The following is a 72,089-nucleotide window of genomic DNA, read 5'->3' as shown; positions in this document are numbered from 1 at the left end:
AGAGGGTTCATTTGTTTTGCATTTCTTGTCCAATGTATTATAACGTTATTGAAGATGACTTCATAGGTCAAGTGTCACTTAGGAAACCTCATATTTTTATTTAGCATGAAGAGATCCAAAGTTGCCAGAAAGTCAATATTTATCAGGGTCACTTCATCTAATATTTTTATTTTCTCCATAACCTAATCCCCATTTCAGGAGTTGACAACTTTAGTCAGTGGTTTAGTTATCCTCATTTTGTCAGAAATGGTGTGTGCTACCAACCTAACTTCTTGTTGCTAAGAGTGAGAGTAGGCCAAGGTGCATTTTCCACTGAATCACATGTCTCTGTGGTTTAAAAGCACAGATATTAGTTGACCTCTTGCCATTGCTGTTAGGTTTCAGTGGTGTTTGGGATTCTATTTTAGGAGTTTGGGACCAAAAAGTGAACATTTACATCTTTTATAGAGCACTTGTCCTTAAGAAAAATCCATGTGCAGACACTGAAATTGCATATTAACAAAAAATGCATTACAAGGATTTTGACATGCAAATGAAATTCTCTGTGCTATTTGATTTTAAAGCCATTAAAAAGGAATACTGTTTTGAGATGAAAACTATGTGGAATCCTTGTAAATCTGAAGTCAACCCTGCAGGAAGTTGGAAAAACCGACTCATCACCCCAAATGACCTTTCTATTTCTTGTGTATACCTACCAAAAAAAGCCTTGCTCTTCTACAATCACAGAAGTGTTAGAGCATGCATGAACTCCATGTTCACCACACTTCCAGCCTGCATAAAATTCCATCTGGTGACTTCTAGGAACCAATATGGTTTCCACAATGCTGAGAAATAATTCTATAATGAAGTTTGTCTTTTGATAGAGATTTAGTGATATTGCTCAACTTAATCCTTCAATGGACACATACACATGGATATACTAACATATTACGTGTAAGATGAATATATTTGCTCTATTTTTATTCAAATATTTAGATATTGTAATAGATATTATATTACTGATGCTACCTTACAGCTTATTTATTATTAATACTGCCTTAGTAGTTTAACATCCAAAACACTTTCAATACATCATTAGTTTTCATTTCTTTGGAGACTTTCCTGTACCATAGCTCAGTATTTAAAAGAGACCTGCTCTTTTAAAAGGAGATTTTCGTTGATGTGTCTTTATTTTCCAGATCACTAACCAAGTATAATACCAGGACTGTTTTATTCTCAGCCCCTTTATGAATAATTTTATTTTCATAATCATGGTTTTAAAATATTTTATTTATAGAAGCGTAGTTTTAAATTCTAAGAAATCTTTTGGTTTTCTGATTGCTCTTTTTTCATAGCAGCATGTTTTTGTTTTATTGATAAAATATTCTCTGGATCATGTTGAGGATGATGATTGTTTCAAATTCACCTTTCGTAAAAATAATCCTTTTCTCCCCTATGGTATTAGTTTCCTTTTTTTTTTTTTTTTTTTTTTTTTGAGACAAAGTCTCACTGTTGCCCAGGCTGGAGTGCAGTGGTGTCATCTTGGCTCACTGCAACCTCTGCCTCCCAGGTTCAAGTGATTCTCCTGCTTCACCTTCTCAAGTAGCTGAGACTAAAGGCATGTGCCACCATGCCTGGCTAATTTTTGTATATATTTTTAGTAGAGACCAGGTTTTACCATGTTAACCAGGCTGGTCTCAAACTTCTGACCTCAAGTGATCTGCCCACCTTGGCCTCTCAAAGTGTTGCGATTACAGGTGTGAGCCACCATGCCCGGCCAGTTTCCTTCTTTATTTTTGTTGATTTTCTCCCAATATTTGATGATATATGTATACATAAATTTGTGTATATGAAAGAGGAACATAAAAGATGGAGGAAAAAACACGAGGAAACAGAATGTTGATTTCTCCATTGAATAGGTTCATTATTCCTCCCAAAATCTGCATTGTGGTGTTGAAAACCACAGTATGTGGGAGACAGGAAGTTGTGACTCATGGATGCAGTCTAAAGTGAGGCTCAATTTGACCTCCTAAATCTGTATACTTTGATTCAGCAATTCCATTTCTAGAAGTCTATATTAAGGGAATAGTCAGGGTTATATGTACCAAGGATTAGGTTTGAGAATGTTCATCACAGTCACAACAATGCAAGAATAATAGAATGTAACATCAAAACTGATATGCTGGATAAATTTAAGTTATGGTGATTCAGATAGCCCTTAGACACTATGTCTTAAGGTACTATTTTAAAAAGGAAAGAAATGCTCACATGATAGTATTGGCAAAAAGAGAAAATGCCTAATAGTCTAAACAACGTGATTCTATTTAGAAAAATAGACAAGGGAAATGTGTGTGTGTGTCCTAAAATGAAATATGCCAAAGTATTAACCGTGGTTATCACTGATAGTGAGAGCATTATAGTTTCTGTGTTTTGTTTTAGTGTAATATAATTCCTCTTATTTGTAATACATAACTTCTAAAGTTTCCTTTTTCTTTTTTTTTGAAATGGAGTCTTGTTCTGTCTCCCAGGCTGGAGTGCAGTGGCGTGATCTCTGCTCACTGCAACCTCCACCTCCTAGGTTGAAATGATTCTCCTGCCTCAGCCTCCTGAGTAGCTGGGATTACAGGCACCCACCACCCCAACCAGCTAATTTTTTTTTTTTTGTATTTTTAGTAGAGATGGGGTTTCACCATGTTGTCCAGGCTGGTCTCAAACTCCTAACTTCAGGTAATCCAAATGCCTCGGCCTCCCAAAGTGCTGGCATTACAGGCATGAGCCACTGTGCCTGGTCCTAAAGTTTTCTTTGTATATAGTTAACACATATAAACTATATGTAACATATATATATATATATAAATTATGAAGCATGATAGTGAAATAAATAAGAAAAAACGATTTCCCAATTCATGAACTGGAATACTGCCAACCATTTTGGAACTACTTGTATATACTTCTTTATTTCTTTGTATTTCATTTTCCTGTCCCAAGAGGTAAGCACTCTCCAGAATACTGAGTTTATACTTCCTTTGTTTTGTTTGTCTTTCAAAATATATTCCTTAACAGTATAGTTTAATTGTTTTTGTTTTGGAACCTCATAACATTGAATGATATCATGTGTAACCTTTTGTCACTTTTTTCCCCGCATGTTTTTCAAAGTTTCATCACTTTCACTCCTGTATAATAATACATTATGTGACCATATTTGAACGCAAATAATCATGAACAGAAAATATAACTATTAAATATATAATTAATATTAACTAATAATTAGTTATATTTTCTATTCATGGTCATTTGTGTTCAAGTATTTTTTATTACATGAACACCATTACCTAAATTACTGTGCCTGTGTCAAGACACAGGACACATGTGAAAAGATTTCTCTAGCTGATAACCTGCAATGGAACAGCGGGGGCATGTATTGTGTGCTTATTACTTTTATATTGCAAGGTTAAAGTGTTTTCCAATTACTCTCCTAACACCAGTGGATAAGAATTTCTATAGTTAACACCCTTGTTAATGACAGTCATTGTCATGCTTAAGTTTTGCCCATCTAGTGGATATAAAACTGTCCCGTTATACTGCTATATTGCATTACTGCATTGTTAATGATTAAAACATCTTCTATATACTTTTGGTCATCTAGTCTTTCTCCTCTGAAAAAAAAAAATGCCTTTTGATGCTTTTCTGTTAGGCTGTTGGTCTATTCTTATAGCCACTAAGAGTTTTATTAGAAGATATTAGGAGATATTTGGTTTTTTAATCTTTTGTTAATGTATGGCTGATATATTTTTCTAATTTGTGGCTTGTATTTCACTTGTTGTGGTTTCCTATAATTAATGGTAATTCTTCATTTTAACGAGTCAAAGTTATTAAATTTGTATTTTTTAGTTGGTACTTTTTGTGTCTTGTTGAAGAAATCTTTTCCTAGCCCCATGACTATAAAGAAACTCTCCTTATTTTCTTCTAAAATTGGGTAATCTACCTTTTCAAATTTAAGAATTTAATCAATCTGAAATTGATCTGTGGAAATTGTGTATGATAAGGTTCTAGTTTCATATTCTTTAAAATGAATAATCCACTTAACCAGCATCATATATTGAGTAGTCCCAACTTTCCTATTGATCTGTCTTCTCAATCACAGCATTTCCATATGTGTATGGGTCTATTTCTATTTTCTCATTTCTACTATCAGTATCCTTTTTGTTTGCAAACCAATACCACACTGGCGTTGCCATGGCTTTTTAAAAAGTCTTGCTGTCTCCCGGGAAAATCGCACACTGTTTTTTCCTCAGGGATCTCTTAACTAATCTTGGGCTTTTCTTTTCTTTTGTCAATATCAGAATCGGATTCTCAAGTTTCTTTAAAAAATTCTATGAAATTCAAATTAAAATTGCATGTACGCTATTTGGCGATATTGACTTCCTTATAATAGCAAGTCTTCCTTGAAAGTGGCAAAGTTTTAAACTTATTTATGTCTCTTTTAATGTCTCAATAATATTGAAAAGTTTCCTCCATGAATTCTTTATATTTTTGTTACATATGTTTTTACACATCTTATATTTTGTGTTAATATAATAAATGGTGTTTATTTTAAAATTTCCAACTCTTTATTCCAAGTATACAGCTTTCTGTATATTAATTTTTTTTCAGCACTTGGCTATATTGTCTTACTAATTCTATGGATTCCTTTGAGTTTTTCTATCTGTGAATTAAAAAGATTTTAGTTTTTTTCCCAAACCTCAGAATTTTTATTTCTTTTTGTCTTATTTGACTGTCTTAGAATTCCATGCTGAATGGGAGTGCTGTTCTTGTTTCTGATTTTTTTCCCAGTTCTATTTTTTGTGTATTTCAATAGGTTTTTGAGGAATAGGTGGTGTTTGGTTACATGAATAAGTTCTTTAGCGGTGATTACTGAGATTTTGGTGCACCCATCACCGAGGCAGTGTACACTGTATCCAATGTGTATTTATCCCTCACTCACTCCCACCCTCTCCCTGAATATATATATATATATATATATATATACACATATATATATACACATATATATACACACACATATATATATACACATATATATATACACACATATATATACACATATATACATATATATACACACATATATATACACATATATACACACATATATACACATATATACACATATATATACATATATACATATATACACATATATACATATATACACATATATACACATATACACATATATACATATATACATATATACATATATACATATATACACATATATACATATACATATAGATATATACACATATATACATATATACACATATATACATATACATATATACATATATACACATATATACATATATACACATATATACATATATATGTGTGTGTGTGTGTGTGTGTGTACATATATATCACAATTTGTTTATCTACTCGTTGATTGATGGGGCATTTGGGCTGGTTTCATATTTTTGCAATTGCAAATTGTGCTGCTGTAAACATGTGTGTGCAAGTATCTTTTCGGTATAATGACTTCTTTTCCTCTAGGTAGATATCCAGTCATGGCATTGCTGGATCAAATGAGTTCTACTTTTAGTTCTTTAAAGAATCTCCACACTGTTTTTCATAGTAGTTGTACTAGTTTACATTTCTACCAGCAGTGTAAAAATGTTCCCTTTTCACCACATCGAACATCTATTATTTTATAATTTTTTTTTATTATGGCCAGTCTTGCAGGAGTAAGGTGGTATTGCATTGTGGATTTGATTGCATTTCCCTGATCATTAGGGATGTTGATGATTTTTGCATACTATTTTTTTGCCATTTGTATATCTTCTTTTGAGAATTATCTATTTATGTCCTTAGCCCACTTTTTGATGGGATTGTTTGTTTTTTTCTTGCTGATTTGTTTGAGTTCCTTGTAGGTTCTGGGTATTAATCCTTTGTCAGATGTATAGATTGTGAAGATTTTCTCCCATTCTGCAGGTTGTCTGTTTACTGATTGTTTCCATTGCTGTGCAGAAGCTTTTTAGTTTAATTAAGTCCCATCTATTTATCTTTGTTTTTGTTACATTTGCTTTTGGTTTCTTGGTCACGAAATCTTTGCCTAAGCCAATGTCTAGAAGGGTTTTTCTGATCTTATCTTCTAGAATTTTTGTGGTTTCAGATCTTAGATTTAAGACTTTGATCCATCTTGAGTTGATTTTTATATACAGTTATACAACTAGATAAGCTAGATAAAAATCCGGTTTCATTCTCCCACATGTAGCTAGCCAATTATCCCAGCACCATTTGTTGAACAGGGTATTTTTTCCCCACTTTATGTTTTTGTTTGCTTTATCAAGATCAGTTGACTGTAAGTATATGGCTTTATTTCTGGGTTCTCTATTCTGTTCCATTGTTCTATGTGCCTATTTTTATACCAGTACCATGCTGTTTTGGTGACTGTGGCCTTATAGTATAGTTTGAAGTTGGATAATGTAATGCCTCCAGATTTGTTCTTTTTGCTTAGTCTTGCTTTGGCTATGCAGGCTCTTTTTTGGTTCCATATGAATTTTAGGATTTTTTTTTCTAGTTCTGTGAAGAATGATGGTGATATTTTGATGGAAATTGCATGCAATTTGTAGATTGCTTTTGGCAGTATGATAATTTTCACAATATTGATTCTTCCCTTCTGTTAGCATGGGACGTGTTTCCATTTGTTTGTGTCATCTATGATTTCTTTCAGCAGTGTTTTGTAGTTTTACTTGTAGCAGTCTTTCACTCCTTGGTTAGGTATATTCCTAAGTTTTTTTTGTTTTGTTTTGTTTACTGTTTTTTTGCAGCTATTGTAAAAAAGTTGACTTCTGGATTTTATTCTCAGCTTGGTCACTGTTGGTGTATAGCAGAGCTACTGATTTATGTATATTAATTTTGTGTCCTGAAATTTTGCTGAGTTCATTGATCAGTTCTAGGAGCTTTTTGGAGGAGTCTTTAGGGTTTTCTAGCTATATGATCATATCACCAGCAAACAGCAACCGTTTGACTTCCTCTTTACTGATTTGGATGTGTTTCTTTCTTTCTTTTGTCCGATTGCTCTGGCCAGGACTTCCAGTACTATGTTGAATAGAAGTGGTGAAAGTGGGCATCCTTGTCTTGTTCCAGTTCTCAGGGGGAATTCTTTCAACTTTTTCCCATTCAGTATAATGTTGGCTGTGGGTTTGTCATAGATGGCTTTTCTTAGGTTAAGGTATGTCCCTTCTATGCCAATTTTGCTGAAGATTTTAATCACAGTTGGATGCCGGATTTTGTCAAATGCTTTTTCTGAGTCTATTTTATCTGAGACAATCATGTGATTTTTGTTTTTAATTCTGTTTATGTGGTGTATCACATTTATTGACTTGCATATGTTAAACCATCCCCGAATCCCTGGTATGAAACCCTCTTGATCGTGGTGGATTATCTGATTATCCTTTTGATATGTTGTTGGATTCGGTTAGCTAGTATTTTGTTAAGGGGTTTTGCATGTATGTTCACCAGGGATATTGATCTGTAGTTTTCTTTTTTGTTATGACCTTTCCTAGCTTTGGTATTAGGATGATACTGGCTTCATAGCATGATTTGGAGGGGGGCGGATTCCCTCTTTCTCTGTCTTGTGGAATAGTGTCAATAGGATTGGTACCAATTCTTCTTAGAATATCTGGTAGAATTTATCTGTGAATCCATCTGGTCCTGAACTTTTCTTTGTTGACAGTTTTTTTAATATCATCTCAATCTCACTGCTTGTTTTTCTGTTCAGAGTTTCTATTTCTTCCTGGTTGAATCTAAGACAGTTGCATATTTCCAGGAATTTATCCATCTCCTCTAGGTTTTCTAGTTTATGTGCATAAAGGTGTTCACAGCAGCCTTGAATGATCTTTTGCATTTCTGTGGTATTGATTGTAATGTCTCCTCTTTTGCTTCTAATTGAGCTTATTTGGATCTTCTCTCTTCTTTTCTTGGTTAATCTCTCTAATTGTCTATCAATTTTGTTTATCCTTTTAAAGAATCAGCTTTTTGTTTCATTTATCTTTGTTTGTTTTTGTTTTGTTTCAATTTCATTTAGTTCTGCTCTGATCTTGGTTATTTCTTTTCATCTGCTGGGTTGGGGTTTGATTTGTTCTTGTTTCTCCAGTTCCTTGAGGTATAAGCTTAGGTTGTCTATTTGTATTCTCAGATTTTTTCATGTAGGCAATTAAGGCTATCAACTTTCCTCTTAGCACCACCTTTGCTGTAGCCCAGAGGTTTTGATAAGTTGTGTCAACATTATTGCTCAGTTCAAAGAATTTTTTAATTTCCATCTTGATTTCATGGTTGACCCGATGAACATTTTGTGGCCTATCATATGGTCTATCTCAGAGAATGTTACGTATGCTGATGAATAGAATGTATATTCTGCAATTGTTGGGTAGAACGTTCTGTAAATATCTGTTAAGTCCATTTGTTCTAAGGTATAGTTTAAATCCATTCTTTGTTGATTTTCTGTCTTGATGACCTGTCTAGTGCTGTTAGTGGAGTATTAAAGTGCCCCAGTATTATTGTGTTGCTGTCTATCTAATTTCTTAGGTGTACTAGTAATTGTCTTCTAAATTTGGGAGCTCCAATGTTAGGTGCATATATATTTAGGAATGTGATAAACATCACATATTGGACTAGTCCTTTTATCATTATATAATGTCCCTCTTTATCTTTTTTAACCACTGTTGCTTTAAAGTTTGTTTTGTCTGATATAAGAGTAGCTACTTCTGCTCACTTTTGGAGTCCATCTGCATGGAATATCTTTTTCCACTCCTTTACCTTAAGTTTATGTGAGTCCTTATGTGTTAGGTGAGTCTCCTGAAGATAGCAGATACTTGGTTGGTGCACTCTTATTCCTTCTGCCATTCTGTTTATTTTAAGTGGAGCATTTAGGTCATTTGTATTCAATGTTAGTATTGAGATGGGTGGTACTATTCTATTCATTACACTATTTGTTGCCTGTATACCTTTTTTCCCACATTATGTTTTTGTTTTATAGGTCCTGTGAAATTCATGCTTTAAGGAGGTTCTATTTTTGTGTATTTCAAGAATTTGTTTCAAGATTTAGAGCTCCTTTTAGCAGTTCTTGTACTGCTGGCTTGGTAGTGGCCAACTGTCTCAGCATTTGTTTGTTTGAAAAAGACGGTATCTTTCCTTCACTTATGAAGCTTAGTTTTGCTGGATACAAAATTCTTGACTGACCATTATTTTGTTTAAGAAGGCTAAAGATGTGGCCCCAATCCCTTCTAGCTTATAGAGTTTCTACTGAGAAATCTGCTGTTAAACTGAGAGGTTTTCCTTTATAGATTACCTGATGCTTTTCCCTCACAGCTCCTAAGATTCTTTCCTTCATCTTGACTTTAGATAACCTGATGAGTATGTGCCTAGGTAATGATCTTTTTGCAATAGATTTATCAATGTTCTTTGAGCTTCTTGTATTTGGATGACTAGATCGCTAGCAAGGCTGGGGAAGTTTTCTTCAGGATGACTATATCTCTAGCAAGGCTGGGGAAGTGTTTCTTCAATTATTCCTCAAATATGTTTTCCAAACTTTTATATTTCTCTTCTTCCTCAGAAACACCAATTATTCTTAGGTTTGGTCATTTAACATAATCCCAAACTCCTTGGAGGCTTTGTTCATTTTTTAAATCCTTTTTTATTTGTCTTTGTTAGATTGAGTTAATTTGAAAGCCTTGTCTTCAAACTCTGAAGTTCTTTCTTCTACTTATTCAATTCTATTGCTGAGATTTTCCAGTGTATTTTGCATTTCTCTAAATGTGTCCTTCATTTGCAGAAATTGTGATTGTTTTCTTCTGGGTTTTTTTTTTTTTGAGATAGAGTTTTGCTCTTGTTGCCCAGGCTGGAGTGCAACGGCATGATCTTGACTAACTGCAACCTCTGCCTCAAGGATTCAAACAATTCTCCTGCCTCAGCCTCCCGAGTAGCTGGGACTACAGGCATGTGCCACCACGCCCAACTAATTTTGTATTTTTAGTAGATATGAGGTTTGACCATGTTGGCCAGGCTGGTCTCGAACTCCTGATCTCAGGTGATCCAACTGCCTCATTCTCCCAAAGTGCTGGGATTACAGGTGTGAGCCACTGTGCCTGGCCTGTTTTTTATTTATGCTATCTATTTTGCTGAAAATATTTTCCTTCATATCTTGTATCTTTTTTTTATTTCATTAAGTTGGACTTCACCTTTCTCTGGTGCCTGCTTGATTAGCTTAATAACTGACCTTCTGAATTCTTTTTCTGGTAATTCAGAGATTTCTTGTTGGTTTTGATCCATTGCTGTGAGCTAGTGTGTTTTTTGGAGATGTTAAGGAACCTTGTTTTGTCATATTGCCAGAATTGTTTTTCTGGCTCCTTCTCTTTTGTGTAGACAAATCTGGGGCTCAAGGGCTGCTGTTCATATTCTTTTGTCCCACGGGGTGCTCCCTTGATGGGGTGCTCTCCCCCTTTCCCTAGGGATGAGGCTTTCTGAGAGCCAAACTGCAGTGATTGCTATTTCTCTTCTGGACTTAGCCACCCAGAGAAGCTGCTGGGCTCCAGGCTAGAACTGGTGAGTGTCTGCTCAGAGTCCTGTGATGTGAACCATCTTCAGGTCTCTCGGCCATAGGTACAAGAACTTGCTCCAGCAGAGGTGGCAGGGGAGTAAAGTGGACTCTCTGAGGGTCCTTGGTTGCAGTTCTGTTTATTTTACTAGTTTTGTGTTCACTGGTCTCCAGCCAGGAGGTGGTACTTTCAGGAGAGCATCATCTGCAGTAGTATAGAGAGGATCAGGCAGTGGGTGAGGCTATAGAGCTCCAAAGAGATTATGTCCTTTGTCTTTGGCTCCCAGGGTGGGTAGAGAAAAACCATCAGGTGAGGGCAAGGTTAGGTGTGTCTGAGCTCAGGCTTTCCTTGGGCGTGGCTTCCTCTGGCTGTTGTGGGGGATCGAAGTGTGGTTCCCAGGCCAATGGAGTTGTTTCCACAGGGATTATGGCTGCCTCTGCTGCTCCATGCAGGTTGCCAGGGAAGTGGGGAAAAGTAGGCAGTCACAGACCTCACCCAGCTCCCACACAGCCCAAAAGATTGGTCTCCTTCCCACCATGTCCCGTCAACAGCACCAAGTTTATTTCCAGGCAGCAGGTGAGCAAGGCTGAGAACTTGCTCCAGGCTACCCACCTCCCAGCTGAGAAAGCAAGCAGGGCTTCAGGTCTTGCCTCTCTGCCTGCCATGATTTCTGTGCTGTGTCTGTACTTCCGATTCACCCCTCCCCCAGGTTTTGTCCAGGAAACTTTGCCTTCAGTCAAAATGTTTACAAAGTTCACCTGGAAGTTTTATTCTCCCCGTGGTCTTTTCCCAGGTCCTCTGGCAGCCCTCCCCAAGGACCCCTGACCAGGAGAGCTCACAGGGCTTTTCTTGCTGCGGTTTCTAACCCTGTATTTTGCTCAGCTCTATAAATTTGTCTCAGCTCCAGGTAAGGTCAAATCCTTCTCCTATGATATGGGCCTTCAGGCTCCCTACTGAGGGTGTGTATTCTGGGGGCCATGATCCCACTTTCACACTTTGGGCACTTAGTTTTTCAGCTGTCTCCAGGGGCCTGCAGCAGCACTGTGCTTCCTTCAAAGGATCTATGAATTCTCTCAGCTTTCCTGGTATGTTCTTGTGGTAGTTCTTGGAGCAAAAGTTCATGATGTGAGTCTCCACACACTGCTCTGTCAATCCAAGTGGGAGCTGCAAGTTAGTCCTGCCTCCTATCTGCCATTTTTTTCCTCTCCTTGTTTCCGATTTTAAAAGGGGCACTTTTACTATTTTGCCTCAAAGGTTGATGTTTGATGTAGATTTTCTGTTGAAGATTTTTATCAGATTATGGAAATCCTCTTTTATTTCTAGTTTGCTTAAAGTGATTTTAAGATTATAAATAATTCTTGAATTTTAGCTATTAATTTCTCTATTTACTGAGATGATTATATGTCTCACTTTTTCTCTAAATAGAGTAATTAGATGTATAGATTTTTCTGAGATATTTAGCAATATCAAATTTCTTGATCATAATATCATCATAGATTAAGATTCCCAAAATATTCTTTTGTCAGAATATTGTTTAGAATATTTGTATATATGTTCATGTCCTTTGTTTTCCTTTCTCATATTTGCTTGTTAAGTGTAGTTGGCAGAATAATGGCCCCACAAAAGTTGGCCACATTCTAATCTTTGGAAACTGGGAACATGCTATGGTACTGGCAAGAGGGGTCTTTATGGATGTGATTAATGAGCTATGTATTTTGAGATTGGAAGTTTGAAAGCAGAGAACATTTCTGATATATCATAATAATGTGTGATCCTAATTGCCGACACCAGCTCAGTCGGGGAGACCCTAACCCAGCAGTGCTAGAGGAATTAAAGACACACACACAGAAATACAGAGGTGTGAAGTGAGAAATCAGGGGTCTCACAGCCTTCAGAGCTGAAAGCCCCAAACAGAGATTTACCCACATATTTATTAACAGCAAGCCAGTCATTAGCATTGTTTCTATAGATATTCAATTAACTAAAAGTATCCCTTATGGGAAACGAAGGGATGGGCCAAATTAAAGAAATAGGTTGGGCTAGTTAACTGCAGCAGGAGCATGTCCTTAAGGCACAGATCGCTCATGCTATTGTTTGTGGCTTAAGAATGCCTTTAAGTGGTTTTCTGCCCTGGGCAGGCCAAGTGTTCTTTGCCCTCATTCCTGTAAACCCACAACCTTCCAGCTTGGGCGTTAGGGCCATTATGAACATGTTACAGTGCTGCAGAGATTTTGTTTATGGCCAGTTTTGGGGCCAGTTTATGGCCAGATTTTGGGGGCTTGCTCCCAACACCTAATGTCTCAAAATGTAGTCACTCATATCAAGTAGCATTGAGCCCACAGTAAAGTAGTCTCCCTCTTCTCAAGTGATAAATATATATGTAATGGACTGAGGTGATAATTCCTGCTGTTGCCTGATATCACTCGAGACCTGAAATGAACCAGTAGAAAGAGAAAAGTAGTAAGATGTTGAAAATAGACCCATCTCTGAAGGATGATAAAAGCAACCAGGACAAAGCCTTGTTCGAGATGCCTTTGGAGGCCTGTGAGAACTCTGAGGACTTCTCTCGACTTTAGATGGCTGCCACTTGAGGCTTTGCCCTAGAGAGGCAGTGACGCCCCACTGGCCAGATTCTGAAAGACTCCAGACCCACTAGAATAGGCTCCCAGGCCATCACTGTGGTTCATTACCTCCCATCTTTTATTACTACCTTTAGGTTGAATATAAATTACATGATTGATGACGTGTAAGTCCTCACAATAAACTGTGCACTCAAGCATACATATATATATATATTTATTTTTTAAAAGATGTAAAATACATAGAATTATATGTCAATATATAATTATGTATTATAATTAAAATTATGAAATTATATTATTACAATAAGTATACATAATTATTACAATAAGTATATATAATTATAACATACAATTATATACAACTATAAAATGTATATCTATAACTCTTCTGGCTCCGGTGGGAGTTTCCACACCTAATTGACATAGCAGTCTCCCAGTTGTGGAGAATCAGAGACTATGAAGACTCAGCCCACTGTTGCTGACTTTGAAGATGAAAGAAGAAGGCTATGAGCTGAGGAATGTGAGCAGTTTCTAAAAAACAATTCTACCCTAAGCTATAGGAAAGAAGATGGCTCTACTGACACCATACTCTTAGTCTGGTGAGATCAGGAGACTTCTGGCTCTAGAGATATATATAAGATGATAAATGTGTATTGTTTTAAACAATTAAGTTTGTGGTAAATTGTTACAGCAGCAATAATATACTTGTTTTTGTTATTAAGATCATACTTGGCTTTTAAAACGAAATGGGATTCTTTACCTTCTACTTCCATTTTCTGGAAGAATCTGTACAAGACTGGAATGATATAATACATTAGCAAAAATTAGTAAATCTTTTTCTTTGAATTATTTGGCCTGCTGTTTGCTTTGTAAAATATTTTTTAACAAAAACTCTGGTAAAATTTTAAATTGGTATAAGATTATTCTTAATATTCTAAAGTTAATCTTACTGTTGTAAGATGCTTCTTTTCTTATGTTGCTTTTGTTCAGGAACTTCTAATTTTCCTACATCCAAATGTAAAGTTTCATCGTATTCTGATACTCTTTAATTTCTGCCTTATGTTTAGTTATGTTCTCTTTCCTGTTCCTAATACTATTTATTTGACTCTATCTCCCTTTTATTTGTTTTTACCAGTTAACCAGTAGTTTTCCTATTTTGAGCACATTTTTTTCCAATTTTTTTGCTTTTGTGTATCTGTGTTTTTTTTAGAGCCACTTTATTTTGTGCTGAAGAACATACCTTAGAAGGTACTTTACTGAAGTTGTGCTAGTGATGAAAGCTCCAAGTTCTTGTTTATGTTCACATCTTTATTGTGCCCTTATTATTGAAAGAGAATTTGACTGGTTACACAACTAGGTCAACAATTTTATCATTTCACTGTGTCCTGGCTTTGGTTGCTGCTGTTGAGACACCTACTGTTAAATTCAATTGCTTCTTTTTGGGTGATTTGTTTGTTTTCTTAGTGTACTTTTAAGAGTTTTGCTTTGGAGTTCTAGAGCGTTAGTGGAAGGTACAGGGTTATAGATTCATTTTTATTTATTCAATTTGGTATGCGTTGTGCTTCTTCTATACATAGATTATCTTTCATCATTTCTGGAAAATTCTTTGTCATTACCTTTCAAAAGCTGGCTCTGCTCCATAACTTTTATTCTCCTCTCAAACTCTGTGATATGGTTTGACTCTGTGTCCCTACCCAAAGCTCATGTTGAATTATAATTCTCAATGTTGGGAGAAAGATCTGATGGGAGGTGATTGGATCATGGGGGATGGATTTCTGCCTTGCTGTTCTTGTGATAGTGAGTGAATTCTCATGATATTTGGTTGTTTAAAAGTGTGTAGCATAGCTGGGCACAGTGGCTCATGCCTGTAATCCCAGCATTTTGGGAAGCCAAGGCTGGTGGATCACGAGGTCGGGAGATCAAGACCATCTTGGCCAACATGATGAAACCCCGTCTCTGCTAAAAATACAAAAATTAGCTGGGTGTGGTGGCATGTGCCTGTAATCCCAGCTACTTGGGAGGCTGAGGCAGGAGAATTGCTTGAACCAGGGAATCGGAGGTTGCAGTGAGCCAAGATCATGCCACTGCACTCTAGCCTGGCAACAGAGAGAGACTCTGTCTCAAAAAATAAAAATAAAAAAGTGTGTAGCACTTCCCCCTTTGCTCTGTCTCTCTCTGCTTTCCATGTGACAATTATGCCTGCTTCCCCTTTGCTTTCCATTATGATTGTGAGTTTCCTGATGCCTCCCCAGCCATGCCTCTTGTACATTCTGCAGAACTGTGCATCAATTAAACCTCTTTTCTCCATAAATTACCCAGTCTCAGGTATGTCTTTATAGTGGTGTGAGAACAAACTAACATAGAAAATTGGTACCAGAGAAGTGGGGCATTGCTATAAAGATACCTGGAAATGTGGAAATGACTTTGGAACTGGGTAATGGGCAGAGGTTCAAACAGTTGGGAGGGATCAGAAGAAGACAGGAAGATGAGGGAAAGCTTGGAACTTCCTACAGACTTGTTGAATGGTTTTGACCAAAATACTGATAGTGATGTGAATAGTGAAGTCCTGGCTGAAGTGGTCTCAGATGAAGATGAGGAACTTATTGAAAACTGGAGAAAAGGTTACTCTTGCTATGCTCTAGCAAAGAGATGGTGGCGTTTTGCCCCTGCCCTAGAGATCTGTGGAACTTTGAACTTCAGAGAGATGATTTAGGGTATCTGGTGGAAGAAATTTCTAAGCAGTAAAGTATTCAAGATACAACCTGTGGTTTCTAAAAGAGTACAGTCATATGTGTTCACATAGAGATGGCCTGAAAGTGGAACTTATGTTTAAAAGGGAAGCAGAGCATGAAAGTTTGGAAAATTTGCAGCCTCTGACCATGTGGTATTAAAGAAAAACCCATTTTGTGGAGAGGAATTCAAGACTGCAGAAATTTGCATAATTAAAGAGCTGAATGTTCACAGCCCAGACAGTGGGAAAAAATGCCTCCAGGGCATTTCAGAGACCTTCACGTAGTCCCTCTCCTTACAGGCCTGGAGGCTTAGGAGGAAAAAATGGTTTCCTGGGCCAGGCCCAGGGCCCTGCTTCTCTGTGAAGCCTTGGGTCCTGGCACCCTGCATCCCAGCCACTCCAGCTCTAGCTGTGGCTAAACAGGACCAAGGTACAGCTTAGGCCATTACTTCAGAGGATGCAAGCCCCAAACCTTGGTGGCTTCCACATGGTGTTGGACCTGTGGGTAGGCAGAGGGCAAGACTTGAGGTTTGGGAGCCTCAGCCTAGATTTCAGAGGGTGTATGGAAATGTCTGAATGTCCAGACAGAAGTCTGCTGCTGGTCCAGAGCTCTCATGGAGAACCTCTGCTAAGGCAATGCAAAGGGGAAATGTGGGATTGGAGCCCCCAAACAAAGTCCCCACTGGGGCACTGCCTAGTACAGCTGTGAGAAGAGGGCTACCATCCTCCAGACCTCAGAATGGTAGATCTAGCAACAGCTTGCACTGTGCAGCTGGAAAAGTTACAGACACTTAATGCCAGCCTGTGAAGACAGCTGCAGGGCCTCTACCCTGCAGAGCCAAAGGGCAGAGTTGCCCAAGGCCTTAGGAGCCCACCCCTTGCATCAGTGTGGCCTGGATATGAGACATAGAGTTAAAGATTCTTTTGGAGCTTTAAGTTTTAATTACTGCACCACTGGGTTTCACACTTGCATGGGGCCTGTAGCCATTTTATTTTGGCAAATTTCTCCCTCTTGGAATGGGGGCATTTATTCAATGCCTGTAACTCCATTGCATCTTGGAAGTAACTAACTTGTTTTTGATTTTACAGGCTCATAGGTGGAAGGGACTTGCCTTGTCTCAGATGAGACTTTGGACTTGTAGTTTTGAGTTAATTCTGCGATGAGTTAAGACTTTGGGAGACTGTTGAGAAGGCATCATTGTGTTTTGAAATGTGAGAAGAACATGAGATTTGGAAGTGGCCAGGGGTGGACTGATATGGTTTGGCTCTGTGTCCTCACCTAAATCTCAAGTAGAATTGTAATTCCCAATTTTGAGGGGAGGGACCTGGTGGGAGCTGATTAGATTATGGGGGCAGGTTTCCTCCTTGCTGTTCTCATGATAGTGAGTGAGTTCTCATCATGAGATCTGGTTGTTTAAAAGTGTGTAGCACTTCCTCCTTCCATCTCTCTCTCCTGCTCCACCATGTGAAGATGTGCTTGCGTCCCCTTTGCATTCTGCCATGATTATAACTTTCCTGAGGCCTCCTCAGCCATGCCTCCTGTACAGCCTGCAGAACTGTGCGTCAATTAAACCATTTTTCTCTGTAAATTACCCAGTCTCGTGTATGTCTTTACAGCAGTGTGAGAATCGACAAATACACTCTGATAAGACAATGTTTAGATTCTCATTTTCCATCTTTCTTATCTATTAACCACTCTTTGATAATTTTATTTTTTTGTCTTTGTGCTGCATTTCTAATTTTCTTTCTGATGAAAATTTCAGTTTACTTACTGACTTCATGTTAATCTAATCACCCACCAAATTTTTAATTTTAAAGAGTACATTTTCATTTTTTAAAGTTGTATTTTTTTAAAATCTGTCTGGTAGTTTAAAATATTTTTACCTTCTGTTTTAAAATATTTGATACATATATCGTATATCTAATAATTTCAATACCTATAGTCCTTGAGATTCATATCTATTGCTTGTTGATTTTATTGAATCTCACCAATGATGGCCAATTTCCTTTTGCTGTAATCTTTGATCAGAGCTTATATTCAACTGACATAAATAAATAAAAACACCAAGCACCTGAATTTCCTCCAGAGAGGATTAATACCATAATACTCTTTCTCATTCAGTAGAAATGACTAGAAATTTACAAGCAGTAATGTCCAGTGCTGACACGGTTTGCTAAAGGAGAAAAACTTGAATATTTATTGATTGTTAAAACTGAATATGTTAAATCATGGGGTTTATTGTGATTACGTTGTATAAAACAGTATATAATATAAACCAGATTACATAGTAATAGAATGTTTAATAAAGGTTCTTGGTGTGTTTTTCATGCTTCTAAGTAAATTCAAGCTACTACCACGGAAGTTGCAGAGCAAATCAGTGAAGTACTAGAGTAAGTTAATTATTACATGACTGGTGAGTCACCTCAATCTCATACCAGAAACATAATTAAAAACAAGAGTATATAGTGTTTTACAAAAAACATTAACAAGTGTGCTTTCTTATTTTTAAAAGTCATAAATTTTGGATTTACAAGCAAAAAGTCCTTGGAGTCTTTTAATAACACAAAAAACTCTGTCCTTTTTGAATAAAATTAGACAAAAACTCAAATTTCATGATGTGAAGATACAGGCTAAATGCAGATTTTTCTTAAATTTTTATGGAAACAGGCATTAAACTATTTCCCAACCTTTTTCTTATCCATCTGATAAGATGTAATGGCTACATGAGAGCTTTGTCTTTTCAAAGCAGCTGCATCAACTGTCATACTATTATATTTAATGTGTTTTATTAAACTTCTAATTAAGTTTTATAGTGTCTGCCGTCAGTTACTTTCCTAGGAATGATTAGGTTAAAGAATATAGGCTTATCAGTTATTTTTTTCCACAATAGGAAGTAAGTCACTCTTGGACATACTTCTTTGAAATGTTCTTAATAGGTTCTTGGTAAAGAAAACTTGCAAAATATGTTAAAATTAAACATGTCTACTTCTACCTAATAATCCAACCTGATAAATTATCCAATAGAAATAAACACCACATTTGGATTATTCCATCAGCTAGTACTGGCTTTTAGTAAAAGAATACCCACCAATGGTGGGGGATGTAGTATTTGAATACATGTAAGTACATTCAAACTGCAGAATGTGTTCAGAAACACTTCTTCACAAGACTCTCATATTTTGACACATCTTGAGAAAAGATGCACTGAATGTCTTTTCTTCTGGATTGTCTTTTAAAGGATGTTTGGGTAATGAATAACCTTGGGTGATAGAGATAGTGTCTCTCCCTAGAACAAAGAGCAGGAATGTTTGCTGTCTGGTATAAAAAATACCATGTCTCCCTCTGGATCAAAGGACAGAGGCACTTACTGCTCATTATAAAATGTTCATATTCCCTATGTAGAGAGTTCCTCTCCTGGCGTGTAAACCACTACATATGTGGGCTCTATCTGGGTCCATCTTGGTCACCTTCACAGGGTTTGGGAGCAAAGAGAACCCACAAAAATAAGCGATGTTCATGCTGCCTACCAGGCCATAATAAAGTCATTTGTCTTTGACTTAGGAGCTTCATGCCATTTTTTAAATCCATAAAGCTGTGGCAGACTAACTCGTTATCTTGCAGTTAGAGAACACGTTAGATCCTTCGCAGTTCTTAACAATTTTGGTGACAATAATGGGGAGCTGACTTAGGTGTGGCTTTCAGGAAGAGAAAAGACAAGAGTCCTGCAGGCCAGGTTTGGGAATATGACAAGGCTCTCTGGGACCTGATACCAAATGCTGGGCAAGAGAAAGGGAGCAGAGTAAGGGTCCCCTACAGTCCTTCCTGATAATGAATCTTTAAAGGATAAGCTGTAATAGATAGGACTGAAACAAACTGCCCAAATGGCAACTTGGTTGTTGCTCACTCTCCTCTGGGAGGGTGGATGAGCAAATGTTACTATGACAATAGGGCAGCAAGCCCTCCAACCCCAGCCAAAAGGCAATGAGGCCGTGGCTGATGAACCAAAGAGTCCCCAAAGCAGAAATAAATGATGTCAGCAGTGGAGACCTTGCCATTCAATACAGAGCTTTGGGTAGATTAAAATCATTAAATGTTCTTTTGGTTGAGCCATAAGCCAGCACCTGCTCAAAACCTGCTCAAACTGAGTGAAATGCCCTACTTACTGGCATAGAGCCCCTTTCTCTTTTGATAGGCTCTGATTACTCTCTTTCCTTCTACCCTGACTTCAGCTGCTTTAAAGAGAAGTCTCCCTGCCTTCCAGAAAGACCAAAGGCCATATTCATCAATCTCATTATGCTGGAACTCTGTTTGATAAAACTTCCCAAGTCATCATCTTACCCAATATTGTGTGGGGAGCAGGCACTAGATTCAAGGAATGGAGTTTGGGCCAGGTTCACAGTGAAGAGGGGAAATTAATGTGACTTTGTACATTGAGGAATTTTGGACCAGTTCAGTGTACTGTTGTAGCTTCTACATCTGAATGTACTTCCTCATCCCAAAAGTGCCAAGGGGATTCTCCTGATCACAGAAGAGCTGCATGCAAAGTGCTAATGCACAACTTCAATACACCTCTGAGCTCAAGTCTTTGTGACAAGTCTTAATCAGTTGGGGTCCTGGGCAAATAAAGCCAACCTCTACCTTGAGGGGCCCTTGGGATATGGAGTTAACCTGTTCTCTGACATGGCTACTTAAAATAAAAAGTAGCTAGTACTTTGCTGGGCTCTTGGCAAAGCTAAATAGCTGACCCATAGAAACCTTGTGATTCTCTGGCCTGGTGTTCCCATTTTTTTGGGTGGGCCATTTATTGGGTGGGACTCAATGACTAACAAAGTAAGAAAGGCCCAGTAAGCCTCACTTGTCAAATAAAAATGATATATTCAAAAACAAGGTCATCCTGGTCCCAGCAGCATCTTAGCATTACATGAGACATGACAGCTTGCCTTCTCAGGAAAACTCTACCTCCATTCTGCTTCTGAAAGCAATGTCACTGGCTTAATGGGGACCTCAATGCCTGGTCTGGTTCCCTGATGGTGAACATCTATGTATATAATGTTTTCATCCAAGTAATTCAATTACTAGTAATTTGTAAAACAGCATATTCATATGTGTGCCTAAAGTAATGTTTACAAGAATGTTTACTGCAACATTGTTTTTGACAGCAAATGACAAGGAACTGCTTAAAAATCTCTCATTTAGGAACTCTCTAAAGAAATCACTTGTAGTTCCATACAAACTATGGCTAATCGTTCCAATAAAAATAGTGTTAACAATTTCTATCTTTATGAACACTGACTATTTTCTCTGTTTGTAAAGTGTGAATAAAAGCATGTTTTCATTACCTTTGCCATTTATTTACCAGCTAAGTACAACATAACAAATGACAGTTGCTTGCTTAGCAAACGCAACTTGAAGGCAAACCCCTTAGTCTCCTCCCTCAATGTCCCAACTCTCCAGTCCCACAAGACTGTCCCTATACAAATTCTGGGACTTATACTGATTTCAAGATTTATTGTTATATGAAAAAGCAAGGACCTGAAAAATGTAAAATTTATCATTTTCCTGTAAAAATGGCATATATACAGATGTTTGCATGTACTCCTCTGAAAGTAAACACAAGAAACTGATAATAGGGCTGCCTCTACAGAAGAGGATAGGGGAACCCTGGATGTCTTTGGTGAAAGTAAGACTAATTTTCATTGCTATAGATTAAGGCTCACACTTAGATTAAGAACTATTATCTCTGGGTGGTAAAAATCCAAAGGACTGTTCATTTATTTATTGCCTGTTACTCATTTTGTATTATGTCTACAATGAACTGAAATTCACTTCAAAGAGAAAAAGTTAAAAATATTTTGAAAGGAGTTGTCCAGCAAGAATATAGCAGAAGAAAGGAAATATCTGTATTTTGGCAGCTAGAAAAGGACCATAAATTGTTGTAATCCCTGGTGATTAAAAAAATGCAATCCTTAATGTAAACCTAGGTGCTGACATTAAAATAGGAAAGAGATAAAAATGACATAAAACTAGAAAGGCAAGTGACTGGCAGAGAAAACAAATCCAGATGCAAAATTACTTATCAGAAAAATTCTTAGATTATATAATCAAAAATTCAAACAATATCTTGCTTTTATTATTTATTTTTATGTCTTCTTATATGCAAGGATATATTCAATCAAAGAAACAGTATTATAACAAGAAATTCTCAGTTCCATTCATTAGATTTCAATAGCTGAGTTTCTCCCAGAATCCTATCTGGAATAACCTCAGTCATTACCATACCATACAGACAGATAGATTTCCCTGGGGCTTTTGGTGGGGATTCTTTTATTCTGACAGCACTTTGAAGGATTTGAGATGGAGAACGCTGTGCCGTTGCCTTTGCACATCTTCCAGACAGTGGAGAATGCATTTAGGGGCAGCAGATTGGAGTTCATCTTTTGGGGGCCTGTGAAAATATTTTTGGCCTTTGTAGATTGGTTGAACTAAAAGGGAAAAAAATTCCTTAAATCATTGGATTGGTATACACTACCAATACGCTACTCATGTTAGAAGTAACATACACACAAATCAGTTTATGTAAGTCCAAGAATGTAAGGTAGATGTTTCATCTTTTAGGAAAACAGCACCTCCTAAAACAATTATTTTATTTCGTTCTTGGGGTTGTTGCTAACGGCAACAGAAAGAATGCACTGGAGTGTCATAATAATCCTCCATTAAATCCCTACTGTTTAAATTTTAATGCTATAATTCAAGAGCTGACAAAAGCCCATTGAGTTTGTCTATGGGGAGGAAAACAGGCAGGCCCATTTTCTCAGGGGTGATGCTATAGCAACATGGAATGAATTTGGGGTCAGGGAACAAGCAGTCTCCAAGCTTTGTTTGCATTTCCTGACTAAAAGTAGAATCTAACATTATAAATTTTACCCAAATAAGTATTTATTTTGAATGGCAGGAAGATAGCTCACTTTGTACTGCTGTTTACATTGAAAACAGAGAGAAGGTAACAAAACCAGAACTGGAAGAAAGACATGCCGACAAACATGTTATGAAATGACTATTGAAGTGACCACTTTAGAAACCCCCAGAGCCCCTCCGCGTTTGCTTGACACCCAACCCCTCTCCCATGGACAAGCGATGCTTTAGAACATGGAAAAGTATTAAATTTGCAAAATGCCTTTTTAAAAGAGAGAGACAAAGGAAGTCTGATCAACAATTCCTGAATGTGACCCCTTACAGTCATGCAAGACATGGCAAAGACGGGTGTTGTTGATTTTGTCTAGCTCTTTATAATGGCACTTTTGTTTTAGTGGGAGAATTTATTTCTACCAGAATAAACAAATACACCTGAATCACAATTGCCTATTGTGCAGCAGAAGGCCAAGAAAAACCCTACCCAATTCCCACTAGTTTGTGCTGCCAACTTTTCTTTCCTCAGGCATCTGTGTTTTCACTTTTGGTTTGAATGTTGAATATTAGCATATTGAGTCAGTGTTCAATAGCATAAAATATTACATTTTGGGTGGTTATCCAATAAGGTCTATCTAGTTATAGACTCTATTTATATGGCTTACAATATACAAAAAAGAAGACTGTTAGGTTTTCAAATGCTAAGTCATAGGTGAAAATATAAATATCTGTAAACCTGGTAGCTCAACAAAGATCAAAGCTGTTTCTTCTTTTTTATTTCCTCTCTCAGACCCTCGCTGTCTCACCTTGACAATGAAAAACTCTCACCCCTCCCAAACCTCTGATGACCTCTAGTATCCATCCTTTACAATTCATCCTAAATATAATGGCAATATTAATTATCTTCTTAATAACAAAATCCCTCTTCTATTAAAAATCTTTGATGTTTTAAAATAAAATTCACACTTCTACATATTTACTCTGCTATTACAAGTAAGTCAAACTGTGTAACTTGCTGTTCCATTTATATAACTTGCTTACACTTTTCTCACAGTATATTTACTTAGATGCTGTGTAGAATTTCCTCATCGATATTCTATTCATCTTTCAAACCCAGTTTATATGTCACTTATTCCATAAAGTTTTTCTAGATCACTCCTTCTGGAAAAGATTTCTTTCCTTTTCTCACTCTAAGCTCACATGGTCCATGTAGAATTATCTTTGGGAGCTTATTTCATATTTTCTAATGAACTCTCTTACTATTATTCCACAAGGAAAGAGACTATATATTTAGTTATTTTTCTTTCACTCTTTTTACTCTTAGAAAGAAAAGTTTTTTAATAAAAGTATTCTCTAAGCTGTATTGCTTACCTGGTTTTGCCTTCTAGAAACACAAAGCAGATTACATTCAAGTTATAATTATTATCAACAAAAGGATTTGTAGAATAAAACTTAAAGCTATAGAATAAAAAATATTAAGTGATATGTTATGATCAAGTACTAGTGCCTTAAACAAAAGAACGGTTTAGCATAAAAAGAAAAATAAAGGATGGGTTATTCTGCATAGACAACCCTAGTATCTGAGTAGTTTATCATAATAATTAAGTATGTGCTCATGTTACTCATTCAATGAACACTGGCAATAAGACTTTGCTCATCACAGTCACTAAGGGATCCAGACTGACAGAAGAGACATCTCTATACATATTTACATAGTCACTGTGTCAGAAAAGGGAAATTGGTGGCACATACCATGCTACCTCTGAAAATTTCTGCCCAGAAGTAGCACATTTTTTTCTGTTCATACTTTATACATCAAAGCAAGTCACATGGCCAACCTCACTTCCAGGGGACAAAGAAGTGAAATTCCACATGTGTTCAGACACAGAGACAATTTGAAATGCCTGGAGAATAGCACTAGTAATTATTTTTCCACATTTCCCCCCAATAGTTAGGGGAAAAAAATAAATTTCAAAATCTATATCAAAATGGCAAAATACTCAAAATTAGGAAACTCCCTGAAATCATTTGAATATATATTTCAATAACCTTAACAAACAGCATCCTTAATCATGAAATTTGAGACTTTTTTTCTCTTAAGATACATTAAATACAAGGATAAATTAAATACAAGGACATTATCATTGCTACTGAACCACATAGGCTGCAAGTCATGGCCAGCATAAGATGTAAGAAAGAAAATAAGGTAGATGGTTTGGAAAATAATAGACCAAAATTGCCATTTCTATAGGTATGATATGAATTGTTGATATGGCTTAACTTTTGAATTTTTAGAATTTGCTATTCTAGTTATTAAAAATTATGATCAAATTTTCCATAAAAATTACTTTAAAGTTTTAAAGTAGAATATTAACAACCTGTGAAATAATAGCAAAAGAATGAAAGTTTGTAATTAGAGTACTAGGAAGAGAAAAAGGGAGAGTATGAAGCAGAAAAATTACTTAACCAAATAATGGTTAGAAATTATCAAACTTTATTTAAAAACCCACACATAATTTCAGGAATCTAAGCAAAAAACAAGCAATGGACATTATATTAAACTTCTGAAAATCAGAAACAGAACATTTGAAAAGCAAGAGAAGAAAAGACATTTTACGCATTAAATGCAGCGGACCAATAATAAGAAACAAGGCTGACCTCTCATCAGAAACAATGAAAATCAGAAGACAATGGAACAACATCTTTAAACTAAATGGAAGACAACTATATAACTTATCAACCTAGAAAAGTGTTAATCAGCAGATAATGTATTACAGGAAATGCTACGGGAAGTTCTTTTGGCTTCTGGTTCTTTGGCTCAGGGTAAATTATACCGGATGGAAATTTGGTTATATAAGAAGGAATGAAAGATTAAGTATGTGACCAATTTCATGAAAATAAATTGAACAAACTAGATGAAAAGGACAAGATTTTTTTGAGAAGCCATAACAAATCAGATTAATAAAAATGAAAGAAAAATATTGAATAATATTATTAAGTAAATAAAATTCATGATTAAGAACTTTCAATGAAAATGATGGCATATACTGGTGAATTGTATTAATCATTTAAAAAGTTATATGCTTTTTAACTTTAAATACATAATATACTTCTGATTTTTTTTATAGGAATTTGCATTTAAGGAAATAGTCTACATTTACTTGTTGAATAGAGACACATAGATCTCAGATCTGCCAAAAAAATTGACTAACAATTTCAACCAGGATATTGCATCGTTAAGGTTACCCATTTGTTGTTTAGTTAGTACTTGACATTAGCCTTTAACCTCAGCCAGTTTCTCCCCTGGCATAGGCTGATATATAAGAAAAGAAATGGGCCGGGCGTGGTGGCTCACACCTGTAATCTCAGCACTTTGGGAAGCCGAGGCTGGTGGATCGCAAGGTCAGGAGTTCGGGACCAGCCTGACCAACATGGTGAAACCCCATTTCTACTGAAAATACAAATATTAGCCAGGCGTGGTGGCACGCACTTGTAATCCCAGCTACTCAGGAGGCTAAGGCAGGAGAATCATTTGAACCCAGGAGGCGGAGGTTGCAGTGAGCTGAGATGATGCCGTTGCACTCCAGCCTGGGTGACAGAGTGAGACTCCAACTCAAAATAATAATAATAATAATTAATAAATAAAATAGGAGAAATGAAAACTTGGGCCAACTACTGGATAAAAAAAGTCAAATTTACAGCCTTCCTGATGGTTATGTGATTGATGTTAACATTGATATAAATAAAGTCTGTTTCTGAAAAGAGAAGAAAGAAAAGAAGTGCTGGTGAATTTGAGCCCACATCAAGTGAGTTGTATTTCATACACAAATACTTCAGGCCAAATATTTGGTGGACTCAAACTACTTATATTTCCTATCATCCTTTTTATCACAGGGTATTTGTTGTAGATAGAAAAGACATAAGAAAGGACAGACTTTGATGTGTTTTTCTTTCTAGTTCTAGGAATTGCTATTCTGTCTTCTAGCAGAACACCTTCCCAAACATAAGATAATTGGCCAAAGTAGAGAAGAGAATGAATGGTGTCTATCTACAAACAGACAAATTTTCAGTGGAAGAAGGGAAGTTCTGGCAAGCTTCAGCAACATACTTTCACTAAATCTTTAAGTGCACGGACTATAGTGTATGTAATAATGTTGCAGGTCAGGTGACTCTGAGATGGTGCTTAGTTTACAGAAATTTGAGGGGAAATTGCTGTCAGGATCAACAATAGGGGAATGGGAGGAAAGTAGAATTAGGCCAAAGAAGAAGTTGGACTGCAACATAGTAATAAGAACTAACTAAGGAAACCTCAAGGAGAGCCCTGAGGTTAGAACAGTCCTTTAGTTGGAGAAAGGAGACCAGACCATCACACCCCACATCGATCAGTCTTCAGATGCAGCTTGTGCTCTGGAGGAGGAAAGATCTTGGGCAATGTGCCACTTTTCAGAAGAGGGCGACTACCAAAAAGGTCTGATGGCTGAGAGCTCAACCATCAATGCTCCCAGAAGTTGAGGGAATTTGTCCTTCCTTCCTGAAGGAGGAATCTGAGCAGTGTAGCAGAGCATTCTGTACTGTCCATTCTTGCACGCTTTGAGTCCTCTTGCTTCACCTAAGTTCTGAAAGCTGTATCTTCAGGACTCTGAGGGATTTCTTTCCTGCAGTAGGCTTCCTAGGGGAAAGTTAATGGAGAAACGCTATCTCTCACTGATGCAGTTGGGCTTGAGGCTACATCTGTGATAGTTTATTGTCCTCTTCCTCTACACTCTATCCTAGAATCACTTCTCCCACAGCTAGCACCTGGTCTTGGTGGCTTACCTGGTTAGATGACCCAAACCCATATCTCTGATTGTCTAAACATCTGGTCATCAAGCCCTTATTAGATTGTGGCTACTATATTTGTCAATTTATCATGAAAACTGGGCAATGAATTGCCATGAGATAATCAAGTACCAAATATGTTCCTCCTCTGCCCCAGTGTGTCATAACAGCCTTTCTCCTGATGATCAGCTCAATTGCTTCTATCAATATGGTATTCCCCCCTTGCCAACTGGCCCCTTGGCATATGGAGTCTGAAGTGCCCAGGCCAAAATCATAGCTTATGTTTCACTGATAGATATTCCCATGATAGGAACCCAGACCACGACACACATGGAGTTGAGAATTTCAGAAAAAGGAAGCAGAAACTCCCTATGTGTCATTGCTATTTTCTTTTTTTTTTTAAATGTTACTTTATTTTAGTTCTGGGATACATATGCAGAAAGTGCAGGTTTGTTACATAGGTATATATGTGCCATGGTGGTTTGCTGCACCTATCAACCTGTCATCTAGGTTTTAAGCCCTGCATGCTTTAGGTGTTTGTCCTAATGCTCTCCCTCTCCTTATGCCCCACCCCCCAACAGGCCCCGGTGTGTGATGTTCCCTTCCCTGTGTCCATGTGTTCTCATTGTTCAACTCCCACTTATGAGTGAGAACATGCAGTGGTTGGTTTTCTGTTCCCGTGTTAGTTTGCTGGGAATGATGGCTTCCAGCTTCGTCAATGTCCCCACAGAGGACATGAGCTCATCCTTTTTTATGGCTTCATAGTATTCCCTGGGGTACATGTGCCACATTTTCTTTATCCAGGCTATCATTGATGGGCATTTGGGTTGGTTCCAAGTTTTTGCTATTGTAAATAGTGCTTCAATAAATATACGTGTGCATGTGTATTTATAGTAGAATGATTTATAATCCTTTGGGTATATACCCAGTAATGGGATTCCTGGGTCAAATGGTATTTCTGGTTCTAGATCCTTGAGGAATCACCACACTGTCTTCCACAATGCTTGAACTAATTTACATTCCCACCAACAGTGTAAAAGCATTCCTATTTCTCCACAGCCTTGCCAGCATCTGTTGTTTCCTGACTTTTTAGTAATCGCCATTCTAACTGGCGTGAGATGGTATCTCATTGTGGTTTTTCCCCAAAACTCCTTAAGCTGATAAGCAACTTCAGAAAAGTCTCAGCATACAAAATCAACGTGCAAAAATCACAAGCATTCCTATACAGCAACAATAGACAAGCAGAGCCAAATCATGAGTGAATTCCCATTTACAATTGCTACAAAGAGAGTAAAATACCTAAGAATACAACTTACAAGAGATGTGAAGGACCTCTTCAAGGACAACTACAAACCACTGCTCAAGGAAATAAGAGAGGACACAACCAAATGGAAAAAAATTCCATGCTCATGGATAGGAAAAATCAATATTGTGAAGATGGCCATATTGCTATTTTCAACTCTTCATTCCTGCCACCATGTGTAACCAATGGAGCACCACATATCTAAATAATGGGGCACAGCACCATACAATGGTCATGAGACTTGAATATAGACTATCTTGGAATATGATTTCTTATCCTTACATGGTATCATTTTCAAGCTTCTGCCTTGCCTATGACTTCTATGAACTATTTTATTGCTCTTTAATGGCAGCCTCTTTTGGATGGTGTAGTTTCTAATAGGAACAGCTGATCTTATAATCACCCAGCCACTGTTGCACCTATTCTCCTATAAAGTGAGTCTCTTTTACAACAAAGGAAACAATCAACAGAATAAAGAGACAACCTGTGGAATAGAAGTAAATATTTGTAAACTACATATCTCATAAGGAGTTAATATCAAAAGTGTATAAGGGACCCAACTCAACAGCAAGAAAAACTCTGATTAAAAAATGGGCAAAGAACCTTAGTAGACAGTCCTCAAAAGAGAGATACGAAGGGTTGACAAGTAATACTGAACATCACTAATTACCAGGGAGATGCAAATTAAAACCACAATGACATATCAGCTCACACCTTTTAGGATGTGTATCAAAAAAAACAAGAGACAAGTATTGTGAGGATGTGGAGAAAAGTGAATATTTTTACACTGTTTACAGGAATGCACATCAATACAGCCATTATGGAAAACAGGATAGAGGTTGCTCTTAGTCCACAATTTCTGAACAGTGGCATATTGACATTTTAGGGTGCATTATTTATTGAGGGAGGCTGTCCTGTCCACTATAGGATGTTTAGCAGCAACTCTCTAGCCACTAGATGTCAGTAATATCCTCCCTTTTCTAACAATCACAAATGTCTCCAGACATGGCCAAATGTCTTGGGGGTGGGATATGGGAGATAAGGAATTGCCCATGGTTAAGAACTGCTGTGTTAGTCTGATGCAATGCTATATGAGATCTCCTGTTGATGGACTAAACTCTCTGTAATCCCATGGCTAATGGTGCTGTTTGAGGTTCTTTGACAGGAAACACAGAACCATACCTGGAATATGTATACGTTCAAAAAGCATTAATTTGAAATGAATTAATGCTTCCATCCTTCAAAGATGGAAGAAATCCAATATATTTAACTTGCCACTAGGTTGGCTGGTTGATCCCCTGAAGAGATAGTGCTGTACTGGGGGCTTAGAGTTGGTCTCTGTTGCTACTTCTGGGACATTTGGCAGTGACGGAAGTTATAATAGCTTCAGTAAATGGGTGGGGCCCATGCAAAACCTGCATGCCTTACACCATGGTTACTCTGTTCATGTGCTTATTGTCCAAACACTAAAGTCTCTGATGACAGAGTATGGCTGATATTGACTGGCTGACACTTTGTCTACTCCAATTACCTGGTTGTTTAATGTCTCTTCTAGGGTAGGTATATTCTCCCTTAGACATTAGCATGCACTACGAAGATCTTCAGACTTTGTGCCCACTCTCACTAGTTCATTCATATACCATGACCCCAGACTGCTCCTGATCTTCCCATCTTTCAAGACTGAATGCAAAAAAAAAAAACAAAGTAAAACATCTCATCAATATTTTCATGCTGATTACATTGATTACATGTTGAATGACAATATTTATATTGGATCAAAAAAATGCTACTAAAATTTATTTCACCTGTTTTTTCTACTTTTTTATTTTATACTGTTTTGCTTTTTTTTTTTTTTGAGACGTAGTCTCACTCTGTCACCCAGGCTGGAGTGCAGTGGTGCCATCTCCGCTCACTGCAAGCTCCGCCTCCCGAGTTCACGCCATTCTCCTGCCTCAGCCTCCCGAGTAGCTGGGACTACAGGCACCCGCCACTACGCTCGGCTAATTTTTTTGTATTTTTAGTAGAGACGGGGTTTCGCTGTGTTAGCCAGGCTGGTCTCGATCTCCTGACCTCGCGATCCGCCCGCCTCGGCCTCCCAAAGTGCTGGGATTACAGGTGTGAGCCACCGCGCCCGGCCCTGTTTTGCTTTATTTTTAAAAATTTTTTATGGATGCATAATAGTTGTACATATTTGTAGGGAACATGTAATATTTTAGTACAAGCAAGTAATGTGTAATGATCCAATCAGGGTCATTGGGATATCTATCACCTCAAATATATATCATTTTTTTGTGTGTAAGGAACATCCCAATTCCACTCGTTTTGTTATTTTGAAATATACAATAAATTATTAACTATAATTACCCTGTTGTGCAAGTGAACACTAGATCTTATTCCTTCTAACTGTATGTTTGTACCTATTGCCCATTCCCTCTTTATCTCCTGTTCCCAACTATCCTTCCAAACCTCTAATAATCATTATTCATATTCTCTAGCTCCGTGAGGTTTTTTTTTCAGCTCCCACATATGAATAAGAACATGTGATATTTGTCTTTCTGTTTCTGGCTTATCTCATTTACCATAATGTCCACAAGTTTCATCCATGTTGTTGTGAGTGACAGGATTTCATTCTTTTTTTTATTGCTGAATAATATCCCATTGTGTATATGTACCACATTTTATCTATTCATCTCTTGATAGACATTAAGTTGATTCCATATCTTGGCTACTGTGAATAGTCCTGCAATAAACCGGAGAGTGTCAATATCTCTTCCACATACTGATTTCCTTTCTTTTGAATATATACCTAGCAGTGCAATTGCTGGATCATATGACAGTTCTATTTTTAGTTTTTTGAAGAACCTCCATACTGCACTCCATAGTGGCTGTACTAATTTACATCCCCACCATCGGTGTTCAAGTGTTCCCCTTTCTCCACATCCTCACCAGCATCTAGATACACACACATACACAAAATGGAAAGATATCCCATGTTCATGGATTGGAAGAATCAATATTGTTAAAATGTCCACACTACTCAAAGCAATCTATAGCTTTAATGCAATCCTTTTTAAAATACCAATGACATTCTTCACAGACACAGAAAAAATAATCTTTACATATATATGGAACCATAAAAAAAACCCAGAATAGCCAGAGTAGAGAACTCAGAAATAAATCCATGCACTTATAGTCAACTAATTTTTGGCAAAGGTGCCAATAACATACACTGGGGAAAAAGACAGTCTCTTCAATAAATGGTGCTGGGAAAACTGGATATCCATATGCAAAAGAATGAAACTAGACCCCTGTCTGTCACCATATACAAAAATCAGATCAAAATAGATTAAAGAATTAAATCTAAGACCTGAAACTATGAAACTACTAGAAGAAAACATTGGGTAAACTCTCCAGGACACTGGTCTGGGCAAAGATTTCTTGAGTAAGATCTCAAAAGCACAAGCAATCAAAGCAAAAATGGACAAATGATATCATATTAAGCTAAAAAGCGTCTGCACAGCAAAGGAAACAATCAAAGTGAAGAGACAACCTACAGAATGGAAAAAAAGCATTTGCAAACTACCCATCTGCAAGTAATTAATAACCAGAATATATAAGAAACTCAACTCAATAGCAGAAAAACTAATAACTTAATTGAAAAATAGTCAAATGATCTGAATAGATATTTCTCAAAAGAAGACATACAAATGCTAGCAGGTATATGAAAAAAGGCTCAACATCACTAATAATCAGAGAAACGCAAATTAAGGCTACAATAAGATACCATCTCTCCCTAGTTAAAATAGTTTTTGAGTTTCTTATATGTTTTAGATACTCATTCTTTTTGAATATGTGGTTTGAAATTTTTTTCCCAGTCAGTAGCCTAATTTCAGAGCATCTTATCAGGGTCTTCTTCAAAGCAAAAGTTTTTAAAATTTTGATAAAGTCAAATTTATTACTTTTTTTTTCTTTTTGAATCATACTTTTGGTATCAAGTCTGACAGCTCTCTGCCTAGGCCTAGATTCATAAGATTTTCTCTTTTCCCTTATGTTTTTTTTCTAAAGCTTTTATAGTTTCACATTTTACAATAAGTCTATTATCCATTTTGACTTACATTTTATGTAATGTGTGAAGGTTAGATTGAGGTTTATTTATTTATAATGTTAGTTGTAGATGCTCTTTATCAAGTTGAGGAAGTTTCCCTCTATTCCTCGTTTTCTGAAAGTTTTTATTATGAATGGGTGGTAAATTTTTGTCAAATGCCTTTTCTGTATCAGTTGATATAATCATGTGATTTTTCTTCTTTAGCCTATTAATACGGTGGACTACTTTGATTAATATCAAAATATTGTAACAATATTGTGTCTCTGAAATAAACTCTGCATGGTCATGGTGTGTAATTATTTTATATATTGCTGAATTCTATTTGCTAATATTTTGTTAATTTTTATATTTGCATTCATGAAAGATATAGTTCTATATTTTTTATTTTTATACTGCTTCATCTTGTTTTAGTATCGGGATAATATTAGCTTCACAAAACTAATTGGGAGGTATTTCCTCCTCTTCTACTTGCTAGAAAAGATTGTGTAGAATTAGCATTACTTTTTGTTTAAACATTTGTATAATTGATTTTTAGATTATAAATTCAATTTCCTTACTAGTTTTAGGACTAGTTAAATTATCTGTTTAATATTTGGTGAGTTGTAGTAACCTGTGCTTTTTGAAGACTGGTACACTTCTAAGTCATCCAATTTATGTGTGTAGGTCATTTGTAATATTCCATTATAAGCCTTTTGAGCTTGTTAAGGTCTTTATTCCTGATATTAGTAATTTGTGTTGCCTTTCTTTTTCTCTGTCAGTCTTACTTTGTCAATCTCTCTTAGTCAAACTGCTGTCAATTTTATGGACCATTTCAAAGGAACAGCTTTTTGTTTCATTGGTTTTTCTTTTAAACTTTATTTATTTCTGCTATCATCATTATTATTGCCTTTCTTCTGCTGGCTTTAAGTTCATTTTGCTCTTTTTTTTGAGATTCTTGAAGTAGGCGCTTAGATGACTAATATAACACATTCCATCCTTTCTAATGGAAATATTTAGTATTACAAATTTCCCCCTCAGAACTAACTATGCCCCAAATAGTTAAATATGTTGTATTTTAAATTTCATTCTATTCCATTTATTTTTTATTTTCCTTGAGAATTCCTCTTTGATCCCTGGACTATTTAGAAATATGCAGTTTATTTTGCAAGTGGTTGGAAATGTTTCCGATATCTTTTTGCTGCTGGTATCCAGGTTGATTCCATTGTGATCAGAGAATATACTTTATGTAATTTCAATTATTATAAATTTCTTGGCTTTTGTTTTATTGCCTAGGATATAGTCTATATTGATATATATTCCCTGAGTGCTTGAAAAGAATGTGCAATCTGCTGTTGTTGGGTGCAGTATTCTACAAATGTTCACTTGAGTCTGTGGATTGATGGTGTTGTTGATTCTTCTATATCCTTGCGGAATTTTTGTTCAGTTCTGTCAGTTGCTGAGAAAGGGATGTTGAAACCTTAAGTATAATTGTAGTCTTGTCTATTTCTTTTTTAAGGTCTATCCATTTTGTAGATGTATGTCTACTCCATCTTCTCAGAAGTAGAAATCTTCTCTTATTGACAATTTTGATTGAACTTTCCTAACTCCTTCTATGAGCATTTTCATTTTAAAGATATTATTTGAAATCACATTCATTAACTTTATTACTTGAGTATAAAATGGTCTCCTTATACATCTGTTTGAATAGAAAGAAAATCATCTTAATTACAATCAAGTTTAGCCTGTTAATCCTTGAAGGATTCTACTGGATGAGTGATGCATAGTCATGAACAAGTCCCCCAGCCCATGTATATATAGCATCTTCTGACCTAAAGATAATGGCAAATGATAATCAGCCAATATATAAGACATGTAAATGACCAGCTGGCTTTTCAGACAATGTTTTTCACAAGAAAATAAAAAGAAAAACAGAAAATATTTCTCTTGTGAAATTTATAAAGGACTGAATGGTGGGCAAAAAGAACATGACTCCTAACACCAACTACATCAGTGTCTTTTGGGAAAGGGTTTGTGCCATGTCACAAAAATTCTCTAGTAAGTTCACCTGAGAAACAGAAAAGTCCTAGTGCTCTCGGGAGAACCACCTTAAAGGACATATCTTTAATGCAATTACGTAATTTTTGACTAATTTTAATAGCAAGAAATATGTCTTTATTCAGTATAAAAGAGCAATCCTGAGCACAGTAAACAAACTAAAAGTTGTAGACCAGCTCTACAAGATTTTCCGTTAAAAGTCCTTTTCTAATTCTATAACTGTTTTATTACTGCAGGATACAGAGTTTTAAGAAATTATGATAGAATACCTGAAATTGGAGAAAATCTGTTTATTTTTAAATTTTGAAAGCACTTATTATTTTATTATATAAAACAGAATAACATGATTCTGCACAGATATCTAAGTGACCTTACAGCAAACTACAAAACTGAAAAGCTCTGATAAGTGATTTGTTTTGGGATTCTGAGTCTCAGTTGCTAACTTGAACCTGCGCTGTATATTTAGTATTGTGCTTTAGAATGACACTGTGGCCCTGATAGAAGAAAGGGAGGAAGGGAACTAATGAAGGTAGTAAGGAAGGAAGAAAGAAGGGTAGAAGGGCAGAAATAAAGTAGAAGGAAGGAAGAAAGGAAGGAAGGAAGGAAGGAAGGAAGGAAGGAAGGAAGGAAAGAAGAGTTCAAATATTTTAAATAACCAGCGTTTGTAGGGAAAGGCCATTGTTTTTTATAAATATATCTCACCAGCTCTGATTTAAGGAACATGCAAAATAAATAAAATAAAAAGGACTGGACAATTTTATTTTTTTCAGCCTTTCTAATCTTCTTTCCCATTCATTTGGTAGTAACACCTCAGTTTTGCTTTGGAGATTTATGCTTCCTAGTGGATCAAGTGGGAGAGCCCATTACCCAAGCTGGACCAATCAGTTACTTGCAATACAGACTGTTAAAAACTTTAATAATATGCAACAATATTTGTTTCCCCTAAAATATTGTTCATCAGCCACATTTGACTAGAATATAAAAAGTCCATAATCATTTTGAATAGCTTATCTGAACCTCCAGATTGACTGATGCTTCATGCCTTTCAAGGATCCAAGTTCCCATATGATTATGGGAGTTATGATTATGATTCCATATTAATTTAAATACCCAAAAGAATGTTTACTGCTTCAAAAATGACTTTCTCCTTAAAAATTCAACTAGAGTGGTCAAGACAAATGTCCTCTCAGAGCAGTTAATGCAATTGGTTTGCCTTAAATGGCACAGGTTGAAACTTCATAGACAAACCACTGTCAAATCTCTTCACTGGATACTTTAAATAGGTAGGCTGTTCATGAGGCTTTGGTATAACATAATTTGCACTATGTTGGAGGAGAATGTGGTTTTTCAGTACATGGCTTTATAACATCTTTCAAAAAAACTTCTAAGAAATCACATCCACAGAAGATGTTATTTGAAGGTGCCAGAAGGCATCAATCTTTGACTAGAGGGAAAATATTTCTCTTGAAGAATAATAATAAATAGAAAAATATGCAAATTCTAATAGATTGAAGGTGATTTCTACAGTTTGTACTGAAAACTGGATTGTGGCAATTGAAAAATCAGATGGGTGTAGATTGGAGATGAAAATTCTAGAAATGTTCATGCTTTTAAAAAAGTTTTAGAACTAAGTTGACTGAGTGTGATGATGTGAAAATTGGGTTCAGAGAAAATATACTCAGTTACTTGGTGAATAATCTCACATGAGGCTTTACCATGATGAATTAATGCCTACCACAAGCTGGGAATTTAAAGCAACATCTGACAGTTAGAGAAATGTGCCTTTGCCTGGGAGAACCTAATGCGGAGAAACCTGTGAAAGAGATGATCTCTAGTCTACCTTTGCTTTCATTCTTCTGTCAGTACCACAAACTGGCCCTTATTCTCCACATCAAACAGAATAATCACCTTGCCCCGGCCAGATCCTGCCTTTTTTGGGTCACCAAGGCAAGCACTTCTGTCTGAAATGAAACGTCAAAGTGAAACACCTGATCTGTGACATCTGCCAATACAAATACATTTTTAAATAGCTATCTAGTTCTCTCTCTCTCTCTCTCTCTCCATATATATATATGTGTAGTTTTCATACATAAAAATACTTTTCAGTGAGTCACCAGAAGAAGAGATGAACTGACATACAGTCTTAGGATGATGTATTATTTAAGCCATATAGATAAAAATATGAAGCTTTCATTAGTAAATGGTAAAAAAATATATAATTAAAACACAGGTCTTTGGAAACTTGTTCTGCCTTAACACACTGCTACCTCAAAATAAATATATAAATCAATAATACAGAAATAAAAATCATGAAAATATTGATACTCATTGAGTTTCAAACATGGATGAAGATTTTAAATCACATATTCTCCAAACAAAAAGATAATGACTAATTAACAGGGTTTTTTAACGGTATGTTTTTGCTTGATTTATTTTTATATTCCTTTTTAGTTGTACTAATAGTTGTACATAGTTGTACTAATGTAGCATCATATAATTTTAGATTCTAAACTTTTCCATTTAACTTTATAATAAACACATACCATAGTTTTAAAACTTTTGTAAATATCCATGGGTGGTATTTCATTGAATTTGATGTTCCATAATTTTAAAAATGTTTTCTATTTTTGGTATAATTTTGGAGCGCAGTCCTCCAGGTTTAAATATTTTGTACTGATGCCTGAAAATAAAATAATTTTGACTTGCACCTCTTGTGACTTTAGGAATACAGTATTCATTCTAATTAAACTCCATCTTTCTCGAGAAGAATCTTGAGAAGAAAACCTCAGTGGCAAAGTGTGAACAAGCAAAAGAACTGCCAATAATGGGAAAAAGCCATTCCTATGATGTTGCAGTTCTCGGAGCCAAGGAATAAGTCTTGGATATTTTGGGATTGGTTTGCTCGAATATCGGATTTGAGGAACTCTTCAGGCTCACATTTTTCCTGGATTAGCCTGACTTTGACTCTTTATCCTTATATAGAAAGGGCTGAACTGGTCATATTTTAAAAAGAAATGAAGAAAAGATTTTTCAGGTTAAATCAAATTTTATGTTTCTATTTCTCCCGAATTATTTTCAGATGCAAGAAAAAGCAAACCACACAGACGAACTGCACACTGCAATGAAGTTGGAATGCAAGACTTCATCAGAAGGGAGGGAACAAACTGGATAATTCAACCGCAAAATATGTGAACCACAAACAAGAGTAAATACACAAGTAGACACAGCACACACACACACACACACACACACACACATACACACGTCTGCTCTTTACCCAGGAATTTTCATCAATGGAGTTTTAAAAAAGCATATTTATCCCCCAGCAAAAGCATATGGAAAATTTCACATTTCTATGTTTAAATGCTTGGCTTTACACGTATTGTGAATATCCTTTTAGAAAAGCACAAAAAAAAGGAAACAAGTTTTTTTTTGATCAGGCGATAAACAGCAGATTCAAGTTGAAAATAAATCACTATGCCTCAAGTCTTCCTCTAAGACCCAGGCCTAAAATGTTTCCCTAAAATATATGAGTTTCTTGCATGAATCATTTTTGTTATCCTCTATTATACGTGCTCATTTGTGTACAGGGCAAAACATTTTTACCAAATAAATCAATGTTACAGATAAAGAAACCCATAGGTTGTCTTTTCCTTGGGTCCGACAATTAAGTAAAAGAGCAAGGTGACTAAAACATAATATTCTAATATCAAATGTAATCTTTTTGCCAGTTGTCATAAATTTTTAAAAAAATATATTTGGTTATGTATAAATTATAGACTTTTAGCCAAATCTTGACAGTTTAATTTTCAAATAATTAAAATGTTCACTGGGCTATAAAATCTCATTTAGGAACCTTTATGGTAAAATAAAAACTTGACTTCTAAATCCCTTGGGGAAGTACTAATGTCCTATATTTCTAAAATGGTTTATAGTTTTCAAAGACCTTATGCTCTAAGATTATATAATTGATTCCATTAATTTCTTCCTTATTCTTTTTTTTTTTTTTAAGAAGGAGTCTCGCTCTGTCACCCAGGCTGAAGTGCAGTGGTGCAATCTCGGCTCACTGCAAGCTCTGCCTCCTGGGTTAACGCCATTCTCCTGCCTCAGCCTCCAAGTAGCTGGGACTACAGGCGCCTGCCACCACGCCCGGCTAATTTTTTGTATTTTTAGTAGAGACAGGGTTTCACCACTTCCTTATTCTTTATATGTGTCTCGTACTATAGTAGGTGTCAGGGATGTCTACATCCATAACACAAAGCATATCTATGAAAGGTGTTCATTCATATAGAGGAAGAAAATAATTTAAAAGACGATTAGGCACTTTTACTTCTGAAAATATAGTAGGATCGTTGTTTAGAAAAAACTCTTCCAGTAAACAATGCCTAAAAATACTGAATGAAGTTTTGTAAAATAATATATTTTTGTGTTATATGTCTGATAAACAAGTCAAAAAAATCTTGATGGGCAGAAATGAGAAAAGGTGTGACTCCAGAAAGTAGACAAGTTCAAAAGCCATTGTTTGCCCTGAGGACATCTGCCATTCCTGGTAGTCCAGAACTGCATGGACAGAGTAGAAACAAAGCCTGGTCTGTGCAAGGGAAAATGGAAAAGCAAAGAAACAGCCTCAAATCAAAAGTCTCCAAAAGGTGCCATCCCTAGTTGATGAACTAAGAAAGGATGTTCTCAGGAGATTGAGACCATGCAAGCAAATGTGAATGAGAATCACCAGAAAAGAAAAGTCAACCTGATGATTCCAGCTCAAAATGTTGCAGATTTTGGAAAGACACACATATACTTTGAAGTAAATATCAGCCTCATCTTTCAAAAAAAGTAAGAACATAGTAAGATGATGAAGAATAAGAGATTTTTCAGAAATCATTAGGTAGATTTGAAAAAAGAACCAAATGATCAGTCTGGAAATAAAGGCATTCCTGAGAATATAATATAGGGAGAAAGAGATTGAAAATAGGAAAGATAGTTGAGCAAAACAGAAGGTAGAGAAGGTAATTGAAGTTTCAGAAGTAGAAAGAGAGAGAGAGAATGGGAACAAGGAAATACTCAAAGAGTTAGTGATGTGGGATTGTCTAGTATTGTTATGGACTGCAATCTTTAGTTTCAGGAAATCCAACAAATGCTAATATAAAGTAGAATGAAACCCACACACACACACACACACACACACACACACTTTTAGACACATTGCAATGAAACAGCAGAACACCAAAGACAAAAAGATCTTGAAAAGAGACACAAGATAAAATAACTTCAAACAAATGAAAATTAAACTGAAGTAGACTTCCCATTAACAACAATGGATGCCAGAATAATATCTTCAAAGCTCTGAAAGAAAATTAATGTCAAGCTAGAATCTTATACTCAGTAAAATTATCTTTTGAGAATGAGGACGAGATAAAGACATTTTTCATGCTCCCAGGAAACACTTAAAATATAGAATGCTGGAATTCGAGACATAAATGAAATTATTTTTTTAAAAATCCCTTATATTTGCTTTATGCTTTATAATCACAACATACTTTTTTTCTCATCTGAGCCATATTAATGTGGTGATGCTGTTGCCTCAAATAAGAGTTTATGTTTTTCTAAAATTGGAGGAACATTTTATTAATTAACTATTTAAAATAACAAAAATAATATGTAATCAGTTCAGCTGACTTGGAAAACATTGAAAAGTTTGTAGAGGGGAAATAATCAAAATCATCCAATATCTCATTTCTCAAAGGTAACCACTGGTAATATTTCATTCCAAAACCTTTCTATAATTTTCTGTCTATGTATCTTTTGATAGCTTACTTTTTTCCTTGACGGTAGATCATAAGAATACTACTCTGCCAGTCATTTTTTTCTAATTACATTTTTAATGGATAAGTAGCCTTTTGTCATATGAATGCTACTTAATCATTAAATCAGTTACTACTTAGCCATTGTGATATTTGGATAATTGTGCAGCACATATTTACTTCCCTCCCCTCTGACTATAGAAGACTTTCTGTTTATATTGAGCTTGGCCATGGAACTTAATTTGACCAATGGAAGTTAATGGATTTTGTACAGAGATCTTAATTGTGCTTACCCTAATTAGTGTGTCTCTGGTGCTTTGATGATTCACCATAGGTAGTTGCCATCCTTTAAGCTTGGGTCCCCAAATAAGCATACATGGAACAAACCTGAACCCAAATTGGGCCTTGGAGCCAAGCCCCACCACTGCAGAGTTGCCCATTTGTGCCTCGTCAAGGTAGGCTAATCTTAGTTGATCTGCAGACCCACAAGCATTGGAATAAATGCTTGCTGTTGCAAACCATGGTGTTTGGAGATGGGTTTTTTGTTTGTTTGTTTTTTGAGATGGAGTCTCACTCTGTTGCCCAGGCTGGAGTACAGTGGTGCAATCTCGTCTCACTGCAACCTTTGCCTCCCAGGTTCAAGGGATTCTCCTGCCTCAGCAGAACTACAGGCACATGCCACTACACCCAGCTACTTTTTGTATTTTCAGTAGAGACAAGGTTTCACCATGTTGGTCAGGATGGTCTCGATCTCCTGACCTCGTGATCCACCCGCCTTGGCCTCCCAAAGTGCTGAAATCACAGGCATGAGCCACCACCCCTGGCCTGGAGATGGTTTTTTACATGTATTGATGTGACAATAACTGACGAATACAACTGGAATTGGACAATGAGGTTGTATTCTAGTTTTGCTATTATGTATAGTGCTTCATTGAACATGTCACTATAGCTTTTTAAAAAGTTACCATTAATCCCTTTCCACAGAGGAAGAATCTGAGGTCAGGTTGAAGTTTTGTCACCTAATGGCAAAAACCTATTAAATGACAACACTGTAATTTGAATCTGAGTCTGTCTAAAGCCAAAGGCCATGTTCTTTTAAGATGCTACATTACTTGTCACTAAAACATGTACACTTTTTAAATGATAAAATATGTCTGGCAATTTATAATAGTGTAAAAATGGCTTTGACTGGCACTGTAAGTATTAACTGCTTTTTGTCTCATTTTCATGGTCTTTTAAAATTAAATATTGTGTTGATGTCATGCTACAAGAGGCACTAAACTTTCTACATATTGTTTAAAGCAACCTTAGTTTGGTACAATATTTTTTCTTAAAGCAGGCATTAAATCAGACTGTAATTTGTAATAGAAATTTTACATTCAATATGAGAATGAGCACCTTGCTAAAACTTGCATTTCTTGGTTTGCTTTTGAAAATAGGCATCTTTTTTATAACATTACTGTAGGTTTATTTATATTTTATAAATATAACAGTAAGCTAATACTTGAAAGAGTGTGGCAGTATTTTAAAATTGAGTACTTCTTATTAGGAATAAGTAATGTTCACATTATTTATATGGGACAGAGTCATAAGATAATAATATACATCTTGTGAAGAAGCAGACAGGCAAATTAGCAGCTGCCAAAAGAACCACAGTTTCTGCTTATGTTTGATAAATTAAACATGTTGATATAGAACTAATGATATGTATATAAGTAAAGAATACCATTCATTTATTTATGTTCAGCTAATATCTAACTTGACATCATGTAACCACCCCCAAAAACTGATTAGATTTAGTTAGAATAATTCCAATAGACAAAAAAATCATTATTCTCATGTGCCCTCTAGCAAATCATATCTCTGACTTTGACATCCATGGATATTATAGCCAAAGCTAGGGATTATAGTAATATGATCAATTTGCAAATACAGTAGTTTCTCTATGTGGTCTTTATATTACCTGACTCTACATATATGCATATAATATTTTGATTAGCTGTGTTCAGTCACACGAAGACAAGCCAAGTTAATTGAAATAAAAAATACAGATCAGCTTTGTCTTTCACAAGCAAACCTGCCTATGATAACAGCTAATAAATCACTTCCAAATTTTAACATACATTTAAGTGTGTACCCCATATCTTTGCATATGTACTTAAATGATAACACAAGATGGAATGGAATGTAGAATGACAGAGGCAAAAGCAAGTTTCTAGAAGCTAGGAGACAGAGTCATTGTCTAGTTGGATATGAAATATCCAACTTTTCAATTGTCTTGAAGGAGGCTTTTCATGTCTTTTCAGTTGTCTTGAAGATGAGTGTGGTGATACTAGGCTGGGGCAGTGGTGGAAATGTGGAATAAAGGTATGATGGACAGAAGTAAGCCTATTTTAGATAACATGCAAAATTCTGAGAGTTATGAGAGGTTAATACAGGACAGTAGATAGGATGTCCAGGATGGGTGATTGTGTGTGTGTGTGTGTGTGTGAAGAAAGAGAGCTGAAAGGGCATCTTTCCATATAATACTTAAAATAGTGCAATATATGAAGGCTTACATATACAGGAAAAAAATTCTTGAATTTATTTCTCTTCCTAGAGTAAAACTGCTTGTGTCTCATGCATGCCAACATTATGACACGGTGTTAATTGGCATCAGTGAAACAAGGCAAAAGGGTCTTAATCTTCAGCATATTCCATTAAAGAGTTCAGTTCAATATGGCAGCATCTCTTGCCATATTAGTCTTCTTTGCTCTAATGTATTAGGGACATGTGGGGCCAGTATGGGATGTGTAGATGTATACAACTCCTCCCTGAAACAGCTCAGGCAAAAGGATATAGGCCTGGGTTATGACCAACTATTTCACAGGCCCTAGGAACTGCTTAAAAATCCCGGTTTACTCATTGAGCATCCAAGACCATGGATGTCTGTGGCATTTCCCTTCACCCCAGGGAGTCTCAGGTCTTTTTGGCCTGCAAATTGCTCATCCATAAAATGATGTCATAATGAATGCACCAATGAAACACTGCCAGCTGAGGCTCACAAGGACAGAACCAAAATGACAGCACTGTTGAACGCTTCCATGCATTCCCAGACTCATTTTTGCATAGTCTCATTAGCCAGATGTGAACTTAATCCACTCTAGTCAGCTAACTTTGGGATGACTCTCCTCCCACATTGCTTACCATAATTATTTCCTGCTGTAGGAATACTACTCTCACTGAATGTGACCCTTACTTTGCTTTCTGCATCTTGGCTGCCATGTCAGGTTATATAAAATCGTATTTTTCAAAGTATAAAATGGATATGCTGTATATAAATGTAAGGTATTAATTAGCATCTCCAAAATCCTTGCTCTGCTAAATGTTTATCTAAAGAGAGACTTATTTTTCAGTGTTTATGAAATGGTATTTAGTGTCTCTCACACAGCCCAAAGAAGCTACTTTAATGTAGCTAAAAACCACATGCCCAATCACATCCTACTCCATTTAACACATCAGTAGAGGGTGAGAAACAGTCCACTCCAAGCAGCAATAAGCACATGCTGCTCACCCCAAAAGTCCTCTCCTCCCCACCTTACTCAACAATAAAAGGTCTACCCTTCCTCCTTTCTCAACAATAAAACGGCAAGGGAGTGTTATGTCTTAGTACATTCAGGCTGCTAGGACAAAAGTACCTTAGACTGAGTGGATTATAAAGAAAAGAAATTTATTTCTCACAGTTCTGCAGGCTGGGAAATCCAAGATCAAAGTGTTGGCAGATTCAGTGTCTGGCAAGGGCCCACGACCTGGTTCATAGCTGGCGGTCTTCTTGCTCATGTGTCTTCTCATGATTGAAGAAATGAGGGATCCTTCTGGTTCTTCTTTACAAGGCAATGAATCTTATTCTTGAGGTCTTCATCCTCATGACCTTATCATGTCCTGAAGGCCCCACCTCCTAATACTATCTCCTTGGGGATTAGAATTTCAACATATGAATATTGGGGGAACAAACATTTAGAACAGAGCGGTGTAGAACAAACAATGGTTCCTTCTTGAGCAGTCTTGTGACTCAAGAAGAATAAAAACTTCATCTCCACAAGAAATTTACATTAGTAAATGTAAACACCTTTTGTCACTTTAGAGTACTACTTAAAGATTTGCTAAGGTTTCACTTCAGTGAAGGAATTCAATGCATCCTGCTATTACAAATCTAGGTTAAGGTAAAAAGTAATTGTTTCTGATGGTCAGTGGCTAAATACGCCATTTCAGGCTGAAACTGTATTCTTCTGTGTTGTTTCTTACTCCAAAATAGTTTCTCATAAACTTCTCTGTGACACACTAAGCAACAACACTTACAAACTCAATATACTCTCATGGGCATATGTGGATTTTCACATCACTCTCGACATTTCTTTTATCAAGTGCTTCAGTGATTCAGAATCTCCACCATTGTTAATGGCTCATCAGCATCAGTCTCCCACGCTTAGCTGAGACAGAAGCTACTGGTGATGTACAATTCCTGAGCAGTCTGCTGCAACTACATTCTCTCCTGCAAAGCACATCAGAATGCAAGCAACGGTCTTAGTCCATTTGTGCTGCTATAACAAAATACCTTAGACTGGGTAATTTATACACAAGAGAAATGTATTGCTCACAGTTTTGGAGGCTGGGAAGTCCATGATCAGAGCACCACAGATTCAGTGTCTGATGAGGGCCTCCTCTCTGTTTCAAAGATGCACTCTCTAATTGCATCTTTACATTGTGGGAGAGGTGAACAAGCTCCCCCAGGCCTCTTTTATAATGGCAACAATATTCTCACCCATGAGGGCTCTGCCCTCATAACCTAATCACATCCCAAAGGTCCCACCTTTTACCACACTCACCTTGGAGGTTAGATTTTAGCATATGAATTTTGGAAGGACACATTCAGACCACAGCACTGAGAGAAATACTACCACTAGAATAAACTTTAAATCTTTTTAATTGATATTATAAAAACTAACTCATTCACAACTCAGTACTCTAAGAATTATTAGAACCAATACACTTTATGGTCATTGATTTAAACAACTCAGTGCCAGGACAGGAAGTTGAAAAGTGCTACTCTAAAAGCGGACAACAACGTGCTAAAAAGCATGTGGACTTTTAAAGGATTGTCATGTTCAGTTTGCGACTGGAATTCTGGTTGCTAAGAGGTTCAGGTATTGTTGTGAATGTCTCAGTCTCATTCTACACTCCACTCAATATTTACAGGGAAGTCTCTGTGTGGAATGAAGAAGTCAAGAGATACAGGAGAGATAACAGAATTACACTCAAGTCTGATAATGCCATACAATTTCATTGGAAACAGCAAAGATTGAGGGAAGTTGAAGTATTCATTCTGTGTGGTGTTCCTTCAGCCAGATCCTATATAAGTCTGAGCATCACAAATGCTCCTGGGAAACTGAGAAAACTATAGGTTATAGAAGTAAATAGATCATTAACCAGAAATGTAAGAAATAGCTGATGGTCCTTGTGGACACATGGTCTTTGGGGATCTGCGACTCTTTTTTGCTGAAACATTATTTTGGCTTGTGATATTTTGCTTGTGAGCATTTTGGGCTTGCGCATAAAGAGTGGTGATGGTAGAAGAGGGAAATTAGTGTAGGTAAAGAGAGAGAAGGAAAAGACTGAAGGAGAGAAAGGGGAGAGAGAAAAGAAACTTGGAGGTAGTGTGGGAGAAGGAGGAGTTACCATTTATTATACACATTTCCTAAGAACTTGAACTGTACAATCTTTTGTTTAGTATTCACAACACTTTCTGAAATAGATGGGGTTTTTTTAAAGAGGAAAAAAACTTAGAAGAACTATCTTGTCCAAAGCCACCAAGCTACTAAGCTGGGACACAAACCCTGATCTCTCTGTTGCTGAAGCCCTGTGATCTAACTGCTGCATTGCTCAGGTTTCTGGGCCTTTCGGAGGATCTTCCTCTCTTTGAGGATGGAGTTGGGTGTTGGCAAGTTGTTTAAGAAGAACTCCTTGGGTCTGGAGAGCTCAGAGGAACCAGAAGTGAGAAAGTTGGGAACTGACTCCAGGCCGATCTTTTTGGGGACGGAGTGAGAAGAACTGGGAGATAACATGGTGGTTTCCATTTCCTTCCAGGGTGTTCTGAAGGTTCACCAAGATAAAGAAGAAGGCAGGGACTCAGGAGAACACTATGTAGGAATGAAGATTTGCATTTGGCTGTAGCTTTCCTTGTGTCATGGATCTTAGGAGGAAAGTGTTTTAATGTGGAAACAGAAGGATACAGAACTCTCAGGCTTTGAGAATTCTTGATTTAACGGATCAGTCTCATTTTTTTCAGACACTCAGAATAGTTTTGGTATATAGTTTTGTATTTATTTCTATTCAGACTGCAATTGGCTGTAATGAAGTCCAATAAGTAGGAACAACTGTTTGAAGAATTGGAAACAGGGGAGGGTTTTGAAATCACATTCATCTTCATCACCATCATCATCATCATCATTCTTAGGTAGTGGATTTTTCTTCTCTCTCTCCCTCTCTCTTCCTCCCCCAATTTCTCTCTCTCTCTCCCCCAACTCACTTTCTTTCTTTCTCTCTCTCTCTCCTTCTATTCCCATCCTCTCTCTCAGTAACTTCAGATCTAAAGATTAATCAGATTTGTGAATTTTTAGTGAATTAGCACCAATATGGTTTAAGTCACGCAGACTGGACCTTGCTAGCTACTTCTTTCTCTGCTGCAGACTCCTGTATAAAAGCTGATCAGCGTATATGCGCACTGAAACCAATTCCAGTGATTGAACCGTGTTAAGTATTAACAAACTTTTCCACACCGCTTTGTGACACCACAGAACAGATTCTCAGAGAAGTAATTACTCTGAGCAGCCACAACACAACTTCTGACTACAACCGCTTAGTCATTGCAATCTTTTAGTGCATACAACAGGTTTAATAATCTTGGCAATGCGACTTTTGAAAAAATGGATGGATGGTGTTTTTACTAATTGCTGAAACGCAACGGAGTATCTTATACTTAAAGCTAATGATAAATACTCCAGCAAATACTATAGTTTCTATAATATTCTTGATATTGACACTGAGTAGATACACCTATTTGCTTTCACTTTTAAAGAAATAGTCAAAATAATTTAGGCCTGTGCCTCTCCAATATTATCATATCAGGAGATTTTGTTACATTGCAGATTTTGATCCAGGTGGTCTGAATGGGGCCTGAGATTCTGCCTTTTTAGCAGGCTCTCAGAGAGTGCTGCTGCTGCTGTTCCAGGGCTCAACTCTGCAAAGCTGGGGCTCTAGAGGACAGATGATGTGTGCTGTAGAGTTCATCCTTGGAACACATTCTCATGGATATTTAATGGTGTGCTCCTTCATGGTGGTCCTGTCCCAACATATGAAACAGATGCAATAGGATTTGATGTCAGTTTAAGCTTCATAATTTCAATATTGTGCCAAACAATCCAAATTCAAAAAGGAGACCAGTCTAGGGTAAAAAAAAACCAATTGGTTGCCAGAGTCACATATATTTTTTTGTGCATTTTCTAGAGTCCATGTGTAGAAACTGACTACAAATAGTTTTTTTAAACTTATGTGCACAGTAGCTCTTCATCCCACTTGTATGAGAACACATCAAAATGGCAATCTGAGGGTGTAATCATCTATTTTTAATACCAATGTTTTCAAGACCCATTTAATTAAAACAAACAAAAAAGATTTCCTTTCTTTGAAACCACAAGTCTGATAAGCAGCTGGTGCCATTTCTTGGTGTAATCTTAGTAAAACACATCCCACATCCCAAGAAGTTTTTATGAAACCATTCAAGTAATTTCAAACATTCTCCTCATTCTATTGTCCTGTTATTTAATACGCACACAGACACACAGTCAAAGCACATGCCCAGTTGTGCACACACAAATGGGCGCACACAAGCCTGCACATTGTCTAAAGGTATTTGTTATACAAACATCACAATATCATTACTTTTCTTTATCTTGGATTTGGGCATACTACATTTTTGAGACTTTTCAATAATATGCCGATAGTGAATTCAGCTTTTATATAATCTATGGATTAAGTTTTTCCAGGAACTGCCAATTTTACTCCAATATGATTCCAGTATGCTGAGAGAAGGTTATTCCAACTAGAATGTGCTGAAGGGATGGATGTGGCTTCCATGCAGGGCATATTTCAGCTTTTTCCAAATAACATTCTTGTAGAGATTACAGGATAATCTGGCAGCCAGACCCAGCCAATTAAAACAGTAATTGAAATGGCTGAAAATGTTTTCCTTGGCAATTTTTTGTTATTTTGCTTCATTTTGGGTTTCCTTGAATAACAAAAAAAACAGGGTCAATCATAAGACTCCTAATTTATTTTCTTGGTTATCTTTTCTCATCAAACAGAAAAGGGCTGCTGTGGAGCTTAAATTAAAACCTGAAAACTGTGGTATGGGGTGGTATGAAAGCAGGCATGAGAAAACATAAAATGATTCTTAAGCTAACACAAGTAAATCTCCTCTGAGCGTAGAAGATGTGGGAGTTTCTGTTTTAGGTGGTAAGAGTGAAATGCATAGGGGGATTCAAAAGAAAATATGATAAAAAATACAGAAGAGGCTTTCTTGTAAAATATAGGTTTAATTTTTTTGAGATTAATAGGTACTTGAAAGTTGAGACTTATAATTTTAAGACATCTAACATAAAGAACTAAAAATCATTTATGTACCATAACTCTTCTCCACTGAAATCAATTGTGTACTATTGAATGATTGATCATGTCTGGGGTGAGAGAGTATCTGATGATTTTTAGTATTTGCCAGTTTCCATAGTGTAAACATTTTTATCATGGCACCAACCTGGCATTGATGAACATAGCGCTGGAAATAGATAGGCACCATCAATTTTGCAAGGCTCTGCAAACTGCTCCAGCACACTTCTGACTAAAGTCATCACTTTACAAAAGAAGACAGATATGAAAAAGCAGTCCCAATTGAGAGCAAGTAAAAATATCAATAGAGGAAATTAATAGGCAAAGATAAGCATCTCACAAATTAATTAATCTAAGTTCTGCTGATTAAAATGGCAAAACTTGAAAAAACCCATATTATGTAACTGATTTAAAAAGAAAAATACTTTTCCACATCATTCCATGACATAGCTTCTTTCCTTTAAGGCTCTGCTTTTAAGTCAATTCCTCTATGAACCCCCTCTGAAGAAATCTGAAAGTAGTCATTGTAGCCATGTTAGCATCCTCTTGGAATTATTAGGATTTCAAAATATCTTAATACTACTGCATCTAACTGCACACATTGGAATCCCTTGGGAGCTTCCATAAAGTACCAATTCCTTGGTCCCATCCAGGACCAACTAAATTAGAAATCTTGGGTGGAGCTCAGCATCGATAATTTTGGAAAGCTCTCCATGTACTTAATTTGCAACCAGGGTCGAGAACAACTGCACTATACATTTATTTGTCTATATTTTCATTAAAAGTGCTCTGAAGCAGGGTTATGTTCCATTCTCTTAAAGTATGGCCCTGTAGCTGGGCCATCTATATAATTTTTTTTCTTCCTTTATTCATTTTCATCTGCATTGTACTGGCAAATGTGGTGAATAAATAAAGACTTTTGGTTAAGCTTTAAAAGGACTAGAAATACAATGTCTTTTCTATGGATTGTAGATTGAACTTATGTTTATTCTTATTTTCTTATTTTTAGGTTTCAAACCAAGCTCAGAAATTTTTGAGAGGGATCTCAGTCACCAGCCAGCATATACTAATTAATAATGATTTTCAATTATTCCACACAACACATGTGGAACAACTGAACCTTTTACTTAGAAATGGAAACGAATTATAAATTTGATTTAGCAAATAATTAACTCATGAGATTTATCTACATTATGCTAATATGAATATCTTTATGCAAAACCAACAAAGGAAGCAAAAATTCACTCATTTAAATAATGTAAAATATATATATATATTAACAATATAGGTGAGGTTTTAGCTTTTTCCTGGAAGGACAAACCATACAATGATATAGCATGCATGTTTATAGGATTAATTAATTTACATTCTTCTTACTCTAAAAAAATCTTAGGCTATTTAGAAATGATTCTACCCTATTTTCCCATGCACAGTCATCATCATTAGTAGCTGTATTGATCAAAGTTCTATCTATGAATCTTGGAAAGCCATGCTTCGTGTGTAGAAATCTATGCCACCCTTAGGCAATGCAACAGAGCCAAGAATAGCAAGAAGCACAACAAATAGCAGCTGTGGCTCTTTGCATGTGTGGTACCATTTAGGCTAATGCCCAGGATAGCATATCATTTGTCCAAAAGGTGCAGCTGCACCAGCTGGCAGATGTTGAAGGCGGCAAAAACACAGAAGGCAGAAACTGGCACCGATCCTTGCCTCTCCCCAAACCCACTCAAGTTCTTGCAGCACTACTCTGTGCGTGTTCACAAAGAGTCATGGCCAGCATTTGGGCAAAACATGCAATATGACTTGGCTGATGAGCAAGTGTCATCATTTGACTCAGTCACTGGTAGGTGCATCTGGAATAAAGTGTATTAGTTCACCACTGCTGCATAACAAACCACCCCAAAGCTCAGGGGCTTTAAACAGCAATTACTTATTGCTTACACTTATGTGGGAAGGATGGGGTTCAGATGATCTAGGTTGGACTTGGCTGGTGGCTTTTTTTTCTCACTGTGATTCTGTGAATTGACCAATGCATCTCTAGCCTATGTGTATACATTCTGGGGCCCAGGCTGAAGGGGCAGGAGCAACCTAAAAGGAATCTTCTCATGTCAGTGACACAAATGCAAAGGTGCAAGTGGAAATACACTGACGGAGCTTTGAAGGCCTAGGCTTAGAACTGGCAAATTGTCACTTCTGCTCGTATGCTATTGACCAAAACATGTCACATGGCCAAGTTCATATTTAAGCAGGGAAGAACCACACTTTTCACATGAAGAGACCATGGAAAAGGCATAGAGAGGTTTGGGGACACATAAAGAGAATTAAGTTCAACATATTTATCTGACGTATAAGCCCATTACTTTTTTCAGAAAAGAGGGATGATTATGATGACAACGGCAGTAGTAATAATAGTAACTATCTTGTACTATGCATTTACAATGGTCCAGGCACTCTTCCAAACTCTAGATAGATAGATATATACATACATAAGTACATACATACATCATACATACATACATAGCTAAGTAGATAGATAGGCAGATGAAGTTCCATGTAATTCTCACAATAATCTTATGAAATAAGTACTATTATATCCTCCTGTTACAGACAAGGCAACTGAGGTAGAGAGGGGACTTATAAGAAATATAATGGATTATTATTATTATTATTTTGAGACAGGATCTCTCTGTCACTCAGACTGGAGTGGAGTGGTGCAATCATGGCTCACTACAGTCTTGACTTCCCAGGCTCAAGCAATCCTCCCACTTCATCCTCCTGAGCAGCTGGGACCACAGGCATGCACCAGCATGCCTGGCAATTTTTTGTGTGTGATTTTTGGGTAGACAGGGTTTTGCCATGTTGCCCAGGCTGGTCTTGAACTCCTGGGCTCAAGTGATCTGCCCACCTTGGGCTCCCAAAGTGCTGAGATTACAGGCATGAGTCACCATGCCTGGCCAATACGGGACGATTATTAAATTAAAAGAACAATATGTGCTAATTTTCTTAACCTATGGTACAGGAATATTATGTGAATTATGTTCTGTAACTTTAGGATTGCCTCCCAGGATATTTACTGTGTTGGGAGTCGAAATAGACAAACTGGATGAGCATGCCATGGTCATAAAGGAAGAGAGACATGAACATGATGTTCTCATCTCTGGGGTTTACCTACAGAATGTGCACATCAGTAGAACTTAGTGGCAGTGACCACCAAAACAAACTGGTAGACTTTTGAGGAGGAATTCAATTTGCTTTCTATTTCTTTCAGGTTTGAGGCTTATGGAAATCTGTATATGGAGGAACCTGTGGGGTTTGAAAATGGAAATCCTTTGCTCGTTTATAATTTAGAGCACGTTGGGAAAGACAAATTCTACAGAAAGGGGAGAAGTAGAAGCTGTTAATTCCTTTTTAGCAGTAGCGGGCAATGTGGGGAATGGAACAGACAACAGATACGGGGTTTTACAGCAGCTTCTGGGAAATTTGCTGAAAACCCGCCCCAGTGCCACAGCTGTTGCTGAGATCAAGAGTCATGGGGTGGTTTCCTATGATTCTTGCAACTTCCTGAATTCCTCAAAGGTTACAGTGGCTTTGTCTGGCCCTCACTCCTCAAATGGACATTTTTGGTGCCTAATTCCCTATGTTTAAGTCTCCTCCTGGGTGAAGTCACTAGTTGACTACTCCAGTTGATGAAACAAAACCTGTTTCAGGTGATGAGTGTTGAAAGCTTGTAAACATGGATACATTCAAACAACAACAATACATTTGTTCAAAAGAGAATGATTATCTTAAAGATATCCTCCAAAGTGAAAAACTGATCAACATAAAATGATATCTTAATAACAATAATCTAGATATTAAGGATCTGTTAACAAAGATTAGGATATGGGCTAGTCAGACGAGTTGTCAAGTGGAAGAAAGTGTACTTCACAACTAGAGAAGGTCACTTAAAAACCCCACTTTTTAAAGGTACAACTGACAAAAAATAACAGCACATACCGAATGTATACAACTTGAGTTTGGTGATAAGTACACATCCGTGAAATCATCACCACAATCTGTGCAATAAACCTGTCCATTGTCTCCGAAAGTTTTCTCTCACCCTCTTTATTATTTGTGATAAGAACACTTAACATAAGATCTATCCTCTTACCAAATTTTTAAGTATAAAATACAGTACTCGTAACTATAGACACTACACTATACAGTAGATCTCTAGGGCGTATTCATTGTGTATAACAGAAACTTTGTGCCCTTGGAGCAATAACTTCCCACTTCTCTCACCACCCTCTCCAACTCCTGGTAACCATTATTCTATTCTCTACAACTATGAATTTGACTATTTTAGATTCCACATATAACTTAAATCATACAATATTTGTCTTTCTGTGCCTGGCTTGTTTCACTAGCACGATGTCCTCCAGGTTCATCCATGTTGTCACCAATGGCAGGATTACTTCTTTTCTAAGGTTAAATAATATTCCATTGTATGTATATACCACATTTCTTTATCCATTCATCAGTCAATGGACATTTAGATTGATTACATGTCTTGGCTATTGTGAATAATGCCACAGTGAACGTGAGAGTTCAATTACCTTTTTGAGATCTTGCTTTCAATTCTTTTCGATCAATAACAGAAGTGGGATTGCTGAATCATATGATAGTTCTATTTTTAATTTATTGAGGAGCCTCTATGCTGTTTTGCATAGCAGCCGAAGCAGCTGCACCCATTTACACGCCCACTAACAGTGTACGAGAGTTCTCTTTTCTCCAGATCTTCGCCAACACTTTTTATCTTTTGCTTTTTGGATAACAGCCATTCTAATGGGTGTGAGGTTCATTGTGGTTTTCATTTGCATTTCTCTGATGACTAGTGATGTTGAACATCTTTTCATATATCTCTTGGCCATTTTTAGAAAATGCTATTCTTGAATTTATTTTCAAAATATACATTGAAGTCTGTTTTTGAAAAACTTAACAATAATCATCAAACTAAAAACTAGATGTGTCATTCTCAAATCATTTAATAATATTCAATCAAGAATAAAAAATTTAGAAAGCAAAACTCATTAGTTCTTTTATTTACTCAGCAATTATTTCTTGAAAAGCAATAAGTGCTAAGCAGTACTTAGTGCTGGGGGAAGTAACAGTGAGCAAAATATTTGAAGATAAATCCTTGCCTTCATGGAGCTTGGTTCTAGAGTTTGATATAGACAATAAAGATGTTAAGTACTAAGATGCTTATATAGTACTTTAAAAAGAAGATCATTATGGCTGGACGGGGTGGCTTGCCTATAATCCCAGCACTTTGGGAGGCCGAGGCGGGTGGATCACCTGAGGTCGGGAGTTTGAGACCAGCCTGACCAACACGGAGAAACCCCATCTCACTTAAAAATACAAAACTAGCCGGGCATGGTGGCACATACCTGTAATCCCAACTACTCAGGAGGCTGAGGCAGGAGAATCACTAGAACCTGGGGGCAGAGGTTGCGGTGAGCCGAGATCATGCCATTGCACTCCAGACTGGGCAACAAGAGCGAAACTCCATCTCAAAAAAAAAAAAAAAAAAGAAGAAGAAAAAGAAGATCATTACTATGAAAGATAAAATGGATGAGGAATTCTGGGATGTTAAGTTTGCAGTTTTAAATAGGACAGTCAAGGTAGGCCTTATTGAGAAAGTGATATTTGAGTCAAGACTTAAACTAAGCAAAATGCGAGCCATGGAGATAACAAAAACAAGATTTTTCCAGGCATTGGAAATTGTTTTTGCGAAGAAGCTGAGGCTGGGATGTGCCTGGCATGTTTGGGGAGGAACAAGGAAACCAGTGTTGCTTAGGTGCAGAGTTTCCGTGGAAGAAAAAAAAAAAACTCAGAGGAAATAACTTATTTAAGAGTTAAATTGAATAGTTAGCTAAATAGCAACAGAGGAAGATCTAAGTGTTTCCAGTTATTTGGCTTTTCTTTTTTTTTAACACCTTATTAATTTAGTTAGCTAATTAATTAGCTGGGTAGGAAGGTAGGTGGGTAGGTAGGTAGATAGATAGGTAGCTAGCTAGTTTTAAGGAGGTAATACATGCACACTGTATACATTTCCGAATTTGCAGTGGTCTGAAGGAGTGCACAGTGAAAAGTCAGCCTCTTTGATGCACTTACACAGTGTCTCCCTACCCACAAGGATCCAATGTCACCAGGTCTCTTATGTATCTTTCCAGAGACATTCCATGACTCTTTCTAATATACACTGCCAATTGAGGTAATTTGGAAAAGCAGAGTGTGTCACTGAGATCTCAACAAAGTTTGCTTTCATAGACGCACCTGCATCTTTCTACAGTAATTACAAACCCCGAAAGAGGAGGTCAGCCCAGATGGTGCTCATCCCATATAGGTGGGGTGGGGCCTATCTTGTGAAGTCACCAAGTCACCTCATGAAGAAGTTACCTGGGTGTGGCCACTATTTATTCTGAGAGCTATTTTTGTTCCCATATCCAGAGGAAGATTCCGTGGCTGTCGTTTCTTGTCATTTTCTCCCAAGGATAAGGAGTGATTTCACTGCATGCATGAAAACAGGTATAATGAAATTAAAAAAAAAAAGTAGGCAAAAATAAATAAATGCAATAATACAGTGAATAATAAATGGAAAATTTCTGTGTTTCACCAATCAATATGGACCAGGACAATGCATTCTTTGTTTGATAAAAGTTAGAAATCCAAGTTTTTCCTCTAAGTGCAGCCAAACTACATGTAATATATACTTCAGGCATTCAGGCATTTCCCTTGTAGGTAAACAGCAAGCCACAAAATCTTCTGTATTTCTTTGATGTTTCAGTCGGTCTTCTGTTTTATCATGGGCTGCAAGTCTGATTCTGCTCTGTGAGATGTCTTGCATAATTTTCTAGTAGTATCAAAAAAAAGTGCCATACAATCAGAGTCTACCTCTCCAATGATAGTAAGATAAAGGATGTTGCTTTCTTCAGAAACATTCCTATGGCCCTAGCATTGTCATCATTCAACAGCCTATCTCTATAACCACTACTATATTTTCTAAGACACCATCTCTAGAATTAAAGTGTATCTTTAGCTTTGTACTGGTGTTTCCAGTCCTTGAATTCCCCCAACTTGATTTTTCTTAGCCTAAAAAATTACCTAAATTTCCTTTTCTTTTACATTCTATCTCTTTCTTGCCTCACCTAACACATGTAAACCACCATAAAAGTTGAGTAGTAGCTTCCTGTTTTTCCCCTTAAGTTTTTCACTTACTCTAATATACATTTATTCTAGAAGGACATTTTGGTTCTAGCATACCCTCAAGTTAATGATATCATAATATATGCTTCTGACTCAGTTTGAAAATCCAAATAGATTAATGACAGTAAAGGCTTTTGAGAAAGTAAATAAATATATTAAGGATGCTTGACAGACAAGTAATATAAATACAATCCCCCAAAACAAGTAAAGAGAAAGCTGTGATTCAGTGATAGCGTTTTCTGGCAACTTTTACCTGATTTTTACCTTGCTCTCCCACGGTACTGCCCACTCCAGGCTTCTTTTCCCAGCATAATCTATCCAGACCACTTGTGTTTAGTATCCAAGTGTAGCTCTCCTTTGTTCCAGGCTGAGGTCCAGGATATAAAGCTGATGCAGTCACAGGTTCTAATGGGTTAAATAATACTTGGGCACTGCTGGATGCCAACTAGCACAGTTTTCTGGAGATGATATCTTAACTGGAAGAATGGAATCCATTAGTTGGAATTTCAGTTGCTGACTGATCAGCAGAAGAAATATGTGGGATAAGAATGTCTTCTGGAGCCTCTTAAATCAAACCAGCTAGGAAACTGCCTTCTCAGACTGCACGAGGAGTCTACTGAAATTTTGATTTTCTTAGATGTACAGCAAAGAAGTTTAAAAGACCAAAATAGGCACAAGAGAGTTATCGTAATATTAGTATCAACTTTAGGTGAGAATTTAGTCATTAAATATAATTTACTTCCTATTTATTAAAAATGCTGGCTTCCTGAAGTCATTCATAAGGAAATGAATCTGTGAGGCATAACTTGTGATCACAGTGAGGGGTGAGGAAGCCCTTCATATGCAGCATCGTGGGGAAAGCATGAGGAACAACTCAACTGGCTTCCTATGTCAAACAGACAGGTTTGCCTCTAAGATTTTTAAAAAAGAAGAAGAAAAAATAATTTATAACTTAGAAATTAAAACTATTGAATGCCTCATCTAAGATGAGGCAGCACTATCCATTTCAAGGATTATAAAACGAGACAAGTATAATTTGTAGAAATGAAATAGAACTTTTTCTAAGGGAAGGTTATAAACTTGAGACTGCATATCAGACAAGTCTACAAGTTTGGGAAAAAGGGATACATGTGTAGGCCTCTCATGTTGGGCTAAGAAAAGGAAAAAGTTGTTGGGTCTTGAGTTTAATTTTTAAATTTTTTGGTGAGTAGAAATGAGCTCATATAAATAACATTTCCTCTTTTGTGCTTTGCCTAAACTATTCTTCTAAATTGTGATCTTTAGCCACACCAATCCCCAGAGTTCCTCAGATTTCTGCTTCAGTGCTGCTCATGTCATAAACAGAATTCTTATAAAAGCATTTTTAGAATGTAAAATCTGCAGTGGTCCAGAGATGAAGCTATGTTTTAAATAGATCTATGTTATTAGTGAAAACGTGGTATAGTACAGCACACAGCACAGAGAGCCTGAGGGGTCCTGGTCCTAGGCCCAGCTCTTCTGCTGGCCATGTGGCAATGAATGCTCTGTGTCTCTGATTTTTCATTGGTGAAAGAAGAGGGATGAAATGAATGGCTCCTCAGTTAGCTTCCAACACTGAGAATCTGCCTTTGTTATGTAAGAGTAGCCTGGCTTTCACTCAGGCCTGATCATGAATAACCATCTTAATAGTGGTGAGTAATGCACAGAGTCACTTTTCCACAACTAGGAGAATCTTGTGTCTTGAAGAAAACCTAGGAAATCATATCGCCTTGTCTTCCATTGCCAGTGAGGGCTGCATCTTCATCCTTCAAATATGCTCTTTCAGGCTAATCTTAACAACTCTTCCCAAGGGGCAAACTTCACAACTTCTATGTCCTTAATGGCAGAACTTCTTCCTTATGTTTGGTCTGAATCTCCCTGCTGAATTTGCAATTTATTTTCATTTATCCTATCCTTAGCAGAGAGGGAACACAACTGGGGCACACATTCAAGTGCTATCTATTATTAATCTGAGCCATAGTAAATTTGTTTGTACTAGAGTTTCTGGGGTCTTACATTGCATTCCAGTGAGATGATAGAACCTGATCCCTTGATGGAATGTTCTCTTTGAGGTCTAAAATGACTGAACGATAAAGGCTAACAGGCTGGCAGGAATCCTGAGCAGTTCTTGATAGTGGTAACAGGAAAGGGCATTGTTTCTTTGGCTGTCCAGTCTCCTAGCAACCTAGTGTACAGCGGCTCTTGATATAGGGCTCTCTGAAACCTCACATTTAGAACTATTAAACTATTTCTTCTAAGATTAAATATGTGCTCAGGCAATTGTATTTTAAAAATCTGATAAAAAGGTAATTTTTCCAATAGCACCTGGTGCTTAGTAGAGATAGGGAAAACTGATGAAAGGGAACATGATTATAGCATCTAGCCCTACCCACTGCTTTCTGAAAGGTGAGCTCTTATTATGCCCATTTTACAGACAAGCAGATGGACACACACTGGGAAACAAACAACGCTAACAATATCAACTGTTCAAGAGGGAAACGTTTAGGATTTGGAAAAGAAAATGAAAGCAGGTTTACCTTGCTGCCACTCAAAAAGTAATAAGAGCGCCCTGTTCACTTTCTGCCTCCTCCTAGTCGTGTGGGTGTTCTGTGAGAGGCACAGAAGAGGAAAAAAGTGGTATTCCCTGGGGATGGACTTTCCCAGCCTCCTCCAGAGCAGTCCAGGTTTGTGAATCAATGCAGGAGGTGGGGGTGGGAGTGGGAGGGGTTGGCCAGGCAAGGCTTTCCCTTTACCCGCACAGGCTGTGATTAAGAAGGCATCCATCTGTCAACAGAGGCTCTCAGCTGTATTTCCAGCCCAGCTTCCTCCCAACTGACTCATTCAGTGATGCCACAATCTAATGTTTATGACCTAACAGATGATCACCATGGAAGTAGCACAAACCCTGGACTGTTGAGGAGCAAAACCAGCGTAGAGGAGTGGGACCATTTAGGAAAAGAAAAAATGAAGACCCTTATTCATAGAGACCACATGTTAAGACTGAACATCCCATTCCTCATGTGGGCACTTCCACCAGTTACTAAAATTGATATTTGGTTGCCTTTGTGCCTGTTGGAGAACCCAAATAAGGATTTAAGGTGACTGAGTACAAACAGATAGCATGGCATTTAGAAACAGAGAGCAAGAAGTAGAAGGGAAAATGTGTATGCAGCAATTTAACGAGGTTTGGATTACAAATTCAGTTTCCTTATCTTTTTGCCAGCATGTGGCAACAGTTCTAGAGGAGACAGAAAATGCGTTGAATGCCAGGAGAAAGATGAAGATCCCCCCAAACTCAACTTTATAAACAGTCCTGGTGGAATATTCACAATGTGGAAGTCAGGATAAACTGGCTATTCCACCCGCCACTGCCCCCCGTGAAAAGAAAAGCCTAAATGAATAAGAAAGCCAACGGAAATAAGTGCTTTTTAGTAAAGATCATCGCATTTGGTGCTGTGAGTGGCAGGAGGCCTTGGCACAGACTTGGGAGCTACACGAGGACTCCGGTGGCGCAGTCAAGGTGAAGTGAGCCTGACTTCCTGGCCTGGCCTCCCCAGACTAATAATCAAAAAGAGCTGCCCTTCCCCAGCCCTAAACAGCCCTGTGTGAACACAGTGTCTCCTAGTAGTGCCTGCGGCTTACAAGTAATGTGAGAGTCTTTTTATAACTGTTGAGGTTTAACGTAAAAGGAAGCTCAGAATCAGCGGTAAAGGGAGGGGAATGTTGTGAACTACAGACCATCTGAAATGGGGAAAATCATAAATACCAGAGTGTCTGATTATTTGAATGTCTCTTGAAGTCAAATAATGAACCTTCTTCATGTTCTGCTTTTCTGGACTTGGCTCCCTCTGACAAATTTGCAGGCATCAGGGTCTGTCTGGAATTCCTTCCAAGTTGGAGGGATATTTTTTCCCTTGACATTTTGCAGCTGAGACAGCCGGAGCAGGAAGCTGAGGAGCGTAACATTACCAAATATGTCCTTTCTCCTGCCCGTAAGTTTTATTTCCACAGGAAAAGAAGGCAGATGCTGGCCAATGAGAACTGGCCAGTAGGAAGGCAGCCACAGCAGGCGGCCTCTACTGGAAGTGAGGAAATTGATCAGATGCCATTTTTCACAAAAATGGAAACTGTTCTAGGTACCACCAATTAAAATTTGTGCTACGCTGGAGGAAGAAGTTTGACAGGTTCCTACAAGTTGCCTAGCTATTTCAGGGGAATTCTTTATCACTCTATTGGTCTCATTTTCTCAAGACCCCTGGAGTGGGAATTAGAGAGTTGGCCTTGGTTGCTGACATACTGTGCTTTTGACCAGCTCATTTCTCCCAGGATGTGGGGGAAGCTTCAGATCCTTTATTGTTAAAATGAAGGTTTGGATGTGATGAGCTCCCAGATCCCCTCTGGGTTACCAAGAACTGTGGTCTCTGAGCTTCTTCAATCGTGTATTTCAACCACTAAAATAAATCCAAATATTTGTCCAGATGCTTTTCTTTATGGGTCTAAGACACTAGTCTCAAACTATCATATCTACATGGTCTGGGAAAGAACATAAGTGAGCAAAATAGCTGCAGATCGCATACCCTTTGCTTGCATATTAAATATAGTCAGTTCTCCATATCCGCAGTTCTACACTAGCAGATTCAATTAACCTTGCATTGAAAATATTTTTGAAAACAATAGCACAACAATAAAGAATAATACAATTAAAAAAATAAGATAACCATTTACATGCCATTTACATTGTATTAGGTATTATAAGTAATCTAGAGGCGATTTAAAATATAGGGAGGATGTGTGTACCTCACATGCAAATACTACATTTATACAAGGAACTTGAATAATGTGTACATTGTGGTGTTACGGGGAGAGTCTTAGAACCAATCCCTTCCCCAAACCTCACCCTTATCCCCACCCTGCTGATACCAAAGGCCTGCTGAATGTAAGAAAATTCTTTTTTTTTTTTTGAAACAGAGTCTCACTCTGTCACCCAGGCTGGAGTGCAGTGGTGTGATCTCAGCTCACTGCAACCTCCACCTCCTGGGTTCAAGAAATTCTCTGCCTCAGCCTCCTGAGTATCTGGGATTACAGGTGTCCACCACCACGCCCAGTTAATTTTTGTCTTTTTAGTAGATACAGGGTTTCATCATCTTGGCCAGGCTGGTCTCAAACTCCTGACCTCGTGATCCACTCGCCTTGGCCTCCCAAAGAGCTGAGATTACAGGCATGAGCCACTGCACCTGGCCAGAAAATTCATTTTTTAAACATAATCTTCTTGTTTAATCTTTAGTTATCCTACTTTTAAAAGAGAATGCTTACTGAGAAAGTTCTTTACTGAGGAAAATAACAACCTATGCATGTTTTAAATGGCCAGCAATGCTTAATGTTGCATCAAGAACACTTTGGGGAATGGTAAAAATTGGAGTAATCTGGAGCATGTACACCCCATTGGTCCTAATGTGGAAACTGCTTCTCCAGTGGGTCACCTTCAAGCAGAAATGGAGGCCTAGTCCTGTCAATTGTGATTTTTCAAGAGAAATGGGAAACTCTATTTTAATGTGAAATTGAATTAATTTCAAATATTTTGTTTCAAAAATTTTAGAGTCAAGATTTGAGGACAAGTGTATGATGGCAACGGGCCACACTCAGCCAATGAGTAGCTCCTTGGTGATCTCTGATCTAATATTCAGCTGATTTAGCTAGCCCTGTAATTTTTTTTTTGTGATAATATTGGAACTTTGCAGTCAGACCTCCATGCTCCAGTCAGGGTAATTATGTATGTGTAAGGCAGAAAAACATGAAATACCATTTCATTAATATCACAGTGTTTTTCTTCAAGAGCAACTTCTTGAATCTTCTTAAAGCTGCTCCCTCAGACCAGTGATCTATGTTGTTCAGTCATGAAAGTAAGGAAAATATTCCATTGTTCTTGATATAGTTGTCACTTTTGCATATGAAAATCTCACAGAAAAAAATGTATTTTAAACAACATTAGAAAAGATTGGCAAACCTTTTTTTGTAAGGGTTCAAGCAGTAAATATTTAGGCTTTGTAGGCCATATGGTCTCTGTTGCAACTGTGTGTGACTGTGCAAAATCAACCATAGACAATCCATACACCAATGGGCGTGGCTGAATTCCAATAAAACTTTATTTATGCAAACAGATTGTAGGTCAGATTTGGCCCACAGGCTGTAGTTTGCCAACCCCTATATTAGATCATAAGCTCTTCTAAGTCGTAACCTGTGCCTGATTCAACTCTGTATTTTCAGGCTACACAATCCTGGCACAGGGGAAGCACTCCATTAACATTTAAAAAAATAAATTGAAGGTTGTTGAATCTAGCAGTTTATGTCAATCATAATTAACTTCCCATTTACATGATTGAAACTCATAGTAGTGTTTATAGGTTGTGTTCACTCTGAGACTTGCATCAGCATTTGAACCTCCTCAGAGAGTTTGTGGCTTAATCTCACTGTTTGAAATGAGGGAAGGAGGTGCCCAACCAGACTCATGCAGCAACCTAATGGCTTGCTTACACCTCATTCTGAGACTGATGGGTCAAAGATCAGGAGCCACAAAAAGACCCTCATCATTTTACAGAGAGGCTCCTTTACAAATCTTTACCTCCACTCTTCCTTTGACAATTTAAATGACCCCAAACCGAGTATCTATGGAGTCCTTACACTGTAGCACAATGGTTTTCAAAATGCTGGTTATGACACAGTGCACATACACTAAAACATTTCCCAAAACAATCCTCATCTTTATGAAGAGTAATTCACTGGGATATTTTCCCTTTGCTTATATTTTATTTATCTTTTAGTGCTGATCATAACTCTCTAAATTGATTTGAGAGAAATTTTTCTAAGTAAAAATGAGATCAGAAGTCACCAAGCTGCTGCCCATTGGCTGGGTAGGGCCCTGTCAGCATCCTATGCTTGGCTCTAAAATTTATGAGCCAAAGTTTTATTTTCAAAATGTCACTGGATGTGACATTTTGTTTGAAAACCAAAGAGGCAGGCTCAGTTTTGTCCTTTGGGGATTTACAATTAAACTGGGGACATAAGACGCAGATGTCTGATGTCTATGTAATACCTCCTGAGATCTGTTAGGAGACAAGTCATAGTATTTGTGCCACCTGGAGTTCTTCACTGGTGATAGCTGGCATTTTGACAATCACAGATAAACCGTGTCATTGGTCTGGGCTGGAGCCTTACACGTGGAAACCTGTCTAAAGAAGAGAGAAAGAGAGAGAACCGAATTCGGATGAGGACCCACTTTAGAGAAAAAAAAAATCCAAGTAAAAAGGCATCAGAAATGGTTTCTTTTCACCCAATTCCATTCCCATGGTGAATGAGGAGAACCCAAACTAAAATCAAGATTTATTGGCTGGAACAGTGTGTGAGAGGATTAGAGAAGAACGAGAGCTCAACCTGCTTGACTTCCAAAAGTCAAAATGGAGCTACTGGAGGAAACGGTCTGGAGAAGAGCTTAGTTTTTTTAAATGAAAGTAACTCTGTGGAGAAAGGAGAAGATAAAATTTCTCCAAGGCTCCAGCCAAGACTAGTGAGGCCGATCGAGACATGCAGTTATTTTTTAAAATTAAGTGTTTTCTTTTTGGTTAATAAGTTTGTCAAACCTGGCATAGTTTTGGAAAGATAATGGGGAAAAGAGCTGAGATAGAAACTTGGGTAGCCAAATGGTCAAGCAGATTAATTAGCTTTGATAGCCATATTCAAGTTATGGGTAAAATACACTAATTGACCACCATTTGACAGTAGGTGTGGGGAGGTAAGGAATGAAGGGACTGGATTTGGCAGAAAGGCCCCATAATCAAATGCCTAAAAGCAACCATATGGATTTTCATCAACATAAAGAAATTAGCCAACTGGAAATTCTGATAGAAAACCTCTGAAAGTGAGAACCGAACTATGTAGGAAAAAATTATACTAATAGAAAGACCTATAAAATAGTTTGGGACACATAAATTAATGTTAAAGACATGTCTATTGAGAATCAGAAACAAAGGCCTGCATAAAATGACTTAAGAGAAAGGGAGATAAGATGGAGGGAAAATAGGAGGTTTAATATTAAAACCTGGAAGAGGAGAAAATATTAATTTTCATTATTGTTATAGACTAAATGTATGCCCCCCCAAAATTTATAAGTTGAACCCCTAACTCCCAATGTGATGATATTAGGAGATGGAGACTTTGGTAAGTGATTAGATCATGAGAGTCAAGTAATGTATGAGATTAGGGCTCTCATAACAGAGACATCAAAGAGCTCCTCCTTCTCCCCTCCTGCCATGTAGGATACAATGAGAACATGGCCATCTATGACCAGAAGGGGGCCCTTGCCAGATGCCAAATCTACCAGTGCCTTGACTTTGGACTTCCCAGCCTTCAGAGCTGTGCAAAATAAATTTCCTTTGTTTATAAGCCACCCAGTCTATAGTATTCTGTTATAGCAGCCTAAATGGACTAAGATAATTACTATGCATAATTCTAATTTTATGGAAAGAAAAATCATAACAATGAATATTTTATTTAAAGGTTATTTTCACCTTTACAACTCTACAATGGGGTTTTCATTTCAAAGGGCTTTATGAGATACACAAGTGAAAGAAACAGGAAAACAATAATGAAGCCAGGTGATGATATTCTCTATTACATGAATGATGGCATCATAGATCTCAGGAGTCTGGTTTCGCAACACTTAAGGGAGGGTGTCTATAATTATCTCCCAATGTGTGAACCTTCACCTAATTTTTCTCAAAATATAATTAATTTTAAAGCAAATTTTAAGAAATCTTAGATGTTAAAGTGCAGTGGTACAATGTCCATCAAAAACCTGACTTCATTATTTTGTTGACATACTAAGTTTCACATAGCATTTTAGTGACAAAATCAGCCATATTTTTAAAGCCAAAAGTCATACTCTGTCTTATAGTTTAGATTTCATTCTCCAAGTGGTTTCTCCTAAGTCTCTGCCATATATTAGGAATAAACAGAATCTTTAGTAGTGATCTTCTCAAAGTTACGGTTTTAAAGGCAAGACTTATTGAGCTTGATCTCAAAGTGCTAGTCAAGATTCCTTAACTTTTCTTAAGAAGAGAAGGCATAGGTCTTTATCCCAAGAATAGTTGGGAAATAACTGAGAATAAAAACAAGTGGCATTACAGGTGCAAATCGTTCTGGACTTACAGGAAGAAAAAGGGGGAGAAGGGGATGCCTCCTGGAACCTGAAGCAAGCATCTTGTGATGAGAAACATAGTGTCGAGTCGCTCATTCAAATGTTTGATCATCTCAGTAGTAAAAGGAGAAGTAGCAGGAGACATGGACTCACAATCCCAGCTGCTGGACTCTCCCTCAGAGTGGGGTGCCCTCTTTGTCATTTGCCCTTAAGGACAAGCACCATCTTCTCTCTATTCTGGGCAACTTGCTTGAATAATGGCCTTTACTTAATATTACAGAAAAATTTTCCAGGGCACTATATCAGTTCCCAATGCAGACTTACTTTTTTTGTTATTTCCCTCCTCTCTCATTGCGTTAGTTTATTTACAGAAGAAAATTCATTATAAACATATATATCTAATACAGACACTTGTGTATAGTATGTGTATACATGTAAACACACTCATTTGACATCCTGTTTTATCCCCACACACAATTCATAAAACAACATTTCTAGAGTCATGTTCAATGAGAGGTAGAGTTATTACAAAGTATTATAATAGTCTGTAATATAATATTGTGTAACATAATATTGTAATATAAGAAGTGACCTACAAAAAGTATTTCCCCTAAGCCTTTCTCTATATAGGACCAGCATTTATTCTGCACATGTTCTATGTTGCAACTTACAACATAGAAATTGCAGTGACAACAATTTTTAGGAGGCAGAACATAAAAATGACTAATTTTTCCAAGAAAAGAAAATCTTCTTTAGACAGGAAATGACATTACCAGCTCCTAAGGCATCTAACAATATTTTCTGGGTGAATAAGTAAGATATTGTCAGGTTGGGAGGATACCACTTTTTTTCTTTGTTGAAATGTCAGTATTAGTAAGCCAAGTCATCAGCTCTGGTAAGTTGGATAGTGCTGGGTCAGGTCAGGCCTGGGACTCAGGGTGGCAGGGCTCAAGGTAAGAGTGAAATTAGAGGTTAACATACCATATGTCTTAATATTTAAGTTACTAATCAAGCTAACACACTATAAAAACATGTTTCATTCTCTTCCTTGACATATATACTTTCAAAATGACAGAATTGGAAGCATGTATAAATCTATGGTTTTTATATGACTGAAGGCCAGAAAACTATCAAAGACAGGTGCATTAACTTTTATTGTGCATTTCTAGCTGCTTTGTTGAAGTCCCATGGTATTGGCATGACTAATAAAAGAGGTAAATAAAGTTAAGAGTAATACGAATTTTTAATATTGTGGAATGCTCTACGGCCACGTTATATGATGGTTGTGGATACTACACTAGTTTGTGCGCATTTCTGGAGCCACCAATTGGAACATGAAGAGAAGTAAGAAAACTTCCTTTTTGAGTAAGAAAATGGCTCAGCACTACTTGGAAACAAGACTTTGTTATGAAAGAACGAATTGCATTTATATTATTAGAGAGGAGGAATTTGACAAGTTACTTAATATTTTCTTGTTCTCTTACCTAAGGGCTTCTGCTGTTCAAGTCTTGCCTCTACTCCAGAAAGGTTTCTCTCTTCTACATCAGCAACAGCACAGACGCAATCACTTTTTCTAGGATACAAGGCATGAGATAGGCAGAAGCATTTCCCTGGAGCCTGAACCATTTTAGTCACAAGAGCAGTGGTTAGGGTTATAGGTCATGCTGTGCCAGTGCTGAGGACAGGATCCACAGTAAGGGCACTCGTGTTTTTTACTAAAAGTATTTGTCATGTGTTTGTGATACGCAGTCAATGGCAGGGGCCTCTCTTATGTGCATGTAAAGGCAGTACTAGGTCTAGGTTTTTTGTCAAGTGCCTTCTAGATGTTCAGAATCCAAAAAGGCTTAAGGCATGAACAGCTTTCAAATAAAGATATCAGTATTATGGAGTTCTTTGGTAGGCTGACATTTGATAATTCTATGTACTATGTTGTGTTGCCAAGGTGGCCATTGCCATATGGGAATAGAGCTGTAGATCACTTATAGCAAAAGAATTGCAATTATTATTTTTTTTCTCACGGACATGATCAAGTCTATGGCAGGCAAAATCAGGTCTCCTCCAGTGTTTTGTTTTTTGTTTTCTTATGAGAATTCCTGATCCAATTGAATTTGGCAACTCCTTGATCTTGACCCCTGTTTTTCTTGCTCTCATGTCTCTATGTCTTTTTACCTAAAAAACACACTGTCACCACTGGTTTAATTTCAGTTTAATTACAAGTCTTTTCAATTTCTGATCCATCAAAGGTTTGGTCTTCACTAAGCATGCATTTCCCACTCCAGACTCCAAACACTGTACAGTCTTTGAACAATGGGTATCTGTTCCCTCCTGTCAGGTTTCCAGAAATAGGCTTTAGAGAGCTGCCATGTGTTTCTCTTTCTTTATACTCCAACAAGAACCCCTCCGTGACTCACACACACAGAAAGCCAAAGGCCCTGAATGGTTATTTATTCTTGCTAGCTGGACGACCCTGCACGTGGCTCTCAGCATGGGTGAGGATTAGAGAACTTTGGAGAGGTGTGTCACGTAATTTAAGTACAAACAAAACTGCATGAATTTGCACTTTGCTTAGATCATGCAAGGAAGTTCAGGGTTAACCATGAAACCCAACTCAGCTTCCTATCTTTGTTTTTCCTCATGTACACTCAAATGAGAGAAGGATCAGGTGTGATCCTTCTCAGAGACTTGTCATTTTGAAGAGCTTACAACATAGCATTCAGCCCTTAGAATGGACACTGAATATTTAGCACATGACGCCTGATGGCCTGATTAGATCAATTTGCTATACTTGCTTTAGATAAATAAAGATGAACAAACTTTTACCCCAATCATGAATTGTATGTGAGCTCTAGGAATTGTTTGTCTTACAGCTTCCCTGTCATCTGGTTGTTTTCTGTCCAGTTTTGTGGAGTTTTATCCTACGCATGCAATTCAGTATTCAGCAACAGGCTCAAGGGACCCCAATGCAGAAATGTGGGTGTCTTTCTCTCATAGCATTCTCCTCTCTGGTGGTTTGCTCTGCAAATTTATGCTGTCTCTGCCTCTCTGAAGTCCAGTCTCTACTCCTCTACTCTGCAAGACTGAAGTTCTCTCTTGGAGGTCTTGCTACATGCACCATGTAGCAAATGCCTTCAGGCAGGAAACAAGTACATTCACTGAGCTCACCTCCTTTGTCTCCCTTCTCTCAGATGTCACAGTTCTGGCTGCCCATTGTCCAGTGCCTGTTTCCAATGATACAGGTTTTACTTAGCTTTCTAGTTATTTATGGTAAAATGGTAAATGTGCTACCAGGTACTTTTTTATGGATGGAAGTAGGAGTCTCCAGTCATAAGTTATGATTTAATGATATTAAAACCAAGATAAAGATGATCTATATGTTTACCAAATACATTTTCTGTTTTCCTAGACTTCACTTTCCATGCTAGATACAAAAAGTTAGAGCTTAGTTCTGGAGTAAAAATTGTCTTAATGTTATGATGAGTAATAATCAAGAGAAACACTTCTTTGTTCTTGGATATTGTCTTAAAGATGTGAAATCTGGAATTGCTGAAGTCAGCTTGCAATGCAGAAGAGGTACATATGCCAAGGATGGCCATATGGAAACATATAAAGTACCTATGTTCTTGATGATTACATAGAGCCAGTGAATTAACCAGTTATGAAATATCCTAACTTCAGACTTCTTATTACATGAGATAATAAATTATTTACAATTAGAGCTAGTGGAGTCAGGATTGTCTGTTACTTACACCCAAAAGCATTGTAACAGATAAATTCCTTCTTATGAGTAATTTAATAGGTGACTTTGAAAGCCCTTAACTGAAATGAGGGAGAAAGGACAATTTTGAGGATTTGGAGACAAAGTGAGGATTTCACTTTGGACATGTTGAGTTTGAGTTACTTACAGATCATTGATATGGTTTGGCTCTATGTTCCCCCCGAAATCTCATTTTGAATTGTAATCCCCAGATGTCGAGGGAGGCCACTGGTGGGAGGTGATTGAATCATGCAGGTGATTTTCCCCATGCTGTTCTCATGATAGTGAGGGTGTTCTCATGAGATCTGGTGGTTTAAAAGTAGCTGTTTCCCCTGCATCTCTCTCTCTCCTGCCACCTTGTGAAGAAGGTGCTTGCTTCTCCTTTACCTTCTTCCATGACTGTAAGTTTCCTGAGGCTTCCCCAGCCATGCAGAACTGTGAGTCAGTTAAACCTCTTTTATTTATAAATTAGCCATTCTCAGATAGTATCTTTATATCAGTGTGAAAACAGACAAATACAATCATCCAGTGGGATGTCAATAGGCAACCTGGATATGTATATAACCAGAAGATGAAAATGTTCTGTAGATTTTGGGATCATCAGTGTATGGTTTTTGAAGCTATGGTTATAGAGACTATTACTCAGCAGAATAAGCAAGGATGAAGATGTTCATCAAATGTGGTCTCAAGGAGAATGTATTCATCTCATTGTAGAGGGTAACCTAATCTTATCTTGTTATTTCCTTTCAGACATCTGCAAAAGGCTGGGATAGGATCTGTGATGAATCTGGAGGCCTGGCCTAGTAAAAAGTTCGGGAGCACACACTGATGACAATGGAAAAGCCACGCTGGACCCCATGAAAACAGAGATGGTCCCTAAAATTCAATGCAGCCTGGTCACGTATGCAACAGTGTTGTCTACTTCTTGTTTTTAAGGAAATATATAAAAGAATCCAAAACAAAACCATAAAGATTACAGTGCTTTATAATCAGGAAAAATTGTATAAATAGAAACTTACGTAGTTTATCAATATAACTCACAGTTCTTAAAGAGAGTTTGACAAGTTTATGCAATGAATCAAAACTGCAACAGTTTGTTCTCCTCGGAATTTATCCCCAGTTAGTAGATTTAAAACTTTCTAAAATTAAAGAAGCATAATCCAAAATTGCAATCATAAGAACATTGATTTGGTGATTCCTTAATGATCTTTCTTCATAGAATCATGAATTTCTTCAAAACAGCCAGACACAGGACACCTTTATGTCACATTACAAAATTTTTAAAGAAATAAAGTTTCAGTTTGTGTTCAAATAGGTTTAGAGAAAGATTATTTTCCTAAATTAAACTGGGTGGAAAGATCTCCTTTGACAGTCAAGCACAAACTAAAGTATTAAAATAAGCTTTGACATATGTTAGCAACTATATATAGACTCAACCAATCATGTTAAAGCCTAGAGTAATTTGATATTTATTAATTACCTTAAAATACAATGAAAAGATAAGTAACATTAAAAGTAAATATACTTGGATATGTAAATGTAGGCACTATTTTTCTTTAGAAATGAAGATTATGTGTAAAGTTACAAGGATTTGAGAGAATGTACATAAAATATTTCCTCCAGGGCCTAGAGCCTACTAATACTGAATAAACGAGAACCATCACTGTTGTGACATCAACATTCCAGCTAGGCCAGTCCCACTGTATCATTGTAGCATTATTAGAAACACTGTAAAATTTTATTTGTTTTCACCTAAGACTGGTACAGTGTAATTATTTGTCTATAAAGACAAATCATATCAGTGGTCTATTTAAGTTTAGGAAGTGTTAGATAAAGTTTATCAAACAAAACGTCCCTCCCTCAAAAGTCCCAGTATTAAGAATGAGTCAGGAAATGTTGAGGCTAAGGACTGAAGTAGCTCTCTTTTAAGATGTTACAGTCATGATTGTGAAGGTGTTCCCACCTTCTCAGCCTCACCTCCGCCATGCCATCTTGGCCACCCCTTCCCTCTCTGGAGGTATTGGGAACCCCAGAAAGAGCCAGAGGAGGCTAGCTCTACTTGTCTGCTCGTTAACGAATCCAATCTAGCTCTCTCTTTCCAAAGAGTATTAAATAACTTACCATCCCTTCAGACTAATTATTATTCCTTCTTGCAGACCTTTTGTACAATTAACTCTAAAGCTCTCTCCTTATCCTTTCCCTGTTTAATTGCAGTTCTAAACTAGATATTCTTTTGCTGATAATAGCCTGGAAATTCTAAAATGGCTTTAGGATATGCCTTGGTTCGGGTTGCAGGGATCATGTTATTACTACTCTACCTTATT

The 72,089-nt window shown here is 37.1% G+C and overlaps 1 long non-coding RNA gene across 1 annotated transcript; it reads right to left on the bottom strand.

The window, feature by feature from the left end:
• Positions 1–21,999: 21,999 nt before the first annotated feature.
• LOC100605828 lies at positions 22,000–57,572 on the bottom strand. Its single transcript, XR_178047.1, has 3 exons — positions 57,068–57,572; positions 36,898–37,018; positions 22,000–22,373 (listed from the first exon to the last, which is right to left on the bottom strand). It is a non-coding gene; the product is annotated as an uncharacterized LOC100605828 (long non-coding RNA).
• Positions 57,573–72,089: the final 14,517 nt, after the last annotated feature.

The sequence above is a fragment of the Nomascus leucogenys genome, chromosome 3, assembly GCF_006542625.1.
Source record: "Nomascus leucogenys isolate Asia chromosome 3, Asia_NLE_v1, whole genome shotgun sequence".
Taxonomy (NCBI): domain Eukaryota; kingdom Metazoa; phylum Chordata; class Mammalia; order Primates; family Hylobatidae; genus Nomascus; species Nomascus leucogenys.
This window is presented reverse-complemented; position numbering and strand designations above follow the sequence as displayed.